The sequence below is a fragment of the Rhinoraja longicauda genome, chromosome 8 (assembly GCF_053455715.1).
Source record: "Rhinoraja longicauda isolate Sanriku21f chromosome 8, sRhiLon1.1, whole genome shotgun sequence".
NCBI lineage: Eukaryota > Metazoa > Chordata > Chondrichthyes > Rajiformes > Arhynchobatidae > Rhinoraja > Rhinoraja longicauda.
In genome coordinates this window covers 46,691,161-46,763,249 of record NC_135960.1, presented here as the reverse complement: position 1 = coordinate 46,763,249, position 72,089 = coordinate 46,691,161, and the positions used below count along the sequence as shown (strand labels likewise).

The following is a 72,089-nucleotide window of genomic DNA, read 5'->3' as shown; positions in this document are numbered from 1 at the left end:
ACTGGACTGTATGCAAGAAAATAATTCTACTGTGCATTTGCTCAAATGAGAATAATGGACCATTGAAGCATAGAAACATAGAAACATGGAAAATAGGTGCAGGAGTAGGCCATTCGGCCCTTCGAGCCTGCACCGCCATTCAATATGATCATGGCTGATCATCCAGCTCAGTAGCCTGTACCTGCCTTCTCTCCATACCCCCTGATCCCTTTAGCAAAAAGGGCCACATCTAACTCCCTCTTAAATATAGCCAATGAACTGGCCTCAACTACCTTCTGTGGCAGAGAATTCCACAGCCTACACTCTCTGTGTGAAGAAATGTTTTCTCATCTAGGTCCTAAAAGACTTCCCCCCTATCCTTAAGCTGTGACCCCTGGTTCTGGACTCCCCCAACATCGGGAACAATCTTCCCGCATCTAGCCTCTCCAACCCCTTAAGAATTTTATATGTTTCTATAAGATCCCCCCTCAGTCTTCCAGATTCCAGCGAGTACAAGCCCAGTCTATCCAGTCTTTCCTCATATGAAAGTCCCGCTATCCCAGGGATCAATCTGGTGAACCTTCTCTGTACTCCCTCTAAGGCAAGAACGTCTTTCCTCAGGATAGGAGACCAAAACTGCACACAATATTCCAGGTGCGGTCTCACCAAGGCCCTGTACAACTGCAGTAGAACCTCCCTGCTCCTAAACTCAAATCCTCTTGCTATGAATGCCAACATACCATTTGCTTTCTTCACTGCCTGCTGCACCTGCATGCTTGCTTTCAATGACTGGTGCACCATGACACCCAGGTCACGTTGCATCTCCCCTTCTCCCAATCGGTCACCATTCAGGTAATACTCTGCTTTCCTGTTCTTGCCGCCAAAGTGGATAACCTCACATTTATCCACATTATATTGCATCTGCCATGCATTTGCCCACTCGCCTAATCCATCCAAGTCGCTCTGCAGCCTCCTAGCATCCTCCTCGCAGCTAACACTGCCACCCAGCTTCGTGTCATCCGCAAACTTAGAGATGTTGCATTCAATTCCCTCGTCCAAATCATTAATATACACTGTAAATAACTGGGGTCCCAGCACTGAGCCTTGCGGTACCCCACTAGTCACTGCCTGCCATTCCGAAAAGGACCCGTTTATTCCTACTCTTTGCTTCCTGTCCGCCAACCAATTTTTTATCCACCTCATCACTGAACCCTCAATACCGTGTGCTTTAAGTTTGTACACCAATCTCCTATGTGGGAGCATTGAGAGGAAACTGGTTAATGTGCTGCTTGTGATTATTGCGGACATGTGAGAGAGGCAAAACCAAACCAATCCGGAGAGGAAGCGAATACATACCAGGCTTCAACCCTGCACAGCAAGATGGACTGTTCTCGTGCACCTTGCAGACGCAAGTGCACCTCTCTCCTGCATTAGCATTCCGCTGGCTCACTCCAAGGGTCTAAATAAGAGCAGAAAAACATCATTGCACTGTGCCTTGAAAGTGGCAAGACAAGTATTCTGTTTCAGTTTAGTTTCTTGTCACGTGTACCAAGGTAGAGTGAAAAGCTTCTGTTACATGCTAACCGGTCAGCAGAAAGACAATACATGATTACAATCGATCCATTTACAGTGTATAGATACATGATAAGGGAATAACGTTTAGTGCAAGGTAAAACCAGCAAAGGCCGATCAATGATAGTCTGAGGGTCACCAAAGAGGTAGGTAGCAGTTCAGCACTGGTTGTGGTAGGATAATACAATTGTCTGATAACAGCTGGGAAGAAAGTGTTTCTGAGTAGGCAGAGTGGTAAAGAAAGCTTAAGGTGTGGCTACCTTCATAGATCGGGGCATTGAGTATACGAGTTAGGAAGACAAGTTGCAGCTTTATAGGACTTTGGTTAGGCCTCATTTGGAGTTTTGTGTGCAGTTCAGATCACCCCATTACAAGGATGTGGAGGCCACAGAAGAGGTTTACCAGATTTCTACCTGGATTAGAGGGTATTAACTATAAGGACAGGTAGGATAAAATTGGGTTGCTTTCTCTCGAACGTTAGAGGCTGACGGGAGATGTGATATAAATATATGAAATTATGAGTGTCAATTATTTGGGTAGACAGCCAGTACCTTTTCCTCAAGGTGGAAATATCAAAAACTAGAGGCAAAGCTGTAAGTACGAAGAGCAAAGTTTAAAGGAGATATACTAGGTAGGTTTTATTTTCACGGATAGTGTTAGGTGCCTGTAAGGCGCTGCCAAGGGTGGTGGTGGAGGCAGATACAATAATGCCATTTAAGAGGCTTTTGGACAGGCATATGGATATGCATGGAATGGAGAGATATGGATCACGTGCAGGCAGAGGAGATTAATTTAACTTGGTAAAATGTTTGGCATAGACATTGTGGGGTGAAGGGCCTGTTACTGTGCTGACTGGTATTACAGGAAAACCGTAAGCATTTGCCTTCATTTTTATTACATTTAATACAGGAGCAATAAATTCCTCACCTGAATCTCAAATCCAAAAGTTTCATTATCCTGTTTATTTATAACAATCATCGTTCTATTTGGAAAAAAAAAGATGGGATAATGTTTGTTTTCATTTCACTAATTTCATTCTTTTAGAGTAAAATACAGTTGTGCAAATATTATACAAAAAAAAATTTTAAAGCAGAAAATGCTGGAAACCCTTATTGGTGGAAAGATAAATGGAATTAATATTTCAGATTGATTTTCTTTTGGCCTGTAAAAAGGGACTGGTGTCTATTTCCACAGGATCTGAAGAAGGGCCCTGACCCCAAATGTCACCTATTCCTTTTCTCCAGAGATGCTGCCTGACCTGCTGAGTTATTCCAGCACTTAATGTCTCTTTTTCCAAACCCTTCTTCAGACTGAAATTAGAGAGTGGGGGGGGGGGGGGGATTGGAGGTTGAAGAGTGGTCCCCATAATGGCCCATTGTTGGCTGGGGAAGCGGTGATAACAAAGAGATATAAGGATGCAAACAGTGAAACTAGTAGTACGACTAGGGTGGAAAAGGGGGAGAGAGGGGAATGCAGGGGTTACATAAAATTATATTCATATTCATATACTGTACATTCATACTGACAGCGCCAACACTCTTTCCCATACCAAACCATTTTTTATTTCAGATTTTTTCTATATGATTATTATTACTGAACAATGAATTTAAAGTGTTACTTACTTTTGAAAATCTGAAGTATCTGCCAAAGGGTATGATTTAGACAAACCAAGCTGTAAAGGAAGTAGTCAAAATTATTGTTCTCTCCAATAACTTGAATTTTTATTATAGTGCCTGTATTTAACTGAATCTATTACACTTCATATCAAAATCACACCAATGTTCACTTCACCAGAATCCTATTCATTTTGTATGCTGTAAGACTCTGCAGAAATCTTCCGTTTCGGGAGTTTATATTGATTTGGTAATGAGATAAATACGGAAACAAACTAAAATAAAACTGAAAATGGGGAAACGTGACCTGCAGATGCAGGAATCTTGAGCAAAACACAAAGTGGTGGAGGAACTCAGCGGGTCAGGCAGCACCTGTGGTGGGAATGGACACATTTCAGGTCGGGAGCCTTCTTCAGACATATTTCCAAGCTAATGCTTTTCCATACCCTGTTTTAATTTTGTCACCTTTGTACTTTGCGAGATTATTCTGCAAGGAACTCAATCAAATATTCAGAAGTAAGTTGTTGTGAAGAAAGGTCCTGACCCAAAAAGTTTCCTATCCATGTCCTCCAGAGATGTTGTCTGACCCACTGAGTTCCTCCAGCACTTTGTGCTATACTCAAGATTCCAGCATTTGCAATGCCTTGTGCCTTCAGAACTATATTCTTTGAACCACAATGTGCTCATACAGAGAACTCTTAAAAAATAAAAATAATTTGGTCACAAAATTCTGGAGTAACTCAGCGGATCAGGCAGCATCTCTGGAGAACATGGAAAATGGAAAACAGTCCATGTTCTCCAGAGATGCTGCCCGATCCACCGAGTTACTCCAGCACTTTGTGTCTTATTTTGTGTAAACCAACACCTGCAGTTCCTTGTCTAACTACGTCTTAAGTCAGGACTAGAAACAAGATAGTTTATCTCTTGTGTAGAAAGGAACTGCAGATGCTACATACAGAAGATAGGCACAGAAGATAGACACAAGGGGCTGGAGGAACTCAGCAGGTCAGGCAGCATCTCCGGAGAGAAAGGATTGATGATGTTTCGGGTCGGGACCCTTCTTCAGTCTGAACCCATCCTTTTCCGCCAGAGATGCTGCCTGACCCGCTGAGTTACTGCAGCACTTTGTGTGTATCTTTGGTTCAGCTGTTGATTGAGTTGTTTACCTGTTTGTGCCTCCGTGGCAGAGTGCCCAAGACCAGGATCTGTCTGTTAGCAGTTCCTCCGGCGAGGCTGCCGCTGGACCTCTCGGTATCGTAGCCGGGTGACATGGGACTCGTTGCCATGTAAGTCCTATTGCCATTCAGTGCAAAGGGCTCTCTCAAAACTGCTGCTTTAGCTTTCAGAACAACCCAAGTTGTCTCCACCCAGTTGAGCAAAACTGAAATCGACCTCAAAGTAGGTGTCAGGTCGGAAATTCAAGTCATGTGATGGGGTTTGTGGGCATGTTATTGCTACACCTCTGTCGTTTCTAAGGTGCACAGTGAAGCATCTGAAGCCTTCTGCTAACTTTCTGCAAACCTCCTAGCTCAGGCACTCGCATAGTGCAGGCATTGGCAATTTAATCGGGGATTTAAGCAGGGTTTGAAACCTATCTGAAATCAGCACTGCAATGTGTGCATTGCAGGACCACCCTAACGAAGTGCAGAGAGAAAAAAAACTCTTTCGAGGTAGTACTAAGAGATCAAAACGTCCCTTCTGTCTCTGCACCCGTGTTTCCTGGGATGTTGGTGAACCAGGTTTAGTTTAGTTTAGTTGCATGTTATCCAATCAAACCAAATCATACTATACATAGTACTATACATCCTATACATAGTACATACATTGGGGCAGCACAGTGGCACAGCGGTAGAGTTGCTGCCTTACAGCGCCAGAGACCTGGGTTTGATCCTGACTATGGGTGGTGTCTGTATGGAGTTTTTGTACACTCTCCCTGTGGCCGCGTGGGTTTCTCTGGGAGCTCCGATTTCCTACCACAAACCAAAGGCGTACAGATTTGTAGGTTAATTGACCAGTAAAATTGTCAATTTTCCGTTGTGTGTAGGATAGTAGGATAGTGCTAGTGTACAGGTCACTGGTCGGCGCGGAATCAGTCGGCTGAAGGGCCAGTTTCCGTTCTGTATCTCTAAACTAAACTAAACTGAGCACAATAAAGCTTATTATACATGGGAACAAATCATAAACTGGTACAGCTGATGGTACAAAGAGTAAAAAATAGACTGCAAAATGTAGTGTTACAGCATTATAGCATTACAGTTACAGAGGAAAAGTCCAAGGTCGGCAGTGTGGTAGGTTGGAAGATCGGGCCTAAACCCTAGTTTACGGTAGTCTGATAGCAGCAGGGAAGAAGCTGTTCCTGAGTTTGGTGATATACTGATGTTGAGAAAATGTCACCTACTGTATTACCTCTGGAGACAGTCAGATTTGTTCAGAAACCAACGTCAAAGTCATACAGTAAATAGAAACAGGCCCTTCGGCTGAAATCGTCCATGTCGATCTAAGCCAGTCCCATTTGCCCACATTTGGCCCACAACCCCTTAAAAAAATTTTGAATTCACTAAGACATTTAAAAACAATTAAATCCCATAGGTCAACTCAGATGGGTGCCAACCCGAAACATCACCTATCCACGTTCTCCAGAGATGCTGCCTGACCTGCTCAGTTACTCCAGCATTTTGTGTCTTTTTTTTAATATTAACCTGCATCTGCAATTCCTTGTAGCAACACAATAAAATGTTCATTGCCTGATACTTAATTACCCATCAATGCTCCCAGGCCGAAGTGCAAAATAAAACTAAGCTTGGTAGGAATGAAAGAAAAGAACCAGAATGCTTCAGATTCTATGTGACATTATCAGGTGACTTTCTGTTGGTCTATAGATTCATGCACTGTTAAACCTGTACAAGTTCATAAGTTGTAGGAACAAAATTAGGCCCATCAAGTCTACTCCGCCATTCAATCATGGCTGATCTATCTTTCCCTCTCAACCCCCTTCTCCTGCCTTCTCCCCATAACTCCTGACACCCTTACTAATCAAAAATCTGTCAATCTCTACCATAACAATACCCAGTGACGGCCTCCACAGCCGTCTGTAGCAATGAATTCCATAGATTCACCATCTTCTGACTAAAGAAAGTCTGAAGAAGGGTCTCGACCCGAAACGTCACCCATTCCTTCTCTCCCCAGATGCTGCCTGACCTGCTGAGTTACTCCAGCATTTTGTGAATAAATCCCCCTCATCTCTTTTCTAAAGGTATGTCCTTTTATTCTGAGGCTATAGCCTCTGGTCCTAAACTCTTACACTAGTGGAAATATCCTCTCCACATTCACTCTATCCTGGCCTATCATTATTCGGTAAGTTTCAATGAGGTTCCCCCTCATCCTGCTAAAGTCCAACGAGTCCAGAGTCAAACGCTCAGTTTATGTTAACTCACTCATTCCTGGGATTATTCTCGTTGATCTCTGGTATCTCTGCTTGATTGATGGTCTCTCCACAATGCATTGTAGATCACAGGTCTTACATTTGACTCAGCAACATGTGTAATGCTACATTGATCTCTATCACGTGAGATCTTGCAGATGGGTCGGGATAGAGTTTACTACCGATGCCTCACATCTCCGGAGACCCGGGTTCGATCCTGACCTCTGACGTTGTCTGTGCGGTTTGCACATCTACCCCATTACCAGGTGGATGTCTGCCAGGTGTTCTGGTTTCCTCCCACATCCCAAAGATGATAGGAATGGTTTAGAGGGATTATAGACCAAACAAAGGTAAATGGGCTAGCTTAGATGGGACAAGAGTTGGACCAATGGCCCCATTTCCATGCTGTATGATTCTATGAATTAATGACTATGAGCTGAAAAGTTAATTGACTTGGTGTATTGATTTTGGAAATGGCCTATTGTTGTCACATGTATTGAAAGACAGTGAAAAGCTTTTATTTGCGTACTATAGACAATAGTCAATAGACAATAGGTGCAGGAGGAGGCCATTCGGCCTTCGAGCCAGCACCACCATTCAATGTGATCATGGCTGATCATTCTCAATCAGTACCCCGTTCCTGCCTTCTCCCCATACCCCCTGACTCCGCTTTCCTTAAGAGCTCTATCCAGCTCTCTCTTGAATGCATTCGGAGAATTGGCCTCCACTGCCTTCTGAGGCAGAGAATTCCACAGATTCACAACTCTCTGACTGAAAAAGTTTTTCCTTATCTCAGTTCTAAATGGCCTACCCCTTATTCTTAAACTGTGGCCCCTTGTTCTGGACTCCCCCAACATTGGGAACATGCTTCCTGCCTCTAACGTGTCCAACCCCCTAATAATCTTATACGTTTCGATAAGATCTCCTCTCATCCTTTTAAATTCCAGTGTATACAAGCCTAGTCGCTCCAGTCTTTCAACATATGATAGTCCCGCCATTCCGGGAATTAACCTAGTAAACCTACGCTGCACGCCCTCAATAGCAAGAATATCCTTCCTCAAATTTGGAGACCAAAACTACACACAGTACTCCAGTTGTGGTCTCACTAGGGCCCTGTACAACTGCAGAAGGACCTCTTTGCTCCTATACTCAACTCCTCTTGTTATGAAGGCCAACATTCCATTGGCTTTCTTCACTGCCTGCTGTACCTGCATGCTTCCTTTCAGTGACTGGTGCACTAGGACACCCAGATCTCATTGTACGTCCCCTGTTCCTAACTTGACACCATTCAGATAATACTCTGCCTTCCTATTCTTACCACCAAAGTGGATAACCTCACACTTATCCACATTAAACTGCATCTGCCATGCATCCGCCCACTCACACAACCTGTCCAAGTCACCCTGCAACCTCATAGCATCTTCCTCACAGTTCACACTACCATCCAGCTTTGTATCATCTGCAAATTTGCTAATGGTACTTTTAATCCCTTCATCCAAGTCATTAATGTATATTGTAAATAGCTGCGGTCCCAACACCGAGCCTTGCCACTAGTCACTGCCTGCCATTCTGAAAGGGACCCATTTATCCCCACTCTTTGCTTTCTGTCTGTCAACCAATTTTCTATCCATGTCAGTACCCTACCTCCAATACCATGTGCTCTAATTTTGCCCACTAATCTCCTATGTGGAACTTTGTCAAAGGCTTTCTGAAAGTCAAGGTAGATCCAATCAAATCAGATAGTACTATATATTAGTACAATCAAGCCAACAAAAGTACAACAGGGAGAGCAAAGAGAAAAATATCAGTGGGCAGGGCATAGTTTCTCAGCATTGTAACAGTTTCAGAGAAAAAGTCCAGTGTTCGCAATGAGACAGGTTAGAAGATCAGGACTGTACTCTGAACAGTTATGGAAGGATTGTTCAGATGTCTGAGAGCAGATGGGAAGAAACTGTTCCCGAGTCTCGTGGTACAGGCGTTAGTATCAAATTTAGGGCTTGTAGGTATCAAAATAACTTTTTTTTAAAACAGTGCTGGGGTAACTCAACGGATCAGGCAGCATCTCTGGAGAATATGGATCGGTGAAGTTTCGAGTCGGAATCCTTCTTCAGACTGAGTCTATCTATCCACGTTCTCCAGAGATACTACCCGACCCTCTGAATAACCCCTGCACTTGGTGTCATTTTTTTTGTAAACCAGCATCTGCAGCTCCTTGTTTCTATATAAATTTTATATTAAAGTAACTAAGCAGAAGTTAATGGGCACTGATCGAAAAAAAATTGCAAGGCTACAGAGTAATAAGGAAGGGCGGATACGAATGATGGGCTTGCTCTTTGGGAACCCAATGGGAAAACAGCTTCTATCCCTGTCGTGACAAGTAGGTTAATTGCCCTCCTTTTGTGGGTTAGTTTAGTTTAGTTTAGAGTGAAAACAGGCCCTTCGGCCCAGCAAGTCTGAGCTGACCAGCAATCTGTGCACACTAGCATAGTAGGGACAATTTACAATTCTTACCGAAGCCAATTGACCTACAAACCTACAAACCTGTATGTCTTTAGAGTGTGGGTGGACACTGGAGCACCCGGACAAAAACCCACGAGGTCATAGGGGGAGCATGCAAACTCTGCACAGACAGCACCTGTAGTTAGGATCGGAGCTGGGTCTTTGGCTGTGTAAGGCTGTGCCACTGTGCCGCGCGATGTTGAAAAGTAAAAGTTGCAGATAGGGGATCTAAAATTAAGGAACAAAATGCTTGGGATATTCAAGAGGCATCTATGGAAAGGGAAACACTGTTAACGTTTCACGTCAAAGGCTTTTTCCATTTCTAATGAAAGGTTGCTCACCTGAAACTTTGTTCTCACTGAATTCACACCACAAATGTTGCCCAACCTCAGGAATCAGGATAGTTTATTTGTCATGAGCATCGGGAACGGAACAATCAAATTCCTACTAACTTCAGCTTCAAATGCACATTAAATGCAAAAACAACAATAAATATAGAGTCATAGTGTCAAACAGCATGAATCAGGCGCTTCAGCCCAACTTTCCCATGGCATGCAAGATGCCCCATCAACCACTATCTATAGATAATAATATATCAGTCATTCTAAGTAAACTGCATCATATTAATGCAAAGTCCCAGAGTATGGAGAGCAACTACTGCAGTTCAAGCCCACAGTGGTAGGGTTGTGGTCAGAGGTGTGCAGGGTGGTTCAAGAACCTGATGGTTGATGGCAAGAAGCTGTTAGAGCCATAGAGTCACACAGCATGGAGACAGATCCTTCAGGCCAACTTGCCTATGCAGACCAACATGCCCCATCCACACTAGCGCCACCTGTCCGCATGTATCCCAGATCCCTCCAAACCTTTCCTATCCATGTACCTATCCAAATATCTTCTAAATGTTATGATTGTACCTGCCTCAACTACCTCCTCTGGCAGCTCATTCCATTTATCTACCACTCTCTGTGTGAAAAAGTTGCCCCTCAGGTTTCTTTTAAAGGGTGGCGCAGAGGCACATCTGTAGAGTTGCTGCCTCACAGCGCCAGAGACCCGGGTTCAATCCTGACCTATGGGTGCTGTCTGTACATAGTTTGTATGTTCACTCTGTGACCGCGTAGGTTTCCTCCCACATTCCAAAGACGTGCAAGTTTGTAGGTTAATTGGCTTCTGCAAATTGTCCACAGTGTGTAGGATGCAAAAGTGGGATAGCATAGAACATGTACAGGTGATTGATGGTTGGCATGTACTTGATTGGCCGAAGGGCTCTGTTTCTATTCCCCTCATGATCTTATGCACCTCTATCAGATCACTTTTCAGCCTCTTGTGCTCCAAGGAATAAAGCCTTAGCCTGGCAACATTCTCATACATCTTCTCTGCTCTCTTTCAAGTTTAACAGCTTCCTTCCTATAGCACGGTGATCAAAACTGAACACAATACTCCACATGCAGCTTCACCAACGTCTTGTACAACTGCAACATAACATGCAAACTTCTATGCTCAAAAACCCTTTTTTGTCCACCCTATCTACTTGTGACACTACTTTCATGTACTATGTACCTGCACTCATTGATCCCTCTGCTCTACAACACTCCCCAGGACCATAACTGTACCATCACTGTAAAGTTGCTGCCCTGGTTTGACTTATGAAAATGTAACACCTCGCATTTATCTGCATTAAACTCCAATAACCTTTCCTCAGGCCACTTACCCAACTGATCAAGTAATTCCTGTAATTTTTGATAACCATCTTCGCTATCTACAATACCGCCCACTTTAGTGTAATCTGCAAACTTACTAATCATGAATCAATACATTCTTATCAAAATCATTGATATAAATCACAAACATCAATGGGCCCAGCACTGATCCCTGAGGCACACCACTAGTCACAGGCCTCCAGTCCAAAAAAAAACTTCCACCATCACCCTCTGCTTCCTTCCATGAAGCCAATTCTCTATCTAATTGGCTAGCTCTCATTTCATCCCATGCGATCTAACCTTCTAGAGCAGATTACCATGTGGAAACTTATCAAATGTCTTGCTGAAATCCACATAGACAAACTGTTCTTGAACCTGGAGGTCATGTTTCATGGGCATCTGTACCACATACCCAATGGTGGAAGAAAAGAGAGCTTAGTCAGGATGGAGTGCATCTCTTAGGATCTTAGCAGCCTATTTGAGCTAGATAAAGCTGCGTCTTAAAGCTGGTTTCGGAAATACTTTTTTGAATAATTTTGTCAATAATTTGGAAACACAACTTGCAGGAATCTTGAGTAAAAAACATAAGTGCCAGAAGAACTCAGCGGGGCAGGCAGCATCAATAGAGGAAATGGGCAAATTATGTTTTAGGTCGGGACCCTTCTTCAGACAGAGGTATATCACTGATTGTCCATTCCCTCCATAGATACTGCCTGATCCTCTGAGTTTCAGCTGCACCTCACTTCCTGATCTCTTTATATCCGTAATTGAACATTTGACAGTAATTTCTATTTCCTGTTCTAGGAATATCACAAGATGTGAACTTCTTTCTTTTGGTCCATTGTACGTGAATTACCTAGAAAAGCAAAAAACAAATGACAGGAAAGCTGAACAATTCCAGTAACTAAAGCCACAAACAACAATCACAATTAAAATCATTAGTTGGTGCACCATGACTTAGTAAATCTGAAACCAACAAACCATCTCATCAGCAAAATACTTCTGTTTTAAATTCTGATATCAATCTTAAATCTAAGGCATTACATCATTGAATTTATTTTATTACTTTCTAATTGAACAAAAGCCTTTTGCATTTTGGGAGAGGATGGTAAGTCAACCTCTTAATGTGTAACCTTTTTATCTGTTCATCGTTTCATCCTATTTGCATTAAAGTTTTGTTTTATTTTATTTTATTTTAGTTTGCAGATACAGCATGGAAACAGGCCCTTCGAGTGCACACCAACTAGCGATCACCCTGTACACTAACACTATCCAGCACACTACGGACAATTTACAATTCTTGCCAAAGCCACAATTAACCTACAAAAACCTTTCTGTCTTTGGAGTGTGGGAGGAAACTGAGGATCCTGGAGAAAATAAATGTGGTCACGGGAAGAACATACAAACTATGTACAGACAGCACCCGTAGTCAGGATTGAACCCGGGTCTCTGGCGCTGTAAGGCAGCCACACCACCACTGCACCACCCATATTTTTGATGTTCAGCCGATCTATCTGATGTGAAAGGCCAGCTATATAATTTTGTCTTTTGCCCAAATTTCATCGATCAATCTATGGGGCGGCACAGTGGAGTTGCTGTCTTACAGCGCCAGAGACCCGGGTTCGATCCTGACTGTCTATAGAGTTTGCATGTCATTCTCCCTGTGACTACGTGGGTTTTCTCTGGGTGCTCCAGATTCATCCCACATCCCAAAGAAATGCAGGTTTGTAGGTTAATTGGCCCACTGTAAATTGCCCCATCGTTAATAGGTGAGAGGGGGAATGTTTACTGGAGATGTGCGAGACAAGTTTTTTACACGGAGAGTGGTTGGGGCCCGGAATACGTTGCCAGGGGTGTAGGTGGAGGCAGATACAACAGTTGCATGTAAGAGCTTTATGGAAAGGCACATGGAAGTGCAGGGAATAGAGGATCATGGATCAAGTACATGCCGATTATATCATTTTAACTTGGCATCATATCCGGCACAAACAATGTGGGCCGAAAGGCTCGAACCTGTCTATACTGTTTTATGTTCTTTGTTCTATTAAATAGGATTAGTGAAGATAGTGTAAATTAAAAATATATTCCTTGGAGCGCAGGAGCTGGGGGGTGATCTTATAGAGGTGCATAAAATCATGAGGAGAATAGATGGGTATTCGTATGGACACAGGAACCAGGAAGAAAGAGTTCAGACAGACACAGAACAATCATGACTGTATAGGTATGATGGAGACGCAAGGAACTGCAGATGCTGGAATCTTATGCAAATCACAAAGTGCTGGAGGACCTCAGTAGGTCAGGCAACACCTATGGACCTAATGCAGACAATTGCTTTCGACTTTATTTTAAACTTTAGTGATACAGTGCGGAAACAGGCCCACCAAGTCTGCACCGATGAGTGATCTCCCCTTAACTAATGCTATTCTGCACGCTAGGGACAATTTACAATTTTACCAAAGCCAATTAACCAACAAACCTACACGTCTTTGGAATGTGGGAGGAAATTGGATCACCCGGAGAAAATCCACGCAGTCACAGGTAATAACTATGTACCGACAGCATCCGTGGTCAGGATTGAACCCAGGTCTCTGGTGCTGTAAGGCAGCAACTCCACCGCTTTGCCACTGTGCTGTCCATACAGGTGGAAATTAGGTAGGGGTGCCAACTATCTCACTCCCAAATAAGGGACAAGGTGACGTCGCCCAGCCAGCGGCCACGTGTTCCTGCTCCACCAATGGCGGCCGCTCGGGGCTCCAGGCCTACACTGTCCGGACCTACACTGTCTGTACCTACAGCGTCCGGGCCTACAGCACCCTCCGGACCCAATACGGGACAAAGGCGGTCTCGTACGGGGCAAACCAAGTTAGCCCAAAATACGGGATGTCCCGGCTAATACGGGACAGTTGGCAACCCTAAAATTAGGTGACATTTCAGGTCAGGTCCCTTCTTCTGACTGGAATTATGGAATTAAAACTTCAGCAAGGAATCATATTCAACTCATATTCCACTCAGTTAATCTTTATATGGTTTTGTTATTCTTTTAACAATGTATTTACGAAGGGGAAATCATGCTTGACAAATCTACTGGAATTTTTTGAGGATGTAACTAGGAAAATTGACAAGGGAGAGTCAGTGGATGTGGTGTACCTCGACTTTCAGAAAGCCTTCGACAAGGTCCCACATAGGAGATTAGTGGGCAAAATTAGGGCACATGGTATTGGGGGTAGGGTACTGACATGGATAGAAAATTGGTTGACAGACAGAAAGCAAAGAGTGGGGATAAATGGGTCCCTTTCGGAATGGCAGGCAGTGACCAGTGGGGTACCGCAAGGTTCGGTGCTGGGACCCCAGCTATTTACGATATACATTAATGACTTAGACGAAGGGATTAAAAGTACCATTAGCAAATTTGCAGATGATACTAAGTTGGGGGGTAGTGTGAATTGTGAGGAAGATGCAATAAGGCTGCAGGGTGACTTGGACAGGTTGTGTGAGTGGGCGGATACATGGCAGATGCAGTTTAATGTAGATAAGTGTGAGGTTATTCACTTTGGAAGTAAGAATAGAAAGGCAGATTATTATCTGAATGGTGTCAAGTTAGGAGGAGGGGGAGTTCAACGAGATCTGGGTGTCCTAGTGCATCAGTCAATGAAAGGAAGCATGCAGGTTCAGCAGGCAGTGAAGAAAGCCAATGGAATGTTGGCCTTCGTAACAAGAGGAGTTGAGTATAGGAGCAAAGAGGTCCTTCTACAGTTGTACCGGGCCCTGGTGAGACCGCACCTGGAGTACTGTGTGCAGTTTTGGTCTCCAAATTTGAGGAAGGATATTCTTGCTATGGAGGGCGTGCAGCGTAGGTTCACTAGGTTAATTCCCGGAATGGCGGGACTGTCGTATGTTGAAAGGCTGGAGCGATTGGGCTTGTATACACTGGAATTTAGAAGGATGAGGAGGGATCTTATTGAAACATATAAGATAATTAGGGGATTGGACACATTAGAGGCAGATAACATGTTCCCAATGTTGGGGGAGTCCAGAACAAGGGGCCACAGTTTGAGAATAAGGGGTAGGCCATTTAGAACGGAGATGAGGAAGAACTTTTTCAGTCAGAGGGTGGTGAAGGTGTGGAATTCTCTGCCTCAGAAGGCAGTGGAGGCCAGTTCGTTGGATGCTTTCAAGAGAGAGCTGGATAGAGCTCTTAAGGATAGCGGAGTGAGGGGGTATGGGGAGAAGGCAGGAACGGGGTACTGATTGAGAGTGATCAGCCATGATCGCATTGAATGGCGGTGCTGGCTCGAAGGGCTGAATGGCCTACTCCTGCACCTATTGTCTATTGTCTATTGTCTATTAACTAAAGGAGCCAATCAAAACCATTTCTGTTTATAAACAGCAAAGAGGAAGTTAATCATTTTGTTTTGTGAATCATTGAGAGGTCTGTGACCTTCCATTTCTAGATATGCCTCAATTAGCAGCATATTAATAAAGAATTAAAAACCTTTAACTTCAAATTACACAACAATCAAGTGCTAAATTTTAATGAAGGCAGCCTGTATCTTAATGTCAACCCTGCAGGCTAGCAATGTGGCAATGGGGCAGGGTTAAAAGGCTTATTTAAATAGAATCTCACGGTTTGATAACGTAGTTCTGCCCAGCTCATCGAGGAAGTATGTGGGCAGCACACGCCCTGTATCATGGTCACCACCCAATATGCCTTTGCTCTGTTATGTAACAGCAGACAAACATAAAAATGGGGAAAAATGTACCCCGAGGACAAAGGGGGACCTGGCATGGGGGTCACTGGGAACAAAGGCGGGGACCTGTTGGGGCCACCTGCGATGGTCCACCTGCGATGGCAGGCCTAATACGCCGCTGCAAGAATATAAGACTGCTCAATGAACCTTTGTACGTTTGTCACTGCCAGAAACATGGTGACTCATTGTGTACTGCCTAGGTGAGGTCTGTTGCATGATCTTAGCACATTGGGTGCAGAAACAAAGCGTTTCACTGTCCCTAGGTACATGTGACAATAAAGTATCATAAAAGTATCAATATTGAATCGTTCAATCACCTTTTAGATAAACAACTTTAAACAGTTTTGCAGGGAGTCACTATTTGCCTGGCATATTACTATTAAGGCAATACAATCTTTAAAAAAATTGCAAATTATGGGAATCATTTGCAAATAAGGGGAACACATCTTTCTCCTAATGAAACTTTGAGAAAAAGTCCACCGAAATTATCCTGTAGAAAATCAATGCCATTTCTATATATAATGCTAGTTAACTGATAGGTCAGAGGTGCAGATGGTAGAGCCGCTGCCTCTCAGTGCCAGAGACATCTTGAAGAACATAAGGCACTGCTAACTCAGTGGGGTAGCCAACTCCTCTGGAGAACATGGAAAAGTGACATTTCATGCCGGGACTCTTCTTCAAAATGATTGTGGTGGGGGGGGGGGGGGAGAAAGCTGTAAGATCGAGGTGAAGGCAGGTCATATCCTGGTGAGTGATAGGTGGGTACCAGTGCGGAGGGGGGTTTGATAGGCAGATGGTTGGACAAAGGCCAGAGACGATTAGATTAAAAAGTGTGAGAATAGGATAGAAGAGGCACAAAACTTGAAGCCAGAGGAAGGAATGGGGTGGGGGGAGGGGGAAAGGGAGAAATGGGTGCACATGCAGGTGGGGCACAGGGAAGAGAGGGGGGGGGAAATAGGGTGGGGGAAGGTGGGGCAGATGATTGTAGGTCCAGTACCTGAAATTGGAGAATTCAATGTTGATACCATTGGGTTGTAAGATACCCAAGCGGAATATTTTAGTTTAGTTTAGTTTAGTTTACAGATACAGCACGGAAACAGGGCCTTTGACTCACCAAGCCTACACTGACCAACAATCACCCCGTATACTAGTTCTATCCTACACACTAGAGGACGATTTACAGAAGCCAATTACAAAGACAAGACAATTTACAAACCCGCACGTCTTTGGAATGTGCAAGGAAACTGGAGAAAACCCATGTGGTCTTGGGGAGAATGTACAAACTCTGTACAGACGACACCAGTAGTCAGGATAGAATCCAGGTCTCTTGCGCTGTAAGGCAGCAACTCTACCGCTGCGCCATTATGCCACACTGATGTGCTTTTTCCTCTTGAAAATGTTATCTTTCTATTTATCACTTTATATCCGAGATGAGAAAACATTTCTTCACACAGACTGGTGAGTCTGTGGAATTCTCTGCCACAGAAGGTAGTTGAGGCCAGTTCATTGGCTATATTTAAGAGGGAGTTAGATGTGGCCCTTTTTGCTAAAGGGATCAGGGGTATGGAGAGAAGGCAGGTACAGGCTACTGAGCTGGATGATCAGCCATGATCATATTGAATGGCGGTGCAGGCTCGAAGGGCCGAATGGCCTACTCCTGCACCTATTTTCTGTTTCTATGTTTCTATATCGAAACAGAATATCAACCTCCTCAGCGTTTTTAAGTTGTGCGGGTCTTTGATTTAATGTGCAATTTGTACAACTGGTGTACAGACAGCACCCGTAGACAGGATTGAACCCAAGTCTCTGGAGCTGTGAGGCAGCAACTGTACGGCTGTGGCACCATGCCATCCTAGATTGACTTTGAATAAATGTATTACCTTCATTATCAGCAGCAATGAAACCAAGGATATTTTCATGCCGTAGCAAGGCAGTTTGGCAGATTTCCACCTCTCTGCCCCTGACTTCTCGTTACATGTGAAGAAAATTTTAACTGTTTCATCTTCCCAACTGTACATGCCACATCGAACTTCACCAAATCCTCCTTTTCCTGCAGTTTCGCAAAGAAATACTGTCCTAGCTATACTTCTTTGAAAAAGTAGTGGGTAACCAGAAAATAGATATATAATAGATTTTGTGGTCATACAGCACAAAACAGACCCTTCAGCCCAACTCGCCCATGCGGACCAAGATACCCCATCTATGCCAGTTCCATTTGCCCCCCCCCCCCTCCTCCCTCCTCCCCCTCCTCCCTCCTCCCCCTCCTTTGGTCCATCTGCCTCTAAATCTTTCCTGAAGAAGTTTCCTGACTCAAAGCATCACCTATCCAGGTTCTCCAGAGATGTTGCCAGACCTACTGAGTTGCACCAGCACTTTATGTCTTTTTTTGTAAAGCAGCATCTGCAGTTCCTTGTGCCTATCCATGCACTTGTGTCTTTTTAATGTTGTTATAGTATGTGCCTCAACTACCTCATCTGACAGCTTGTTTCATATACCCATCCCCCTGAGTGTACGTTACTTCTCAGGTTCCTATTAAGCCTTATCCTGTCCCTCTCACCTTAAACCGATGTCCATTGGTTCTTGAATCCCCTACCCTGGGTTAAAAAACTCTGTGCAATCACCTTATCTATCTCCCACATGATCTTGCACACCTCTATAAGATCACCCCTCATTCTCTTACACTCCAAGGAATAAGGTTCTTGCCTGCCCAACCACTCCCTTTAGCTCAGGCCCTCGAGCCCTGGCAACATCCTCATAAATCTTCTCTGCACCCTGCCTGCCCTTGCCTGAATTTTCTTGTTTTGACATTCACGACAGATTGCTCGAAAGTGAAGAGTTTGATTTCTTCACAGAAAAATTCTCAAAATTATACTTCTCCTTTGCAAATAACGACAAAATGCAGATATTAATGTAACGAGGTGGAACAGATCCCATCAGCGTCTGGAAAATGAAGTGAAGAGGATTGCGGGTTCATTAGTAAGGGCGTCAGGGGTTATGAGGAGAAGGCAGGAGAATGGGGCTGAGAGGGAAAGATAGATCAGCTGTGATTGAATGGCAGAGAAGAGTTGATGGGCCGAATAGCCTAATTCTACTCCTATAACCTATAAATTTATGAATAGGAGAAACAAATTGTAAACAGAATTTTTCAAACCAGTAAAATGAATGATTTTTAAAAATTGAAATGTTTCCTTAAATTCAGAGTGAGTTTACAGAGTTCAGCTTAATAAATAAATTATTTTAGTGGTACCTTGAGAAAGTATTTATTTTAAATTTTGTAATTCATTATACACATCATCAGCTTATTTTAGTTTAATTTAGAGATAGAGTGTGGAAACAGGTCCTGCGGTACAACGAGTCTGTGCCAACCAGCAATCACCCGTACAATAGTTCTATCAGACACTTTAAGGACAATTGACAGAAGCCAATTAACCTACAAACCTGGACGTCGTTGGAATGTAGGAGGAAACCGGAGCACCCGGAGAAAACCCATAGTCGCAAGGAGAATGTACAAACTCCAAACAGTTTGTCGGGATCTGTCAGGATCGATCCCGGTCTCTGGCGCTGTAAGGCAGTAACGCTACACCACTGTGCCGTCCTTCTAAAGGGTGCTGTCCTTCTAAAGGGTCCCAACCCAAAACTTTGTCAGTACACCCACCCAAAGATGCTGCCTGACCTACTGAGTCCCTTCAGCTATTAATGCTTAGCAGAAAATAATAATTGCAGCAATTGACTTGAAGGAGCTAAGAAAATCCACCGAACATTTTACACAGAGATTGCACTTGTCAATGTGTCCATCATGGGGTCTGACCTCCCCAACTTCAAAGGGATGCTCTAGAGGCGCTGCCTCATAAAGACAACCAGCATCATCAAGGACCCCAACATCCTGGCCACACTCTAATTTCACTCCTGCCATCGGGAACAAGGTACAGGGGTCTGAAATACGTGAGTTCTCAGGAACTGCAGATGCTAGAAGCTTGCGTAGTGCTGGAATAACTCAGTGGGTCAGGCAGCATCGCTGAGTACACAGACAGGCGATGGTTTGGAACAGGACCCTTCTTCAGACTTTGAAGACACATCCTGCTGCCTTGACCAATCTCCCTATAAGCAAAATGTGTAGGGAGTGGATTTGAAGGTGGGATAACATAAAACTAGTGTGAACGGGTAATCAATGGTCAGTGTGAACTTGATGGGCTGAAATGCCTGTTTCCATACTGTATCTCCAAACTAAACTAAACCCAAAGGACTTTGAATTAAAACATTAATTCATTTTCAATTTTTACTCTAAATTTCCAGCGTCTGAAATTTTTTGTTTTGATTTCATTTTAAAACCGATTCTCTGCTCATTATCAGTGACATTTATGTGTATTTGTTATGTGCAAATTGGATGAGAGATTTCCTTTATTTCAACCGTTTAGTTTACTTTAAGATTTAAGATAAAACATGGAAACACGCACTTCAGCTCACTGAATTCATGCCGACCATCGATCACCTGTTCACACTAGTTCTATGTTATCCCACTTTCTCATCCACTCCCCACTAGGGACAATTTTACAAAGGGCCAATTAAACCTACAAACCCACACGTCTTTAGGATGTGGGAGGAAACTGGAGCACCCGGAGGAAACCCACGCGGTCACAGGGAGAACGTGCAAACTTCGTACAGACAGCACCCGAGATCAGGATCGAACCAGAGTCCCTAGCACTGTGAGGCATCAACTTTACCGCTGCTGTAAACTGCATTTGTGCTTGAAATCTAGTTCATTGATTTTAAATCACTTTGAAAATGGCGAGGTGATGGAAGGTGCTATGCAAATGCCTATCTGTTTTCCTTTAAAACCAATATTGCCAGACAATTTCAGCTAAAGAAAAATTACCCAAGTTTTCTTACGGTTTGGCATCGTGAGCAAAATATGAAAACGAGAAGCTGCATTGCATTGCGCACAGGAATGATTGGGTTAACGTACGATGAGCGTTTGATGGTACTGGGCCTGTACTCGCTGGAGATTAGAAGAATGAGGGGGGACCTCATTGAAACTTACCGAATAGTGAAACGCCTGGATAGAGTGGATGTGGAGGGGATGTTTCTACTAGTGGGAGAGTCTAGGAAGGAGATGAGGAGGATTTTTTTAGAGAGCGGGTGGTGAATCTGTGGAATTCTTTGCCAGACGGCAATGGAGGCCAAGTCAATGGGTATTTTTAAAACAGAAATTGGCAGAAATTGGCAGTACGGGTGTCAACGGTTTAAGAGGGAGTTAGATGTGGCCCTTGTGGCTAAAGGGATCAGGGGTTATGGAGAGAAGGCAGGTACAGGTTACTGAGCTGGATGATCAGCCATGATCATATTGAATGGTGGTGCAGGCTCGAAGGGCCGAATGGCCTACTCCTGCACCTATTTTCTATGTTTCTATGTTTCTATCAGCCATGATTGAATGGTAGAGTAGACCCAATGGGCCGATTGGCCAACTTCTGCTCCTTTGACTTATGAACCTATGTAAAGATATGTAAATGTTTGGCCATTAGAAATGAGGCAATTAGAAGGAAAGAGTGTGCTCCTGTAAAGCAGCATGGTATGTATGTAGTTTCAGCGTAAGTGTTGATAGGTCAGCTCCTACAACTTATGAACTACATTAGGATGTTCCAAGGTAATTAACAATAACCATATCCACCTTTAACATAATCTCAATGACCGGTAATAAAACTTCTTTGAAATAATTTTACTTATTGTTTTCAGTGACCAGGACTGCCCTCCAGTGGTTAAGTTAATTTAACATTTTCCCTAACACAAATGCATAATTAGAACACAAAGTGCTGGAGGAACTCAGCAGTTCAGGTATCATCTGTGGAGCGAATAGACAGGCAACGTTTGGGATTGGGACCCTCCTTCAGACTGACCCTCCTTCAACTGCTCCAGTTTCCTCCCACACTCCAAAGACATACAGGTTTTTAGGTTAATTGGCTTCAGTAAAAAGATTGTAAATTGTCCCCAGTGAGTAGGATAGTGCTTATGCTGGTTGGTGCGGACACAGTTCGGACGAAGGGCCTGTTTCTGTGCTGTATCTCTAAACTAAACAGTACCAAAGGTCAACAAGAGAAAATTTTGACACCCTTTCTTTGCAATAAATGGCATTACCCTTCCCAAGCACTCCAGTGCAGTACAGGACCAGGCCCTTTGGCCCATAATGTCTATGCCGAAAACAATGCCAAGTTTAACTAATCTCCTCCATCTGCATGTGATCTATAGTCCTCCATTCCCTGCGCTGACCCCTAAGCTTCTTAAACTAGTGTGTAGGGTGTGGATGAGAAAGCAGGATTATATAACTAGTGTGAAATGGTGATCAATGGTCAGCATTGAATCAGTGGACCTGTTTCTATCTCTAAACTAAAATCCTTTTACAAAGGAAAAAAATAAAAGTGTAGAAGAAACTGCAGATGTTGGTTTATACTGAAGGTAAGTGGGCAGCATCTCTGGAGAACAAGGATGGGCGACGTTTCTGGTTAGGAACCATCTTCAGACAGGAAGTGTAGTAATACAATTGTGGTAAATCACATTATGCAGAGCAAAAATTCATGATGAGTATCCTCCAACTTCTAAGTAGTTATACCACATGAAGTAGAACATATAGAAAGATAAAACTTGACCAAAAAAATAGTATTACTATAATAAAGTAATCACACACACCCACAGAGTGCATTTGCAAATGTTCTATTTAAATTATACAAATGACAGCATAGTATAAAATTTAGGTAAAACAAACTACAGTAGTTAATACTCTGGTAAAATTTACAATGTAGATTTTACAGATAACACCTTGTACCACAAAGCTTCCAAAAAATGATATTTCATTGCTATAAAAACTTAAGTTTAGTGCACTTAAATTATTCTTGCTTCTGTGACAGCATTTACAATATGCACAAAGCACAGAATACAGGCTGATGTAGTATATGAACTAAATTTCAGGCAGAATATTTTCAAATATAAATATTGCGGAGTACAGATTATAATCTACCTATACAAGAAAATCAAACTGCTATATCATTTCACAACATCGGAAAACATGTTAGTATTGACATAGCAATAAATAACACACATTTGCAAAGACTGGTGTGAACTATTTGGGTGAGAAAATAGTTGAGTTAATATCAGTGCAAATTGTATGTACTAATAGTCAAAGCAATTAATTATATCTCAAGACTCTAAAAATACATAATTGCCATCAATTAGGTGTTAAAATCGTAATATTTGGCTTGTTGGATTGTTTTAGGCATTCATATCTATTATGTATAGTATACATAAAGAAAGCAAAAATTGCTAGTGCAAAATAATAATGGAAGGGAAACAAGTATAACATACAGAATATAAATATTAAGTTACAAAGAATGAAACCATTCTGATTTTATACGAGTACATTTCTCTTCCGATGCCCCAAAGAATGTTTTTTTCTGCAAGAATTATTCTTAATGCATCTTCATCTTCCTCTCTGGTTACACATTAAGCAGCAATAGTGATATGCTGGTTTTGACATAGTTTCACGTGCTAGAACTTTGTTAACATTGCATCAGTAATATTTTTCTTGGAAAAGGTTGGCTTAAGAATGCACATACAGTTAGAAAAATTAGATCTGGCAACTACGTGCAACCAAAATATTCATCTCATCTTCAAAGGCTTTACGATGAGCCGATTATTCCCGGCATTTTCCAGTTTCTATATTACCATGCTGATTGCAGTCTTACAAAGCGGCAACCCAGAAACTGAAAAATTCTCTCTTTAGACCGCTGCATCCCTTGACGTGGTAATATGCCTGTTAGGCAGTCATTGGAAAACAATACTCAACAATCCATCTTAAACTTATCGAAAGAGTTGTCGATTTTGGAAAGAGTTTTTCGAATCCGTAGGCCAGTGAGTCTTGCAGATGGATTTTGATACCAGCATTCTCTCATCACCTTCGCAAGGGATGTTAACGTCTGTTGAGAAAGATGTGGTCGAAGATCATCATTGAAATGTTTTACATTGGTACTCAATAGTCTTAAAGTTCATGTACTTCTTCAGAGCATTCCAGCCACATGTCACATATGTTTATTAATCGTGCATGCTGGTACTTTTTTGTGTACAAAAGAAGCACTGCACTTAACTTTACACAGTTGGACACATGTTTAGCAACAGGATGTTGCCAGGACTTGAGGGCCTGAGCTATAGGGAGAGGTTGAGCAGGCTAGGACGTTATTCCTTGGTGCGCAGGAGGCCAAGGAGTGATCTTATAGAGGCGTTTAAGATCATGACGGAATGGATAGGGAGAATGCTTTTACCCAGAGTAGGGGAATCAAGAACCAGAGTGCATAGGTTTAAGGTGAGAGGGGAAAGATTTAATAGGAACCCGAGGGGTTCCACAGGTGGAGGAGGTAATTGAAGCAGGTACAATAACAACATTTAAATTACATTTACTCCGGTACCTGGATTGGAATGGTTTAGAGGGATATGGGCCAAATGTAGACAAATGGGACGCATAGATGGGGCATCATGGTTGGCATGGATGTGTTGGACAGAAGGGCCTTTTTCTGTCCTGTGTGACTGTGCTCTAATTTAGTGCAAACGGAAATATTGTCAGAATAATGGTAGTTATGCAAGTTATGACTCTAAAAGGTGGTAACTTCATGCGTGTTCATATTGTATATAAAAAAATGCACAGAGTTCCATCCATTGCCATAATGCACATCTCTAAACTGAATTTTGTGCCCCAAGTAGAAACATTTTCAATGTAAAACTATTCAAAACATTATCAATACTTACTGGGTCGGAAAACCATCTGTTTGGAATATTTGGTCTTTGTTGATCCACACAAATTACCTTTTTCATATCATCAAAACCAGGGTCATTAGGAACAAGATCATAAAACGGGGGCTTGTAATCTTCAATAATTCCTGAACAAAAATAAATGTTGCAAGGACATGTCACAATGAAGGATGGTATTACTGTGCAAGTTAATACTATACTCAATTAATCAGCATTGCATTTGAACAGGGTACTAAAGTTGGATTCTAATATGGGAAACATTCATTGGAGCACTGGTAATCCTGGAATGTTTCAGCAAATTAAACATGAGCACAAGTCTGAATAAGTAGCCCCACCCAAAATGTCATCTGTCTCTTTACAGATGCTGCCTGACCTGCTGAGTTACTCCAGCACTTTGCGTTTAGCTCAAGGTTCCAGCACCGGCAGTTTCCCTTGTCTTCAAAATAAACATTAGGTTAGGCAATGGATTCTCGGCTAGGAAAGTAATTTTAATCAATTTCCCTTTCTGCCGTACTCTTTTGATTGCCCAGAGGAAAATTCACCCTTTTCAAAAACTAAACTAATCTAAATAAATTGAAAAAGGACGTCAGAGTGGTGCAGTGGGTAGAGCTGCTACCTCAAAGTGCTAGAGACCCTGGTTCCATCCTGACTTTGGATGCCGACTGTGTGTGGAGTTTGCATGTTCTCCCCGTGGTTGTGTGGGTTTCCTCCGGGTGCTCCGGTTTCCTCCCATATCCCAAAAATTTGCAATTCTTTTTAGGTTAATTGGCCTTTGTAAAATCACCCCTGGTGTGTTGGGAGTAGTAGGGAAAGTGCAACAACTTGGAACTAGCATGTGAACGGGTGATTGATAGTCGACGTCGACTCGATGGAACAAAGGGTCTGTTTCCATGCTGCATCTCTAAACTAAGTTAATTATGCAATACCTGACAAATAATTTTATTCTGCACCACAATGTCAAAATCTTGTAATTGTTCATTGTATTAGTCTAGTTTTGTTTAGAGATAAAAGCCCTTCGGCCCAATGAGTCCGCACTGACCAACAATCACCCTGTACACTAGTTCTATCCTACACACTAGGGACAATTTTTTACCGAAGCAAATTAACCTGCATGGTTTTGCAATGTGGGAGGAAACCGGAGCACCCAGAGAAAACCTATACGGTCACAGGGATAATGTACAGACAGCACCAAACATCTCTGGCGCTGTGAGGCAGCAACTCTCCCACTGCGCTGCCCCCTTGTGGAGTATATGAACCGCAACAGGTTAAAATGGGGAACTACGGCCACCTTCTTGCCAGCATATAGGACAAGCAGCAAGTCCTGGACATGCCAGTGTTGTCATTCAATAATCAACCACCTTCGCAAACCTGCTAATGTCTACAAAACGAGATGTCAAAAATTAAAAATAGCTTTTAAAATTGCATTTGCAGGAAAAGGGCATTTTTTAAAACATAACCAATTTTGACAATGAAACAAACTAATTTCAAGAAACTAAATACAATGCCAAGCATTAAGAAATTATAAACCAAAACAATTTTCCACAAGATATCACCTGCACACACGTCATGCAGCATGGAAACAGGCCCATGGACCCAACTCATCCACATTGACCAGGATGCTCCACCTCCCCGTGATTGGCCCATATCCCACAAGTGGAAAGAGTGCGGAGAAGATTTACAAGGATGTTGCCAGGACTAGAAGGCCTGAGCTACAATGTTTGACAGGCTGGGACTTTATTCCTTGGGGCACGGTACATAGAGGGGTGATCTCGAAGATGTGCTTAATCTAAGGTGGGGAATAGGTGAGTGCAGGGTGAATGTAATCTTTTCCTCAGGGCAGGGGGTTCAAGAACTAATGGACTCGGGTTTAAGGTGAGGTGGGAAATTTAATAAAAATCCAAGGGACAACTTTTTGGTGACTTGGATGAAGGGATTAAAAGTATCATTAGCAAATTTGCCGATGATACAAAGCTAGGTGGCAGTGTGAACTGTGAGAAAGATGCTATGAGGTTGCAGGGTGACTTGGACAGGTTGTGTGAGTGGGCGGATGCGTGGCAGATGCAGTTTAATGTGGATAAGTGTGAGGTTATCCACTTTGGTGGTTAGAATAGGAAGGCAGATTATTATTTGAATGGTGTCAAGTTAGGAAAAGGGGACGTACAACGTGATCTGGGTGCCTTAGTGCATCAGTCACTGAAAGGAAGCATGCAGGTACAGCAGGCAGTGAAGAAAGCCAATGGAATGTTGGCATTCATAACGAGAGGAGTTGAGTATAGGAGCAAAGAGGTCCTTCTGCAGTTGTACAGGGCCCTAGTGAGACCGCACCTGGAGTACTGTGTGCAGTTTTGGTCTCCAAATTTGAGGAAGGATATTCTTGCTATTGAGGGCATGCAGCGTAGGTTTACTAGGTTAATTCCCGGAATGGCGGGACTGTCATATGTTGAAAGACTAGAGCAACTAGGTTTGTATACACTGGAATTTAGAAGGATGAGAGGGGATCTTATCGAAACGTATAAGATTATTAAGGGGTTGGACATGTTAGAGGCAGGAAACATGTTCCCAATGTTGGGGGAGTCCAGAACCAGGGGCCACAGTTTAAGAATAAGGGGTAGACCATTTAGAACAGAGATGAGGAAAAACTTTTTTAGTCAGAGAGTTGTGAATCTGTGGAATTCTCTGCCTCAGAGGGCAGTGGAGGCCAATTCTCTGAATACATTCAAGAGAGAGCTAGATAGAGCTCTTAAGGATAGCGGAGTCAGGGGGTATGGGGAGAAAGCAGGAACGGGGTACTGATTGAGAATGATCAGCCATGATCACATTGAATGGCGGTGCTGGCTCAAGGGGCCGAATGGCCTACTCCTGCACCTATTGTCTATTGTCTATATATGGAATGACATGCCAGAGGAGGCAGTTGAAGCAGGTTGGAAAACCATATTTAAAAGACATTTGGACAGGTACATGGATATTAAATGTTTAGTGGGATATGGGTCAAACGCAGGCAAGTGGGATGTGCTTAGGTGGGGCATCTTGGTGGGCATGGATAGGTTGGGCCAAAGGGCCTGCTTCCATGGTGTATTATGTATCTCATTAAAAAAAACAAAAAGCTTCCTGAAATCATAAACAAACACTGATAAAGCCATCAAGTGTACATGGAACAGCAGCACTAAATATTCAATAACAGTCATCTCCATGTAGCCTTGACAAAGTGGTCAACTTTCAGCTCAAGGCTTACTTATCATTGAGTGGAATGCATTACATACAGTAAATTAAGTGCAAGAACACAGACTTCATTGCAAATCAGCAACTCAGTTTCTTTAGAAATTGAAATTAAACATTTTTCTTGTACAGATTCCCCACGACTTTCTGGCACCCTTGGTTCCAGGGTTGGGTCCAAGAGAGTTCACGGCCTGCAAGAGGAATCCAACGGTACAAGAATGGTTCGCCTTGGCCGCTGGGGAGATACCGGCCCAAATTCAGTCTTGGAAGTCGGCTCTGGTTCTGGAGCCCCGGCCACAGCGGGCAAATTCGACCCGCCGATCCTCGCGGAAGTCCCGATGAGATCAAGGTCGGTCACCAAGCGTAGACTCCGCTATTTCAGGGTGACTTCCTGGGGGGGGGGTTTCAAGTGCGCAGTCGTAATTTTGTTTGGATTAAAGGAGGCGCCGGAAAATTGGTGGTGGTCCTGTACTCAAGGGAAGCCTTTTCTTTTGTACTTTACTCATAAAGAAGTCAAGGATGGTTAACCAAAGAAACTCCAGCACTTCAAGTCCTCTTGCCGAGGTTGACAGATTCTTGATTAGTAAGGGAGTCAAGGGTTATGGGGAGAAGGCAGGAGAATGGGGTTGAGAGGGAAAGACAGGTCAGCCATAATTGAATAGCAGAGCGGCCTTGATGGGCCAAATGGCCTAATTCTTTTTTTATGACTTAAGAATTTAAGAATCAGAGGATATAGGTCTACGGTGAGAGGGAAAAGATTTAATAGAAACTTGAGAAAACATTTTCCACACAGGATGTTGTGGGTGCATGGAACGAGCTTCCAGAGGAGGTTGTCGAGGCAGGTACTGTGACCAAAAAGACGTTTGGGCAGGTACATGGATCAGAGTCAAATGCAGGCAAAGGGGATGAACAGGTGGGGCCCTTTGGTCAACATGGACAAGTTGGATCGGAACATTTTTCTTAGCATAGAGAGGCTGGTTGTCAGAACAGGAGCTGGGTGTGAGGAGAGGATTACCGGGCAAATACCAGGCTAGGCTTAGTTGCCTTGCTATCTTCCCCGAGAGAAAATTTGGACTTAATTTGCTCCATCTATACGGTGGTCTGGAGACCACAGCAGATCCTTGTGGAGAATACATCCCATCACTACTTTGAATATACCTTCCATGAGGTTGTGAGACACATATCTGTGGTAAAGAGCAGAGACAGATGGAAGATTCCCCTGTGGTCATTCCCTCCTCCTTACCTCCTTGTATACTGTTGGGAAGGGATGATATTTCAGAGGGCAGCAGAAGCAGCGAGGTCTGGCCAGATCTGAGGCTCAGCAAGGTAGGGTAGAGTCAGGCAGAGTGATAGAGATAAGAAACTCAATAGTTAAGGGGGCAGGCAGAAGATCCTGTGGCCACAAACAAGACACCAGGATGATGCATTGCATCTGGGTCAAAGGTCAGGAGGTCTCCGAGGATCATCTCTCTAAACCTGTCCTATCCATGTATCTGTCTAAATGTTTCTTAAACGTTGCAGTAGCGGTTTTAGAATTTTCCACAACTTTATATTTATATTTCAGATTTAAACAAGTGCAGTTCGTTTGATGTATAAATGACCTCAATCACTGTGAAAAACATGACTATTGCTTTGAACAACCTGACCGTAAGCTATATTCTATGCAAAGATCTACCGCCGTGCCTCGCTGTAATCGGCATTTAACACTAAAATATAAAGAACACAACTGCATGTTACATATCTAACTTATAGGGTGGCACAGTGACACAGAGGTAGAGCTGCTGCCTCAGAGCTAGAGAGCCAGGTTCGATCCTGCCCTCCGGTGCTCTCTGTGTGGAGTTTGTACATTCTCACTGTGACCATGTGGGTTTCCTCCCACCTTCAATAGACAATAGACAATAGACAATAGGTGCAGGAGTAGGCCATTCAGCCCTTCGAGCCAGCACCGCCATTCAATGCGATCATGGCTGATCACTATCAATCAGTACCCCGTTCCTGCCTTCTCCCCATACCCCCTCACTCCGCTATCCTTAAGAGCTCTATCCAGCTCTCTCTTGAAAGCATCCAACGAACTGGCCTCCACTGCCTTCTGAGGCAGAGAATTCCACACCTTCACCACCCTCTGACTGAAAAAGTTCTTCCTCATCTCCGTTCTAAATGGCCTACCCCTTATTCTCAAACTGTGGCCCCTTGTTCTGGACTCCCCCAACATTGGGAACATGTTATCTGCCTCTAATGTGTCCAATCCCCTAATTATCTTATATGTTTCAATAAGATCCCCCCTCATCCTTCTAAATTCCAGTGTATACAAGCCCAATCGCTCCAGCCTTTCAACATACGACAGTCCCGCCATTCCGGGAATTAATCTAGTGAACCTACGCTGCACGCCCTCCATAGCAAGAATATCCTTCCTCAAATTTGGAGACCAAAACTGCACACAGTACTCCAGGTGCGGTCTCACCAGGGCCCGGTACAACTGTAGAAGGACCTCTTTGCTCCTATACTCAACTCCTCTTGTTACGAAGGCCAACATTCCATTGGCTTTCTTCACTGCCTGCTGAACCTGCATGCTTCCTTTCATTGACTGATGCACTAGGACACCCAGATCTCGTTGAACTCCCCCTCCTCCTAACTTGACACCATTCAGATAATAATCTGCCTTTCTATTCTTACTTCCAAAGTGAATAACCTCACACTTATCTACATTAAACTGCATCTGCCATGTATCCGCCCACTCACACAACCTGTCCAGGTCACCCTGCAGCCTTATTGCATCTTCCTCACAATTCACACTACCCCCCAACTTAGTATCATCTGCAAATTTGCTAATGGTACTTTTAATCCCTTCGTCTAAGTCATTAATGTATATCGTAAATAGCTGGGGTCCCAGCACCGAACCTTGCGGTACCCCACTGGTCACTGCCTGCCATTCCGAAAGGGACCCATTTATCCCCACTCTTTGCTTTCTGTCTGTTAACCAATTTTCTATCCATGTCAGTACCCTACCCCCAATACCATGTGCCCTAATTTTGCCCACTAATCTCCTATGTGGGACCTTGTCGAAGGCTTTCTGAAAGTCGAGGTACACCACATCCACTGACTCTCCCTTGTCAATTTTCCTAGTTACATCCTCAAAAAATTCCAGTAGATTTGTCAAGCATGATTTCCCCTTCGTAAATCCATGCTGACTCGGAACGATCCCGTTACTGCTATCCAAATGCTCAGCAATTTCGTCTTTTATAATTGACTCCAGCATTTTCCCCACCACTGATGTCAGACTAACTGGTCTATAATTACCCGTTTTCTCTCTCCCTCCTTTCTTAAAAAGTGGGATAACATTTGCTATTCTCCAATCCACAGGAACTGATCCTGAATCTATAGAACATTGAAAAATGATCTCCAATGCTTCCACTATTTCTAGAGCCACCTCCTTAAGTACTCTGGGATGCAGACCATCAGGCCCTGGGGATTTATCAGCCTTCAGTCCCATCAGTCTACCCAAAACCATTTCCTGCCTAACGTGGATTTCCTTCAGTTCCTCCATCACCCTAGGTTCTCCAGCCCCTAGAACATTTGGGAGATTGTGTGTATCTTCCTCAGTGAAGACAGATCCAAAGTAACGGTTTAACTCGTCTGCCATTTCTTTGTTCCCCATAATAAATTCCCCTGCTTCTGTCTTCAAGGGACCCACATTTGCCTTGACTATTTTTTTCCTCTTCACATAGACATGAGGGTTTGGATTACAATTAAAACACAAATAACGTGCTATAGTTTAATTGACTTCTGTAAATTGTCCCTTGTGTGTAGGATGGAACTAGTGTACGAGTGATCTGGTGGGCCAAATAACACGCTAAACTAAACTTTAAATGTTATCATTAAAACATATCAATACGATGTTTGTGGATTTTACTAAAGAGATACTGTGGGATCAAGAAAGAAAAAAAAAACTTTCTAAACTTGAAATGAAGTTCTGAAAGAGCCGTTAGTGAAAAAAAACTAATTTTCTTCAGAAAACAGTTGAAACTCAAAATAGGTTACAATGCACTTACCACTGCTCACTGTCCTCCTCGCTACCTCCCACAGGACAAGACCAAAGGCCCAGATGTCAACTCTCCTATAGGAATCAAAGAGGTTCACCTGCATGGATTCATCCAAAACCTCAGGAGCCATATATCGTTTGGTGCCTACCCTAGGATTATTGCCCACATCTAAATGGTTCGTGCATTGGGAATGCATCACCGCAAGACCTAGGAGAAAAGCAAACAACAAATATCACAAGAAAATTGGGGCTTCGTAGCCGGTAGAGCTGCTGCCTCACCAAACCCGAGTCCAGGGTCAAGGAGGTCTCCGAATGGTTGTAGAACTTTCTCAAGGGAGACGGCGAGGAATCAGAGGTCGCTGTTAATAGCAATTGTAGGTCTCAAATAGGACTCAAATAGGTGGCATCATAAACAATGAGTGTTGTTGACAATTAGTGTGGGATCTTGATCATCTAGGTTAGTGGGATGAGGAATGACATGGTTAGGAAATTGAGGATGGAGTCCTCATGGAGTTAGGAAAGGTTCAAAAGCAGGACCTCAAGTGGAATAATTCCTGGATCATTCCCAGTGCCACATGCTAGTGAGGACAGGAATAGAAGCGGCAAGATGGCGCAGGCGTAGAGTTGCTGCCTCACCGCACTAGAGACCTGGGTTCAATCCTGACTAGGGGTATTGTCTGTGCAAAGTTTGTACGTTTTCCGGTGACCACGTGGATTTTCTCTGGGTGTTTCATTTTCCTCCCACATCCATAGATGTGCAGGTTTGTATGTTAATTTGCTTCTGTAATTTTCCCATAGTGTGTAGGATGGTACAGCATTGAACTAATGTGTGGGTTATCGATGGTTGGTGTGGATTCAATGGGCCAAAGGCCTGGTTCCACAATGTATCCCTAAACTCTAAAATCCCTAAATATTTCATTGGAGACTGGAATAATAGGTTATTAACTTGAAGTTTCACTTAGTAATTTTGTCTTCATTTGTTTTTCCTACAATATTCTGAGCAAAACCAGTTCAGCATTTGAACAATGCTATACGTAGACAAGGAATTATAATAAGGTTTTAATAAGGCCATTCATAGTGAAGGAACAAAGATAGTAATCAAGAGAGTGTAGCATCACAAGGAGAGGAAAGATTTAATAAAGAAAGACAACAGCCTAGAGCCGAGGGGATAATAAAATCGTAGTGACCACCAAAAAAATACTGAACAGCATGAAAAACTATTGTCAAGATGTATCACACACAGCAGTTCTTTCATCTGTCAGCAACAATGGACCAATGCACAATCATATACAAGCCTTTTCCATTTACTACTTCATCCTATTTTTACCTGCTATCATTGGATTGAAATACGAGTACAGGAATTGTTTTAGTCCAAAAGCATTAATTATCAAGTGTGTTTTATTGTCATGTGTCCTGAAACAGAACTAAGTTCTTACTTGCAGCAGCATAACAGCTATGTAAATATAATACTCTGTAAACACCATAACAATAAAAAATATACATCAATAAAAACAAGCAATAATAGTGCAAAGACAAAGACAATGTCCCCAAGTCTTTGTTGTTCAGAGCTTATTTGGAGGTTGTAGTGTTTAATAGCCTGATAGTTGTAGGGAAGAAACTGCTCCTGAGCCTGGATGTTACAATTTTCAGGCTCCTGTACCTTCTTGGTACAGGATGGCAGGAGTGAAATGAGAGCGTGGCCAGGGTGGTGTGGGTCTCTGATGATGCTGGCTGCCTTTCTGAGCCAGCGACTCCTGTAGATCCCTTTGATGGTGGAGAAGTCAGTACCCGTGAAGGAATGGGCAGTGCTCACTACTTTATAATAATTATAATAAGTAATCTATGGAAGCTGGGACAAACCAGAAGAATAACACACTGACAAAGAGAACAGGTTGAAAGTCCTGCTCACACAAGAGTCCAGAATTGTTTCTCTGATTATTGGCCAACACCAAAACCTGTTGCCTCAGGGCTTCTGGGACCTTGGTTTGATCCCAACCTTCAGCACTATCAGTGTGACGTTTACACGCATCCCTCCTGTGATCATGAGAATTAGGAGGAAAACGATAATAGGAATTCCTGGTATGCATATTAGACGAATGTAACAAGAGTGAATAAACGTAATTGGAACCATTTCCTTGCCTGGAAGAGAACACTTATGTGGAATTGATTGCCATAGATGGCTGTGGAGGCAAGTCATCGGATATTTTTGAGGCCGAGATTATCAGGTTCTTAATTAGTATGGATATAAGAGGTTATGGGGAAAAGGCAGGAGAACGGGGATGAGAGGGAAAGATGGATCAGCCATGATTGAATGGTGTAGTAGACTTGATGGGTCGAATGGCCTAATTCTGCTCTTAAGAACCATTATATACTGGTTGTCCACACCACACATTTTGGGGGTTAAATTCCATTTGTTCGGTCAGAGACAGGCTGCATGACATCAGCTTCAGATGCTGGTGTACAAAAAAGGAAGCAAGTTACAGCATGCATGCAAACAAAAAGCTGTTCACATTAGGAAGAGACCAGTGAATAGTTGGTATGTGGAACAAGACTGGGATAGTCGAGTGTGAGGCATGCTTGAGGCATCAGGGCATGGAGTTCTGAAACCACAGGACAAGAGGTGATCCGATATCAATCTTAGCATAGCCATTTCGCCAAATGAATGAGAAACTGATAGGTTCACAGACCACCACTGTGATGCGAATAGATAATTCCTGTTGGCAACTCCCTGAACAAACAGTTCAGAGTTACTATTGGAGATGTAAGAGAATCCTATCTGCCATTTTTGGCAGCTACAAGAAATTCCAGTCCACAATTGCCAAGAATGGAGATTACAAGTGTCTCAGTCAACATTGACTCCACAGCCAATATAACTTGATAAGCGATCTTTCTTACATTACAGAATTGACAGCACCATTTTTTTGTTAAAAGAAGGTACTCTGTTGGATTAGGCAGCTCAAAGTACTTTACAACCAATCGAATTAGAGGCATAAACAGCAGGCATTTGTATCATGTTCTTACAGCAAACCCACTAAGGTCAAGAGTGCAATAATGGTAGAAGGTTTGACAATGAATTGGGCAATGGTGTTTTGAGAGTCTGAAATTGCCATTGTACATTTTAAGACATTAAGTGGGTGTTTTCATCACTGATAGAACACAAGACAGACATTTAAAATTACTAAAGTACACTCAGAGTCATACAGCATGGAAACAAGCCCTTGGAACCTGAATGACTCTATGACTCAGTATAAAGTGAAAAACGTGGATAAAAGTACCTACCCAAGTCTGCAATGCAGCACTGCCCATTCTCCTTAACAAGGATGTTTTTGCTTTTAAGGTCTCGATGTGCAATTGCAACTTTGCCCTGCGTCCCGATTATTTCCGTGTGCAGATGCGTCAGACCACATGCAATGGACAGGGATATCCGCAAACAACCCACAGTATCCAGGGCAGTGTGCTGCAAGTGGTCATAGAGGGAGCCCAGCTCGTGGTAATGGGTAATTAGCCACAGCTGTGTGCTGGAATTTCTGGATGTCATATCTGAAGCAATAAACCCTGGAGACAGAGAGACAGATCTTGAGTTTCACAATTACTAAGCAAGTCTCAGTAACATCATGGATGTTGTTCATAAGCCAATAAATCAATCAGGCATAAGCCAATTGGGGGCGGCGCAATGGTAGAGTTGCTGCCTTACTGCGTCAGAGATCCGGGTTTGATCCTGTTTACGGGTGCTGTCTGTATAGAGTTTAAAGAGAGACTCACACAGACAGAGACAGATACAGCATGGAAACAGCCCCATCGGCCAACCGAGTCCACACCGACCAGCGATCACCCCATACACTACCACTATTCTACACGCTAGGGACAATTTACAATTTTACAACGTGAGCACAGGGAGAACTTACAAACTCCGTACAGACAGCATCCGTAGTTCGGATCGAACCCCGGTCTCTGGCATTTGTACTTTCTTCCTGTGACCGCGTGGATTTTCTCTGGGTGCTCCTGTTCCCTCTCACAAGGCAAAGACGTACAGGTTTTTTTAGCTAATTGGCATCAATAAAATTGTAAACTGTCCCTAGTATGTTGGAGAGTTCTAGCGTATGGAGATCGCTGGTCGGTGCAAACTCAGTGGGCCGAAGGGCCTATTTCCGCACAGTACCTCTAAAATAAAAGTAATATATCAGCTGAAGATTACAAGCCAATAACACACTCACCTAAGATGTTCTCATTTCTTAGGAGTACACTGTTATAGATCTCGGTCTCTCTAAACCAGGATTTTTCATCTCTGGAAGAAAATATTTTCACTGCAACATTTTCTCCTTGCCATTGGCCACGCCAAACCTCTCCAAAGCGCCCTTTGCCTGGAAAATAGAGCACAAGAGATACACCACCATCAATTAAGCAGAACATTTAACATTGCAACACATTAGCAACTTGACCTGTAATTTCTCCCAAGAAATCATGGTGGCCCAGTGACCCAGCGGTAGAGTTGCTGCCTTACACCGACAGACACCCGGGTATAATCCTGACTAAGGGTGCTGTCAGTACGGAGTTTGGATATTCTCCCTGTGACGCGTGGGTTTTCTACGAGTGCTGCGGTTTCCTCCCACACTCCAAAGACGTAAACGTTTGTAGGTTAAATGGCTTCGGCAAAATTGCCCCTAGTGTGTGGGATGCGAAACTAGGTTAACATAGAACAAGTGTACGGGTTGGTCAGCGCGGACTCCATGAGCCGGAGTGTCTGTCTCCACGCTGAATCTCTAAACAAAACAAACACTAAAAGTGCCATCCTATCACCCACTAGAGATGATAGTCCTGACCTACCATCTAACCACACTGAAGACCTTCGCACTCTTTAATCAGACCTTGCTGGACTTTATCTTGCACTAAACGTTATTCTCTTTATCCTGTATCTGTACACTGGACAACTTGGTTGCAATCATGTATAGTCTTTTCGCTGACTGGATAGCACGCAACAAAAAGCTTTGCACTGTACCTCGATACACGTGACCATAACAAACTAAACCATTGTACCCGTCACCACTACCACTCTCCTTGGCACGAAGATGGACACAAAATGCTGAAGGAACTCAGCGGGTCAGGCAGCATCTCTGGAGAACATGGAGGGGTGAAGTTTCAAGTTGGAATCCTTCTTCGGACTTAGTCTTCTGTGGTATATACCAGCATCTGCAGTTCCTTTCTACGCTTCACTTGGCACCCCTTTCATGCAGCCACCACGCTGAATAAAATAAATCTTTCCCCACACATCCCTTAAACTATGCCCCTCTCACCTTACAGTTATGCCCTCTAGTCTTTGACATTTCCAACCTGGCGAAAAATATTCTGACTGCCTACTATATCTATGCCTCTCAATTATATGTTAAGTGTTCAAGTGCATCCAAGATTACTTACATTTTGTTTAGAGAAGAAACTAATGCTTTACAACAATGAGCAGCATTTTGAGCCTGAAATATTAGCCCCGATAGCTTTTAATTTATTGCAGTTCTTTGGTTGCCTAGAACCCCCTGACATACATAGGAAGAGACAATAGAACAAGACAAAGCCCAAAGAGAGGAAAGCAACACATTGCCCAAAATATAAACTTGATTATTTGGTATTGCAACAATAGTACACAGGGCGACACAGTGGTGCAGCTGGTAGAGCTGCGATCTCACAGCGCTAGAGACCCGTGTTCGATCTTGAGCTCAGGTGCGATCTGTGTGGTATTTGCAGATTAATTGTCCCCTATAAATTGCCCCTAGTGTGTTTTGGGGCTTTGAATGCAAAATTGGATAACATAGAATTGGTGTGGATGGGTGATCGATGGTCGGCATGGAGTCGGTGGGCTGAAGTGCCCGTTTCCATGCTGTATCATTAAACTAAAGTAACTCACCCACACATTCCACCAGGGTGATCTGTCGAGCTACTGTTCTCTGTATGAGGAAGGGAAGCCCCGATCCACTGCCTGAAGTGCAGGAGTGTTCCATCAGATCCTGTGAGAAAAAGAGATGATCCTACAAAATGAACCGCAATTGCTGGTTTTCGTAAGGCAGGCAAGATTGTTCATTCTTAAGACAAGGGGCAACTTAAACAACATTTACCCCATGCAATTATTTCCTCTGGCCAACTTTCGGTGAAGGAAGTGAAGTGAAGTTGAAGGCTTCCGTTACTGCTTCACCAGATCACATACTGTACAGTGGCAGCACAGTGGCGCAGTGGTAGAGTTGCTGCCTTACAGTGCCAGAGACCTGGATTCAATCCTGACTATGGATGCTCTCTGTACAGAGTTTGTGCGTTCTCCCTGGGAGTTTTCTCCAGGTGCTCCGGTTTCCTCCCACATCCCAAAGACGTGCAGGTCTGTAGATTAATTGGCCCTCTGTAAATTGACCCTAGTGTGTAGGGTAGGACTAGTGTACGAGTGAACGCTGGTCAGCACGGTCCCTATGGACCAAAGGGCCCCATTTCCACGCTTCAACTCTAAACTAAACAGCTCCAAAGGGAATAAAGGTTCAGGGAAGTATCCTCCTTCCATGAGCAGCTCAAGAAATTCGTTTTTATATTCCTTCGAGTATAGAATTAGAATGAGAGGTGATCTTAGAGAAACTAGACCCTAAAAGGGCATGATTGGGTAGATGTCAAGATAGAAAGTAGAAGAGTACAGTGCACGAACTGGCCCTTTGGCTCCCAATATGCCAAACATGATGGCAAGATAAATATTCAGCCTGCTAGTGATTCATATCCCTCCATTCCCTGCTAATCCATGTGCCTGTCTAAAAGTCTCTTAAATGCCACTGTTGTATCTGCCTCCACCACCACCCCTGGCAGTGTATTCCAGGCCTTCACCACTCTTTGTGCAAGAAAAATGCCCAAGCTTCCCCTTTAAACTCCCCCACCCCCCCCCCCCCCCCCCCCGCCCGATCTTAAAACTCTCGTCTTTGAACTTTCCACCTGGGAAAAAGGTCCTGACTGTCTACATTATCTTTGTCTCTTATAATTTTATATACTTCTATCAGATCTCCTCTAAACATCGACACTCCAAGGAAGACAATCCAAATCTGCCCAACGTCTCCTTATGGTTAATGGCCTTTAATCTAGGCAGCAACCTGGTTAACTTCATCTCTAAAGCTTGCACATTCCTCCTAACCAAAACTGTGCATTACTCCAAGTGCAACCAAACCAAAGTTTTATAAAAATGCAACATGACTTCCTGACTCCTTTACTGTTACACTCAATGCCCCGGCTGTTGAAGCAAGCATACCAGTCACCTTTTTTGCCACTTTCAGGGAGCTATGGATTTGGACACCAAGATCCATCTCTACATCAATGCTGTTTAAGGTCTGGCCATGAACTGTATACTTTCTCCTTACATTCAACCTCCCAAAGTGCAGCACTTCACACTTGCTTGGGTTAAACTCCATCTGCTATCTTCCTGTCCACGCTGACCAGTGATCACCCTTTCACACTAGTTTCACCCTTTCACCCCACACACTGACACTATCCTACGCATTGGGGACAATTTATAATTTTTTTACCAAAGCCAATTATCCTATAAACCTCTACATCTATGGAGTGTGGAAGGAAGCCCGTGCACCCGCAGAAAAACCATGCACAGGGAAACTCCGTACACACAGCATCCATAATCAGGATCGAACCTGGGTCTCTGAGGCTGTAAGGCAGCAACTCTACCGCTGCGCCACTGTGCCGCCCTTGTAGCAGAGATGTGTAGGAACCTCTCACAGAAAATGATTAAGCTCTGTAACTCTCTAGCGTAGAGGTCATAGGGGATTTTTTTTTTTAAGTGGATACATTTTTCAAACATGCATGAGGGCTACGAGGAAGGGGTGTAGAGGACGAGATGACGCCCAGGGTAGATCAGCCAGGATTACGTTGAATGTGGGGTAGGCTTAAGAGGAAATATGGCCTGTTCCTATTTCTTATGTTCTGACATTTGTATGTGCCAAAATTGCAAACTTGCTCAAATATTAATTTAGTGGTTTCAAGGTTGAAAGTAAGGACCAAGTGGGTGGCACAGTCTGGGTGCACATAAAACGCTATCATTAATGAGCTCTCCTCCGTAATTTTATCATTGCAAATTCTAAGCCCCTTAATAACAAATGACGTGCGTATAATTCAAGGGGTTGGAAATACGATCTATATTTCCCCAAAAGAGATTAGAATTTCCTATCACCTCCTCCCACCTCAAAGTTAGCTTGAACGTGTGCCAATAGTTTATAAAGTCTGGCCAGTTTTCAAATTACTGCAACAAAAGCAGAAATGCTGATATTAACAATAGACATGGGGGCAATAGTGCTTTTGACCAGAGGGAAGGGGAAACAAACACAAATTAGAAATTGTAAACGAAACGCTTACAGCTAACGTGCTGTCACTAACATTGGAGGCAATCAATCCATCAATGGCACCATATTCAGCTTCTCGGGCATTTAGTCTTTGCATCTGATTTTGGTGAAGCTTTCGCAATATGACCACTGTCACCATGGTGACAATGATCAGCACAATTACTGGAGCAACAACAACCATAGCCAGGGTTCTTGCACTGTAGCCCACCGGTGCTCCTGAGAAGGAAGAAAAGAAACAAGTTAATGCACAAATTGAACAATTGCAAAATGAAAAAATAATGACTCTTACAAACTTCTACAGTTGCACTGTAGAAACCATTCTATCATCTTGCATTTCTAGCTTGGTTTGGGAACAGCCCTGCCCTAGACCGCAAGAAATTGCAGGGAGTTGTAGATGTGGCCCAGTCCATCACACAGACTAGACTTCCCACCATTGACTCCACCTATGTTTCACGTTGCCTCGGGAAAGATCAACATAATCAAAGAACTTCCCACCCTAGACTCTCCCACGAGCGGAAACATCCTCTGTACATCCACTTAGGCCTTTCATTATCTGGAAGGTTTGAATGTGAACCCCCCCCTCATCCTTCTAGATCCCACCTCATCCTTCTAAACTCCAGCAAGTACAGTACCAGAGACTTCAAACTACATTTAAAGGATAGGTACATGGATGGGAAAGGTTTAGAAAAATACGGACCAAACACAGGCAAATGGGATTAGCTGATATGGGGCATCTTGGTCGGCACGGATGAGTGGGGCCGAAGGGCCTGTTGCCCTGCTGTATGACTATACCACAGTGCACAATTTAAAATAAATCATTCCAACGGTCTCCTGGGTTCCTTCTCTCCAGAGATGCTGCCAGACCCGCTGAGTTACTCCAGCATTTTGCGTCTGTCTCCCCTGTCTCTCCTGAGCTTTACCATTGTATTCTTCAAAACTTTCAGAAGAACAAGCCATTGACATGGCACAGTTTGCAAATGGCACGATAGTACATCCTTTGAGTCCCGTTAATTCAAGACAATGTACTGAGATAAGTCTATGCCTCACAGATAAGCTTTCACTGATACAACAGCGTGCAAATTAGGACTTTGTATGTTACATGTTGGCCTAACACATGTAAAAAGGGCAAAGCAGTGTTCTAACAGACAGCAAAGATCCATATATAAAAATTTAGTTTAGAGATACAGCAAGGAAACAAGTCCTTCGGCACACATCAACCCATTGATCACCCTTTCACCCTAGTTCACACTACTGGGATCCCATGTTCTCATACACTCCATACTAGAGGCAATTTACAGAGGCCAATTAACCTATAAACCCGCACAACTTTGGGAGTTACTTTCAACCTTTGACAGAGTGTGGAAACAGGCCCTTCGGCCCACCGAGTCTGTGCTGACCAGCAATTACCCCGAACATTAGCACTATCCTACACAGTAGGGACAATTTACAGAAGCCAATCTATAAACCTGCACGTCTTTGGAGCGTGGGAGGAAACCAGAGCACCCGGAGAAAACCCACGCGGTCACAGGGAGAAAGTACAAACTCCACGCACAGACAGCGCCCGAGGTCAGGATCGAGCCCCGGTCTCTGGCACTGAGTGTCAGCAGCTCTATCAGCTGCGCCACTGTGTCGCCCCTGCCAATTGTTTTTTGGAAACCATTAATGATTTAAGGAAGGAAGGAAAAGAGACAGGTTTTACCTTTTGATGGCAGCTGAGCTGTGATGTTCATATTACACAAATAGCCCCGGCAACACACAACTGTTTGATCTGCTGATGGCGGAGTTTTGCACGTTAGCTTGCTCTGTTCATACACTTCAAAGCAACCTTTCTGATAAACAGGATGTCCGTCATTTATGCTGAGTGATGCAAAGCACTGTTGTCCAACACATTGGTCCTCTCCTCCACAAAACATCCCTTCACACACGCAGATGAAATGATTGCTCTTCAGCTTTGTTTCCTTATCTATGAAGCAAAATTCAAAACTTGACCGCAGAGCAGACTTCAGACTGTGGTCAATTAAACACGCAACCAAATTTACAGATGCTTTACCAAGAATGAAAACACAGATGTATGGAAGCTAAATTTTCCGTTTGGTCAGTTTCTGTTGGACAAGAATCTCAAAGAATCACAACTATCATTTTCAAATGCTAGTTGTTTAGGTGAAAAATAATGAGCATTTGCCATGTTAACCCCGCCACCTTTCGAGGCATAGAGTCACACAGCACAGAAACAGGCCCTCCAGCCATGCCAACCAAGATGCCCCATCTAGACTAGACGCATTTTCCCATGTTCGGCCCATATCCCTCTAAATATAGACACAAAATACTGGAGTAACTCAGCAGGTCAGGCAGCGTCTCTGGAGAATAGGGACCTCTACTTTCAGTCTGAAGAAGGGTTCCGAAACGTCACTTATTTATTTTCTCCAGAGATGCTGCCTGACCCGCAGAGTTACTCCAGTATTTTGTGTCTATCTTCGGTGTAAACCAGCATCTGCAATTCCTTCCTACACATTCCCCCTACACCTTTCCTATCCATAATTGGGATGTACACCAATGAACATACATCAATACAAGTACAGGCCATTCAGAAAGGAAATTAATGAAAGGTACGAGATGGAAGGATCCCGGAGAGTGAAAAATACAAATAAAAGAATCAACACTGACAGTGCAAAACAGATTGTGCTGATGGAGGGGGGGGGGGGAAGCAGCAATCTCACAAATGGATTACACTGCATCAAAAAAGGCCGGTTCTAATTCAGTCAAAAAGAAAGTTATCTCAAGTTATAAAATTCAATCAAGTCTGGAAGACTGCAATATGCCCAGATGTCCTAACCTCAAGTTTACCTTGGGCATTGTTAAAGCAGCACTGAATGCCACATAGATAGGTCAGAGTGGGAAGTGGGAGTAGAATTAAAATTAAAGTTCCAACTCATTCCCGTCTGAATGCTCTGAATTCAGGTTCTCCACAAAAATGATCTGCGTTTGCTTTCTCCGGCACCGTGGGGGCCATATGTTGTAAACACCAAATGCATCATGTTAGTCCTGAGGCCATGGTTTTGTTTGATAAGCCACCTTGAGATGCTTCACTGTGTACTTACAATAATGTTAACACGCTACAATTAATTGTAGCAAACAAGGAACTGCAGATGCTGGTTTATACCAAAGAAAGACACAAAATGCTGAAGAACTCAGGCAGCATCTCTGGAGAACTACAGATAGTTGACATTTCATGTCAGTCTGACCATGAAACGTCACCTATCATGTTCTCTAGAGGTGCTGCCTGACCTGCTGAGGTACTCCAGCACTTTGTGTCTTTCTATAGTTAATTGTTATGCCTTACCTTCACAACGAACACTTAGAAATGCCAGCGTCGTCAACAAGGGAAGAATCATTGTACCAGTCAACATTGTAGAACTAAAACAAAAAACAAATTACGAGGTCAATTTAAATAATCTTTACCTCCTCAGGATATTTTTCTAAAATTCCAAAGGGAATAATGTACCAGGGAAGGAATAAACAATTGTAATCCACAAAAACAGACATAGACATTATATTTGTGTAATCTAAACACTCCCTAGCCCCAGGGCATTTTCGAAACCATAGTCCCAGTTATCCAACCAGCTTGCATGCTTCACAATGTGATTTTTCTCAAAATAGGTTATCTGGCTCCATCCAACTCTGTATTTGGACAGCTGAAAGCTCGCCAAAGACTTGGAAAATGTCAGCATTCAGCTGGTCACCACTTAACTGAGATAATGCTGAAAACCACCAAACAGATTTCACATTCACGGTTACAAAAGATCGTTAAAAATGTTAACACGCCAAATATTTAACCAGGAGATTTTTTTTAATAACCTTGTTGCAAAAGGAAGCAAGTTATATTTCAGTGCTGAATACCATTGCCCCCTGCTTGCCTTTATTAACAAGGAAAAATGGCAGCCATCCAAAGACCAGGCTGTGGGAGCAGAAGCAGGCTCAGTGATGCATTCAATTCAAATTATGTGTCACTTGAGACTTGGTCACTGAAGAATGACACAGCCCCACAAAGTAAATTGGAGAACAACCTTCACTACCTGCAAGACTCGTGGCTCCATATACAACACCCAGCAGGACACCCAGGGTACCAGCCTCTACGTCGAGGGCCTGAGGTGACCCACCCCACTCAAAACACAGATGAGATTATCACTCAAGGGGGGGGGGGGCATGTACAAAGCATATGCACTAACTCTACCGTTTACAAAAACCAGCCACACTGTGTAGAGACCACCACTAAAATATATAAATAACTTTGCACTGTTTTCTTATGTATATATTTTTGTCATGACCAGCCACATTATGTACGGACCACCACTAAAAATATATAAAGAGCTTTGCAATATTTTCTTTTGAATATATTTTTTATGAACAAAAATGCCAAATGTGGAGTCCTGTGGGCAGTTTTGGTCACCCCATTACAGGAAGGCTGTGGAGGCTTTGGAGAGCGGCAGAGGAAGTTTACCAGAATGATGCTTGGATAAGGGGCTATTGCTTATAAGAGGAAGGTGGACACAATTGGACATTTTTTCTACAACAGGTTGAGAGGAGACCGGATAAAAGTATATAAAATTATGAAAGGCACGGATAGGGTAGACGGTCAGAATCTTTTTCCCAGGGTGGAAAATGTCAAACACTAGAGGGCCTAGCTTTGTGAGAGGGGCAAAGTTTAAAGATGCAGGGCCCAGATATTGTAGGCCGAAGGGCCTGTTCCTGTGCTGTAATTTTCCATGTTCTATGTAAAGTTTATTTTTTAATTTAAAAAATACACAAACTCTCCACTTCTACAATAAAAAAACATGTTTTGCTGCAGATACAAACTCCAAAAACACAATTGCTCCTATGAAAATAGTGTCGCAAGTCAATGCAATTATGCGTGCCTGGACCAGACTTGCGTGACTCAACCTACTGTGCAAACCTTAGAAGCTGTAACCAGCTCTGTATCAGAGACAACTCCCTGTACTAGATTACTAGATATTCAAAGCCAATCAGTCTTTGGTAAATGCTCTCTGGGATTTGAGATGGGGGAATGGTAAACAAGGAGAGACCACACACACAATTCCCAACTCTCCAAAGTTTTGGACTCAGTAGTTCAGAACAAAGGCTGGTGTAGAAATACACACGAGGTATTAAACCATATCGACAAAGAGGTCTTTAGGAGGCACTGCCTCAAAAGGGCAGCCAACATCAAAAGACCCACACCAGCATGGCCACACTCCCATTTCACTCTGGTCATCGGGAAGAAGGTATTTAAGGGAGGATCTTATAGAAACGTACAAAATTCTTAAGGGGTTGGACAGGCTAGATGCAGGAAGATTGTTCCCGATGTTGGGGAAGTCCAGAACAAGGGGTCACAGTTTAAGGATAAGGGGGAAGTCTTTTAGGACCGAGATGAGAACGTTTTTTTCACACAGAGAGTGGTGAATCTGTGGAATTCTCTGCCACAGAAGGTAGTTGAGGCCAGTTCATTGGCTATATTTAAGAGGGAGTTAGATGTGGCCCTTGCGGCTAAAGGGATCAGGGGGTATAGAGAGAAGGCATGTACGGGATACAGAGTTGGATGATCAGCCATGACCATGTTGAATGGTGGTGCAGGCTCGAAGGGCCAAATGGCCTACTCCTGCACCTATTTTCTATGTTTCTATGTATTGGAGCCTGAAAATCGTAACCACCAGGTTCAAGAACAGCTTCTTCCCAACAAACATCAGGCTCCAAATACTGTAACAACACAAACTCAACAACAATGATCTTATATGGACTGCATCTCTGGTTTAGTTTATTGTCACGTGTATCGAGATGCAGTGAAAAGCTTTTTGTTGGGTGTTATCCAGTCAGCGGAAATACATGAATATTATTGAGCCATTCAGTGTGCAGATACAGGATAAAGGGAATAATGGTTGCATTATGGACTTCGGTTTTGTAACCTAATATTAGTTGTTAATTTATTGTATTATGATTATCATATTTATCTACGCATTATCACATTTACAAGCCTTTTAAGCTACAGCAAGTATGAGTTTCATTTTTCTGTTGTCAGTACATATGACAATTAAACACTCTTGATTCTAAGCTATTAACGAGTCCAAATGAAATCTGTAACCCGAAAAACTACAGAACATAAAGTTAACAATACTTGAATAAACATGAAAAATAAAATAACCTACAGTTTTTACAGTCAAGGTTCGGGAAGGTGGATGGAGGATGTGGGCTACAGCACTTTGGGCTGTCAAAGCTCTTAAAAGATGAAACCACTATCAGAAGCACAACTACTGCCGAAATCATGTTTCTGAATTTCAGGATGTCTGCTGTTGGATCAGTGTGTTAGGCAGCCACATCTGGTCAAATGTCCGTTTGAGACTATTTTCACATTCCAAAATCAATGTCACGATATACATTCAGTAAACAAACATGAAACATTCCCAATGTAATTTTTTTTAACATCACAAACCAAGCACTGGCTTAGTGGACTTAGAATATCACCCTGGGATTATGAAAAATAAGCATGGTAGATTCTGAGATCTAGGAATACACATAGTAGTTTAGAGATAGAGCATGGAAACAGGCCCTTCAGCCCATTGAGTCCACAAGGACCATCGATTACCTGCACACTGGTTCTCTTATGCTAGTTTTGCATCCTACACACAGGCACACACAATAGGGGCAATTTACAGAGGGTCAATTAACGTACAAACCTGCACGTCTTTGTAATGTGGGAGGAAACCGGAGCACCTGGGGAAAACCCACAAGGTCACTTTATCTTTGCTCTGTGGACAGCTTGATTGTATTCATGTATAGTCTTTTTTTATGGACTAGACAGCACACAAACAATTTTTTCACTGCATCACAGTACACATGACAATAATAAACTAAATTAAACTACAATCAAGCCACACAAGTATAAGGAATATTTAAATGGTTACTTAAACTATCAGTTTGATCTTTTTTAACTATAGAGCAAACATTTTGCAAAATTTGAAAAGACCTTGATAAAACAATTCGAAATGGGAGCAAAACAATCAGTCTGGCTAGTGCTTAATTCAGTGGAAATTGAAGCAGGCACTGCAACTGGTTTTATTCCTTATGTGTACCAAATTTAACAGATCTCAACCAAAACAGAAGTATTAAAGATACTTCTGAAGAAGTATAGCGAGTTTGAAGAAGGGCCTCAAACCAAAACGTCACCTATCCATGGTCTACAGAGATGTTGCTGGACCTGCTGCGTTATTCCAGCACTTTGTGCCTTTTTTGTAAATGAGCATCTGCAGTTCCTTGTTTCTACATATGAAAGATACAGGTTGTTTCATGTGGACAGGTTTGGATGTAAAATTTAACAAAGAAATAGTCCATCTGACTAAACTGCAAAACATTGGACCATTTTATGGAGATCACAATTAATGCCAGATTTGTGATTTTGTGATCAATTGACTGACTATGGAAACAGGTCTTTCATCCCACTGTGACCACACCGACCAACGGTCACCTGTTCACAACAGGTCTCTGTTATCCCATTTTCACATCCACTCCCTACACTCTAGGGGGTAATTAACCTGCAAACCCATATGGCTTTGGGATGTGGGAGACAGAAACCCACATTGTCTGAAGAAGTGTCGCGCCCCAAAACGTCACCTATCCATTTTCACCAGAGATGCTGCCTGACCAGTCGAGTTACTCCATCATTTTGTGTTTGACCCATGTTGTCACTTGGTGTACATGCAAACTCCACACGGGCAGCATCCAAGGTCAGGATCAAACCCAGGTCTCTGGCGCTGTGAAGCAGCAGCTCTACCGCTGCGCCACAGTGCTGCCCCGAGTACGGTTAATTTATCCAACATAACCCTCCTTTTACTTGCTATAATTTGCGAAGTTTTGTTTTAAAATGTTGATAGTCTGTGTTATTCAAGCAATTGGCAACAAATGGGATTAGATACAAAATCTAGAGTGGTGGCCAGAGGCGAAAAGGTTCCACACCACACATCAGGCTCAAGTTTAGCTACCTGTAGGAAGGTTCATGTTTGAAACAATTAGAAACATCACAAGTAGACGAGAGAAATTTATTGTCTTCTACAAAAGAAGCCAGTTGCACAAATACCCTTCATTAGTTTCGACAGCTGTTATTACCATTTCACTCATAGAAAGCTTGCTCCTATACACATACAATTAGGTAGGAGTGGCTGCCTGTATTTATTTTAGTCCAAGCAATAGCTCATGGAAGCCTGAACTTAGGCCAACAGAACACCACTCACAAAACACTTGGGCAGCTTACAGTCCAGTGGTATGAATATTGATTTCTCTAACCAAGTAACCCTGGCATTCCCTCTCTCTCTCTATCCCTCCCCCACCCAAGTCACACTAGCTTCTCATTATCACCCGACAAACAGCTAACAATGGCCTGCATCCTTTATTGTCATTAACTTTTTGCATATCTTTCTTTCATTGTTCTTTATCTCTCTACATCATCGTCTACATCTCTTGTTTCCCTTTCTCGTGACTTTCAGTCTGAAGATGGGTCTCGACACGAAACGTCACCCATCCCTTCTCTCCAGAGATTCTGCCTGTCCCGCTGAGTTACTCCAGCTTTTTGTGTCTATCTTCGGTTTAAAGCAGCATTTGCAGTTCCTTCTTACACACCCGTTACTTCATCTTTTTGTGTCTATCTTCGCAAAACTGCAGCATCAATTGTCAGTGTCATTCATACAGCACAGAAACAGGCCCTTCGGCCCAACATGCCCATGCCATCCAAGATGCCCCATCTATGCAAGTCCCACCTGCTCACATTTGGCCCATATCCTCTAAACCATTCCCATCCATAGTGTCTGTCCATACAGTCTCATTCAAAAATAAAATTGAACCTGAAGCAAATGAAAAAAAAAAACCCACAAATGTTTGTTTTAATTATCTAGAGCTGAAAATTGTTATTTTGCTTTACAACTTTAAGCTATCTTTATACCACACCAAAGCAATGCCCATAATTTAGTGTGAAGATTAAAAAAACAGGGCTTCCTCTGCTCACCATTTTAAGACCATGACATAGGAGCAGAATTAGGCCACTCTGCCCATCCAAGTCCACTGCGCCATTCAATCATGCCTGATCTTTCTTTCCCTCTCCGCCCCATTTGGGTTTTCTCCCACATTCAAAAGACGTGCAAGTTTATAGGTTAATTGGCTACTGTAAATTGTTCCTAGTGTGTAGGATAGAACTAGCGTATGGATGATCGTGGTCGGCGTGGACTCAGTGGGCCAAAGGGCCTTTTTCCACGATATCTCTCTAAACTAAACAGAACAGAACAGTCCTGAGCAAAATTTAAAATGCATGATGCTGCTCTGAAGATCTGTTTCAACTAAATTTTATACAAGCATTTAATATCTGCAATGAGGTCACTCTCCATAAATAATCCATTTGGAAGAAAAACAGCTGCGTTTAAACTACAATAATAGACTGGGTCTGGAAAGTGTAGAGTAGTTGCATCAAACTGTCCAGTCTTTCGAAATGGGAGAATCGTGCACTGAGGTCAAAATGTTTTGTAATCCAGCTTTGCAATGAAATAATGAGAAAGGCCATTACAAATTATGTGTCAATATAGCACAGAAACAGGCTCTTTTGCCCAAAATCATCCCTGCCAACCAAGAGGCTCCATCCCAGCTACTCCCATTTGCCCGCATCTAGCCCATATCCTTCTCAACTTTTCCTATCTACCTACCTGTCCAAATGTCTTTCATAAGTTATAGTACCTGTCCCAGCAACTTCCTCTGGCAGGTCATTCCAGATACCACCATTTTGTGTTGTCATTCAGGTTGCTATTATATCTTTCCCCTCTCATAGTAAACCTATGCCCTGTAGCTCTCGATTCCCCTACCCTGGGAAAAATACTTAATTCACCCTCATGATTTATATTCACCTCGGAGTAAGATAACCTGTCTTTCTCCTGCACTCTAAGAAATAAAGTCCTAGCCTGCCCAACCTCTCCCTATAGCTCAGGCTCTCAAGTCCTGGCAACATCCTCATAAATCTTCTCTGTACTCTTTCCAGCTTAATGACATCTTTCCTATAGGAGGGTGATCAAAACTGCTCGCAATACTTCAAGTGCAGCCTCTCCAATGTCTTGTAAAGCAAACCTCAGCCTCTTTCACAAAAGCAACTGCTAATTATCCATCTCCAGTGGTCATCTGCACAATCAAAAGGGCACTTTTCAAATAACAAAGACAGAAAATAGATTGGTTTGAGCAGGGGCATTGATGAAAAAAACAGCCTCTAAACACAAAATGGTTCAAAAAGAGATGTGTTCTAATGAAAAGTCATCGATTCATAGAACAGTTGTTGAACATAGATGGAATAAGCATGTGCCGAACATAGGTCAAGTTGAAGTTATCTTATCTGCCAGTATGTGCTCCATAACGATCTATTCCAAGCTCTTCCATGTGCTCATCTAAAAGTTTCCTAAATGCCACCATCGTATCTGCCCCCACCACCACCCCTTGGCAGTGCATTCCAGGCCCCCACCACCACCCCTTGGCAGTGCATTCCAGGCCCCCACCACCACCCCTTGGCAGTGCATTCCAGGCCCCCATCACCACCCCTTGGCAGTGCATTCCAGGCCCCCACCACCACCCCTTGGCAGTGCATTCCAGGCCCCCACCACCACCCCTTGGCAGTGCATTCCAGGCCCCCACCACCACCCCTTCCTTGGCAGTGCATTCCAGGCCCCCACCACCACCCCTTGGCAGTGCATTCCAGGCCCCCACCACCCTCTGTAAATAATTTGCCATGCACATCTCCATTCTGAATGAATGAATGAATAGGTTTATTGGCCAAGTATGTACACATACAAGGAATGTGCCTTGGTGCTTCGCTCGCAAGTAACTACACGAACATAAAGTAAGCAATTAAGAATAAAGCATAAAACATTAAAACATTAAGAATACAATATTACGGTTTAAACATACGAGTGAAATAAACCAGTGCAAAAAGAAACTACAGACTTTTGGTTATTGAGTAAAGCTACTGCTCACAGAAAAAAAAGCTGTTTTTATATCTGGCTGTGGCTGCTTTGACAGTTCCAGAGGGAAGTGCTTCAGTTTGTGGCCAGGGTGAGAGGGGTCAGAGATGATCTTGCCCGCTCAGCTTCTGGCCCTTGCAGTGTACAGTTTGTCAACTGGGGGGGGGGGGGGGGGGGGGGGGGGGAAGGTTGCAGCCAACAACCTTCTCAGCTGATCGTACGATTCATTGCAGCCTCCGGATGTCGTGCTTGGTGGCTGAGCCAAACCAGACCATGATGGAGAAGGCGAGGACGGACTCAACGAAGTATAGAATTGGACCATCATTGCCTGTGGCAGATTGTTTCTCCTTAGCTGCAGCAGGAAGTGCATCCTCTGTTGGGCCTTTTTGACTGTGGAGTCGATGGTGGCCCCCCATTTAAGGTCCTTGGAGATGATGGTTCCAAGGAAATTAAATGACTCCACAGATGTTACTGTGGTGTTGTTGATGGTGAGTGAGGGAGGGGAGGGGGATCTCTTCGAAAGTCTACAATTAGTTCCACTGTCTTGAGAGCATTGAGCTCCAGGTTGTTGCGATTGCCAGCTGTATCACTTCCTGTCTGTAGGCAGATTCCTCCCCACCCTCGATCAGTCCAATCAGGGTTGTGTCATTCGCAAACTTAAGAAGCTTGACAAAGGAGTCAGTGGAGGTGCAGTCGTTGGTGTAGAGAGAGTAAAAGAGAGGGGAGAGTACGCAGCCTTGCAGTGCTCCTATGCTGAGGGTCTGCGCGTCCGAGATGTGCTTTCCCAGCCTCACATGCTGCTTCCTGTCTGTCAGGGTTGATGATCCACTGATAGACAGGTTCAAGCACAGTCAACTGGGAGAGTTTGGAGTGTAGTAGCTCTGGCACAATGGTGTTAAATGCAGAGCTAAAGTCCACAAACAAAATCCTTGCATAGGTCCCCTTACGGTCTAGGTGCTGGAGGATGAAATGCAGGCCTAGGTTGACTGCGTCATCCACCAATCTATTGGCCCGGTATGCAAACTGCAGAGGGTCCAGCAGGGATGGATGTTTTTTCAGGTTTGTGATTTTTTCAGCTGAGTTTTGAAACATTAAAGGTACACAATCTACCATGCGTGCTGTTATGGGTGTTACATGAATATACACACAAAAAACTCGCAAGTCACAAATAAGGTGGAAAAGGCAAGTCATGTTAAGCTTCTACATTCTATAAAAGTAAAATGAGTTTTGTATTTTTCAATTTTAAAGCAATTTTAGTACAGGTGGTCCCCGACTAACGATGCTGCAACTTCCGACATTTCGACTTTACAATGGTGCAAACGCTGGGCGACCCGTAGCTCGCTCCCGGCCACCTGATCAGGTGTATTAAATGCATTTCGACGTACGATATTTTCAGTTCGCAATGGGTTTATTGGAACGTAACCGCATTGTAAGTTGAGGAGCACCTGTTTTGTTTTTTAAAGCAATTTAAATGCTGGTGGCACAGCGGTGGAGTTGCTGAATACAGCGCCAGACCCGGGTTCGATCATGACTGGATCATGACAGAAAAATTAGTATGGAAATGTAAAGGGGAATTAAAATGGTAAGCAACCAGGAGATCCAGCAGGCTTTAGAGAAATACAGTGCGGAAACAGACCCTTTGGCCCACTGAGTTCATGCCCACCATCAATCATTCTGTATACCAACACTATCCAACACACTAGGGACAATGTTAAATTTTATCAAAGCCAATTAACCTATGTCTTTGGAGTGTGGGAGGAAACCAGAGCAGTAGGAGAAACCCCAGGCGGTCACAAGGAGAACGTACAAACTCCATGCAGGCAGCACCCAAAGTCAAGATCGAACCCGGGTCTCCGGCACTGTAAGGCAACAGCTTTACCGCTGCGCCACTGTGCCTGGTGGACTGGACACAAGTGTTTCTAGCAGGTCATTACCTTGAAATTACCATTCATTGCATTCTAAAAGCCAAGTGAAACTTACAGAACGAATATGATCACAAAACATCTCTTCCAATCCAAGTTTACTCCACAGTACCATTCTATTAAAACATTAAGACAGAGCAGAAGGTTCATTTCAAGGCAGACCACAAAAAAATTGACAGACTGGATATCTGTGATAACATTATCACACTTTCAATTGACATTATTGCGTTAACAGATACAATAAGCGCAAAATTCAGGCTTAAAGATGTACCACTTCCTGTTAGCTATTTTTCTTGTTCGGAAAGCAATATCATCTGACACTTTCATAAATCAGAGAATGACACAGTTGTCAACTGAATTGTATAAGCATCTTCAGAAAATACAGGAAAAATTAAAGGATGCCTGAGTATTCGACCCTGGATAGAACCGCTTCTTGTAAAAACATCTTTCCTTCAGGTGCATTTTAAACAATGGGGAATCGCTGGTCAGCACGTTCTCAGTGGGCCAAAGGGGCTGGGTCACTAAACTAAACAGGATACATCAAAGCTCTTTTCTAGGTAAATCTTTCCTTATCCCAAACCCTGGGCATCAACATACAAGTCGTAACCAGCTTCAGTGATTACAAAGTTGGCAGAGCTCCTATGGAAAACGTGACTAAACACATGGATTAAAAAAAAGAAAGATGTGGATGCAAGGAACTACAGATGCTGGTTTACAACAAAAAAAGGGTTGGAGTAACTCAGCGGTTCTGAGAGCATCTTTGGAGAAAATGCATAGGCAATGTTTCAGGTCGGGACTCTACTTCAGATTGATTGAAGTGTGGGGGAGGGGCTGGAAGCGAGCAAAAAACAGGACGAATGGGAGCCAGCAACTGATGACCTTAGGCAAGACGGTTCCCTGATAGGCCAATTATTGGCTAGAGATGATGCAAGCCCAAGAGGCATACATCATTGCAAACTGTGAAACTGATTAACTGATTTTGAGTTGGGGTGAGGGGGAAGTGAGGTTGTTGTAGAAGTTACCTAAAAGTGGATAATTTAACGTTCATACCGCTGGGTTGCAAGCTACCGAAGCGAAATACGAGATGCTGTTCCTCCAATTTACATGTGGTCTCACTCTTGCAATAGAGGACAGAAAGGTCTGTATGGGAATGGGAAGGGGAATTAAAGTGGTTAGCAACTAAGAGATCCAGCAGGCCTTGGCAGACCGAGCGCAAGCGTTCGGCCAAACGGTCGCCAAGTCTACCTTTTGTCTTACCGATGTACAGGCGCCCACACTGAACACTGTAGATGAGGTTAGAGGAGGTGCATGTGAACCTCCGTCTCACCTGGAAGATATTATGAAAAATCTTACATTGAAAATATTATAATTCAAGCTTTTAAAAGAATCTCCATGAATCTGTCCATTGTTGGCTGCACAGCTTCAAGTTATTGTTCAAAAAGGAGGCAAGCACACACTTCAGCAGCACAAGCTGAGTCAAGTCGGGTTTTATTCTTTCCAAAAGCTTACTCAACAAAAGGAAAACTAATGGTTTGACTCCACTGCTAACCAGAAGCGAGTAGACCTGGTATCAGATAACTTGGCTCAACTCAAATTACTTGCACTTGGACCTCACAACTCAAAACTTAATTTCTTACCACAAATCACGTTTGCAGCCACACCACTTGAAAACTGAAACTCACTTTAAATCCCACTGGATTAGACAACTATTGTAGTACTTCCAGTGCAAGTAGAATCCAAGACCGCAAATGAATTTCAGATTAGCAAAGAGGGCCAGTTTTGAAAAAAGCATTGTTTAGAAGCTCCTGTGTAAGAGATCTCAGATGGCTGTAAGAATAATAGGATGTGGGAGATTTTATCTTCTCTAATATCGACTGTTTGGGGCAACACAATGGAGCAGCATTAGAGTTGCTGCCTTACCACACCAGAAACCCATGTTCGACCCTGACTACGGATGGTATCTGTACGGAGTTTGTCTGTTCTCTCTGTCACCACGTGGGTTCTTTCCGGGTGCTCCAGAATCCCCCCTCATTCCAAATACGAGCACTTGTGTAGAATAGAACAAGTTTATGGGTGATTTTCCAGTATCCTTGTTTCCAGAGACTTTCAGGATTATCCGTTTTGCCGGACCAACAGAGGTCACGGCCTCCGAGAGGAGTCCAACGTTACCGAACAGTCCACCGAGGGGCCGAGATACTGGCCCGCAATGTCGGCTATGGGAACAGATTCATCGGCTCCAGCTGGGCCAGAGTTCCCGAGCCCCAGCCGCAGTCAGCAAATATAACCAGTCAATCGGCCATGGAAGTCGGCTGCTGGAACGTGGGGGCAAAAATGACCTGCCAATCGGCCGCCGAGGTCCCGATCAGGTTGAGATCGACCGCCTCACCTGGCATAGACGCAACATTTTCGGGGGGACTCCCGGGTGGATTTCAAGTGCATTCTCTTAATCTTGTCTGGATTAAAAGCGCTGCCGGACTGCCAGTTATCAGAAAAATCATTGGCGGGCCTGTCTTAGCAGTATTAAAGCACATGAAAGTAGATACATCTCCAGGGCATGACCACCTCAGACCTTGTGGGAGGGTACGTTCACAAACTGCAGAACTTTGAGAGAGAAATTTACATCATCTTTAGCCATAAGTGAAGTTCTGGATGGTCTGCAGGACCTATACATCAGGAGGTGCAGGTCAAGAGCAAGCAAGGTTATGGGGGACCCCTACCACCCCAGCAATGGACTGTTCCAGCTGCTACAGACAGGCAAACGCCTCCGCTGTCATGCTGTGAAAACAGAGAGGATGAGACGGAGTTTCTTCCCACAGGCTATCAGGACTGTTAACTATTATATCTCCAGGGACTACATTTTTTTCTGTATTCATTTTGATTTTTATGCTGTCATTGTAATTTTTTTCACAATCCGCAGGCATTGCCACTTTCATTTCACTGCACATCTTGTATGTGTATGTGACAAATAAACTTGACTTGACTTGGCGAAGGTTGTACTGTTAATTAAGAGAGGCAGCAAGTGCAAGCAAGGGAAACATAGAAACAAAAGAAAATAGGTGCAGGAGTAGGCCATTCAGCCCTTCGAGCCAGCACCGCCTTCAATATGATCATGGCTGATCATCTAAAATCAGTACCCCATTCCTGCTTTCTCCCCATATCCTTTGATTCTGCTAGCCCCAAGAGATATATCAAACTCACACTTGAATACATCACTACAGGCTAATGAGCCTCACATCAGTGGTGGGTAATTTACTGGAGGGGTTTCTGAGGGACATTTGTGCAGTATTTGGATAGGTAAAGAGTATAGGTCCACACTGATTTTCTGGGACCGTTGGTTCCTGAGCCTTTTTGGATTATCCATTTTACCGGACCAACAGAGATCATGGCTTTGGAGGGGGTCGAGATACCAGGCCGCAAAGTCAGCCGCAGAAGTCGGTTATGGGAACAAAGTTTCAGAGACCCGGCCGCAGTGGGCAAATTCAACCCGCCGATTGGCCACGGAAGTCCAGATGAGGTTGAGATCAGTCGTCTCACTCAGCCAAGGTGCCACATTTTCGGGGGGAGGACTTCCAAGGATTTAAGTTGGGGCTGGACCACCAGTTGCCAGAAAATTCACTGTTGGGCCTGTAAGTAGCAAGGACTGATCAGCCAACACTGCTTTGTTCATGGGAAAACGAGTAAAACAAATTATTAAAGCTTTTTGAAGAGATAACCAAGTGGATTGATAAGGACAAGGCAGTGGACATTGTATGGTAAGCCAGACTAGAAGGTTGAATCGCATGGGGTCGAGGGTAAGCAGGCTAATTTTATGTATAAGTGGCTTGATGGTTGGAAACAAGAGGGTGATGGTGGATGGTTGCTTATCAGACAAGAGGTCTGTGACTTGTGGAGTTCCTCAGCGGTTGGTGCTGGTCCCACTGTTGTCCACTATCTGTATCAATGATTTGGATGAGAATGTATGAGGCATAGTTGGTAAGATTGTAAATGACACAAAGGGCCGCCAAGAGGAACAGGGGTCTTACCTTCCGCACTCTGAGGTCGGCTGCGGGAGGCGCCCTGAGGCACAAAGGCTGAAGGTGGCCGGGTGAGGAGATGGACGATAGTTTGTTGAACGATCCGGACGTAGGCGGTGGCTGCAACAGGCCTTTATGGCCAGCTGCAGCCAGGAGTTTGAAAATGGTGGCAAATCATGGCGACTCTCACATATGGTCTCAGTGAGCTGTTTCTATACACTTCGACACAATTGTGCTCATTTATGGTAATAATTTACTGAACTGTAGGCCAGAAATGAATTTCACTGTACCTCAGTAAAGAACCATTCAACAATGTTTGCAAATGGGAAATAGAGGTTTGTTTGCAAAGGGGCCTGTGGTTGATAGGCTCCTTGAACTTATTTCTGGGCACGTACATGATGAATAATGGACACCCAGGCAAAGCACTGGAAGGCAGCTGCCTCACAGAAACATTTTTTGCATACCATTTTATGATAAAAGTTTGGATGCTGTACAACTTTTTTTTTTAAAACAAAAATAAACATGCTTTGGTTCCACTGCAACAAGGATTCAGCAAGGTAGAGCAAGACTTTTACCATTGCAGCTTTTTTGTTTTAAATTAACACATTTGAAAATTTATTTTATACAGAACAGCAGAGGAATGGGCCATTCGGCCTACAATGTTTGTGCCGAACAAGATGCCAAATTGAAATTGATCTCATCATGATCCATATCCCTCTATTCCCTGCACTCCCACCTGCTTATCTAAAAGACTCTTAAACACCACTGTCTTATATAACTATTCAGTAGATTGTTATTGAACTGTTTACTTCATTTACTCCATTATAGCCTATAAATCTCTGACCTCCCATTTTCTTCATTTTTTTAGCGATACAGCACGGGAATAGGCCCTTGGCCCACCGACCCCACGCTGACCATCGATCTCCCGTTCACACTAGCTCTATGTTATTCCAGTTGCTCATCCACCTCCAACACACTAGGGACAATTTTCAGAGGGCAATTAATCAACAAACCCACACACCTTTGGGATGTGGGAGGAAACCCACGTAATCACAGGGAGAACATGCAAACTCCACACAGACAGCACCCGAGGCCAGGATCAGACCCGGGCCTCTGGCACTGAGGCAGCAGCTCGACCAGCTACGTCACTATTAAATGATTCCATACATTGTGTCACAAACTATGCTGAAGTATGTACAGGTCCATCATCAATTTTCCGGCTCCCTTGGTACCAGACCCTTTCTGGATTATCCGTTTTGCCGGACCAACAGAGGTCATGGCCTTGGGCAGCCGAGATGTTGGCCCACAAAGTCGGTCTTGGAAGTCAACCATGGGAACAGATCTGCCGACTCCAGCTGGTCCGGTGTTCCAAAGCCCTGGCCACTTACAGCGCCAGAGACCCAGGTTTGATCCTGACTATGGGAGCTGTCTGTATGGAGTTTGTACGTTCTCCCTGCGACCCCATGGGTTTTCTCCAGGTACTCCAGTTTCCTCCCACATTCCAAAGAAGTATAGATTTGTATGTTAATTGGCTTCAGTAAAATTGTAAATTGGCCCTAGTGTGTATTTGAGTTGGGAATTGTTGGTTGGCACGGACTCGGTGGGCCGAAGGGCCTGTTTCTGTGCTGTATCTCTAAAATCTAACAAGTAAACCAATAGCTCAGCATAACTGCACTCCATGTTGAAGAGCTCCTATTGTAGTCAGTAACTCTTATCCTGCCCCAAACAAAATATCCATATCCAATTATTCAAGGCAACAGGAAATAGGAATTATAAGAAAATAGGAATTGCTGTGGTATCCAACAAGATAATAAAGTAATCTTCCATGTGCTTTATTATCTGAACCCCAGACCCTCCATTTTTCAGCTTTTGATCGCATATTTGACTGCACTCAACAAGAGTATAGCTCACCAGGGTAGAAAGTTCTACAGATTCAGTTATCATGAAGCCTCAGAAATCTGACCCTCTGTTCTGACACCACATCCATTGTTTTAAATGCTCTGGCCATTTTATGTGTTGGGATACAGAAAAGAAAAGAGCAGCAGCTAACTGGTGCTGGTGGTATTTTAATGTTCAGCCTTAAATGCATTAGTCAAAAAAGTTTAAGCGGTTCCACAATTTCTCTGTAGCTGGAAAACAAATTTTGCATTTCAAAAAAAATCCATCAACTTGAATTATAATTTCCTTATGTAGAAAATCTGCATGTTGTAATCTCAATTTTTTTGGGTTACCTCATCCAAAGATTATTTCATTGCTCTTCCTTCAACCCTTGCAGTACATTCATATCATTTCAAAATCATTTTACAAAATAGAAAATGGAGACACAAGGATCTGCAGTTGCTGGTTTACAAAAGAAAAAGACACACGGTGCTGGAGTAACTCAGCCGGCCAGTCTGAAGAAGGGTCCAGACCTGAAACGCACCTATGCCTTTTCCTCCAGAGATGCTGCCTGACCCTCCGAGTTACTCCAGCACTTAGTGTCTTTCTATTGGACCGATAAAAAGTAATTTCCATGAAACATAAAAGCTAGTGGCAAAACCATAATCCATTGACACGTAATGTCTGCTGTAACAGCTTGTTAAATCCTAGGTTTAAATGGTTTTGCATTACACAGACGGAAAGAAAGATCCCCTTGGTTGTAATTTTTACTGTCTACAGTAAATTTTGTAACAAATTATCGGAACTTTGACAACACCATCCACGAGCACACACCTGCCCGCGCGCGCACACCCACCCATCCACACACACACACACACGCCCAGCCACCCTGACGTTCAAAGGGAGGATGTTGTTTGGGATACCATCTCCAACAGATTTACCCCCAAACTTCACACCAGCCTGATTTAGACAGATAATTGCCAACCCCTTGTCACTAAGCCCAAATTCTGGACGTCCCCAATCTGAGATACCTTCAGCATAAAGCATATAGTGATTCAGGGGGAGAATCATCATTCCTTTCACGGATTATTAGAGATGAGCAGCAACTGCTGGCTTTGGCACCATCCATATCCCATTAATGAATTACAGAGATCACAGGTCACATGCAATACTAGTTGATACTAAGTTTTCATAAAACATACAAGCAAAATTAGGCCATTCAGTCCATCAAGTCTATTCCGCCATTCAATCGTGGCTGATCTATCTTTCCCTTTCAATCCCATTCTCCTGCCTTCTCTCCATAACCTTTGATGCCGTTACAAATCAAGAATCTGTCAATCTCCGCCTTTAAAATACCCAACGACTTAGCCTCCAGTCGTCTGTGGCAATGAATTCCACAGATTCACCACCCTCTGACTAAAGAAATTCCTCCTCATCTCCTTTCTAAACACATGTCTTTTTATTTTGAGTCTCTGCCCTCTGGTCCTTGACTCTCCCACTAGATGAAGTATCCTCTCCACATCCACTCTATCTGGGCCTTTCACTATTTAGTAAGTTTCAACGAGCTGTGAAGAAGTCACAGAAAGCCCTGAAGGTGATGTAGGTGGATTAAGTGAGGGTGCGAGTAGGTGGCAGACTTATAACTTGGGAAAATGTTTGTTTATTCATTCGTTGAAAGAAGAATTTCAGGCTGAGGAGCTTTCAACAAATTACCCAAAATGTTAGTTCTATTTCACTCTCCACAGAACCCACCTAACTTGTCAAGTATCTCCATGATTTTAAATTCAGATTATAGACATCGTTCGCGCGCGGGCTGATGGAGACGACGGCTGCAATGGGCCTTTGTGGCCAGCTGCAGCTGGGACAGTAAAATGAAGCTTCTTGCACAGAGACTCACTGGGCTGTTCTGTACAAACCGAGGTATCGCGCTTGCATACAGGGATAGTCTTGCTGAGCTGTATGCAAAACATTTCACTGCACCTGGTACATGTGAGAAGAAAGAAACCATTGAACCTACAACTTGTTCAGAGTTAGAAGACAATAGCAAATGCTTGGTTAAACTTGCCGGTTTTAGATTTTTTTAAAGCGTGGAAAGAGCAGTTGAAGGGCAGAGGAACCAAATATTGCCGAGTAGGCCACATGCCATGAACATTAGGAAAAGCACAAAATTACAAATAGCAGAGGTCCAGGACCAAGGAGCACGGATGGCCAAGATCCGAAAATGCAAAGCGACTCCTGTTCGATCCTGATCATTCAGTGGTGTCTGTGGAATTTATAGGCTCTCTCCAGGAGTTTCCCCCCTGCAGTGCTCCACGTCCCAAAAACATGCTGGGCGAGAGGTTATTTGGCCAAAGCAAATTAATCCTTGTTTACTACAGTCATAATAAAATCTAACTACAGAGTAGGATGTGAAGGATTTGGGGTGAGTGCAGAAGAGGTTTACCACAACGTTTGGTTTAGTTTGTGTACCAGGTCACAGTGAAAAACTTTTGTTGCGTGCTAACCAGCCAGCAGAAGGACAATACATGATTACAATCGAGCCATCCACAGTGTACAGATGCAGGATAAAGGGAATAATGTGAGTAACTTTTAGTGCAAGATAAAGTCCAGTAAAGTATGATCAAATATAGTCCGAGGGTCTCCAATGAGGTAGATAGTAGCTCGACTCCTCTCTAGTTGTTGGTAGGATGGTTCAGTTGCATGATAACAATTCTGCCTGGAATAAAGTATACGAGCCTGAGGCAGCGTCTCGATCCGAAATGTCACCTATCTATGTTCTCCAGAGATGCTGCCTGAGCCGATGAGTTACTCCACCACTTTGTGTATTAACCAGCATCTGCAGTTCTTTGCTTCTACTGTCTAAAAGGTTGGACAAACTTGCATTGTTTTCTCAGGAACATCAGAGGTTCAGAGGAGACCCGTTACAAGTATATACAATTATAGGAGGCTTGGATAGGATAGACAGTCAGAACCTCCTTCCCCAAGGATGGAAATGTCAATGACAGGAGGCATAGCATTAAGTGAGAGGACCAAAGTTTTAAGGAGATGTGCAGGGCAAGTTTTTTTTTCTACATGTGGAAAGAGCAGTGGGCGGCGGGTGCTTGGAACACTCTGCCAGGCGTGGTGGTAGATGCAGGTATGACAGGGGCATTTAAGAGACTTTTCGATAGGCACATGGGTACGCAAGGAATGGAAGGGTGTGGATCATGTGCAGGAAGAGATTAGTTTAAATTGGTATCACTTGTAGCATGGACATTATGGGACAAAGGGCCCATTCTACATTAGATAAATTGTAGGAAAATAAGTGGGAGAAATGGTATTGAAGCAATTGCTCCAGATCAGCCAGCAGCAACTTGATGTATCAAATGATCAATGAAAGATATCATGATGAATGAACGATGATACTTTTTATTGTCACATGTACACAAGTCGGAGAACACAAATTGGGGCAAAATAAAAAACATTTGGTCTATTATACCTGCTCTGCCTTTCAATATTGAGGTTGATCTTTTACTTCAGTATTACTTTCCTGTACTGAGCCCATAATCTCTCAATTATCTTAATATCCAAAACCTTTTGACCTTTGAACTTGGGCAACTCAGCAACTGTACATTCGCAACCTCCTTGGACTGAGAATTCAAAAATTCCCACCCTCAGGGTGAAGACAATTCTCACTACCATCCCTTGTTCTGAGAATTTTGACCCCTGGTTCTAGTCATGCAGGTGAAATAGCAACCATGTTGAGGCCTGTACGTTTTAAATGAGATCATTCTTATTCTCCGCAAGAAAGTTCAGGCATAATAGGACACAAAGTGCTGGAGTAACCCAGCAGGTCAGGCAGCATCGCTGGAGAACATGGATGAGTGATGTTTCAGGTTGAGACCCATCTTCCCAAATGTCACCTATCCATGCTCCCCAGAGATGCTCCACACAGAGAGTGGTGAGTCTGTGGAATTCTCTGCCACAGAAGGTAGTTGAGGCCAGTTAATTGGCTATATTTAAGAGGGAGTTAGATGTGGCCCTTGTGGCTAAAGGGATCAGGGGGTATGGAGAGAAGGCAGGTACAGGTTACTGAGCTGGATGATCAGCCATGATCATATTGAATGGCGGTGCAGGCTCGAAGGGCCGAATGGCCTACTCCTGCACCTATTTTCTGTTTCTATGCTGCTTGATCTGCTCAGTTACTCCAGCATTCTGTGTCCTTTTGTGTATGAAGCTGCAGCTACAGTTTCTTATTTCTAATGTTCAGGCATAGTCTGCTTAATCTGTTCTCCTATGACAGGCCTATCCCAGAAATCAATCCAGTGACCTTCTGCTAACTTCAACCATTGCTAACATATCCCTCCTCGGAGAGGAATACTCAATATTCCAGATGTGGTCTCAGGAGGACCCTATTCAACTGGAACAAGACATCTCCATTCTTAGTGTAGAAAGGAACTGCAGATGCTGGTTTATACTGAAGATAAACACATAGTGCTAGAGTAACTCAGCAGGTCAGGCAGCATATCTGGAGACAAAGGATGGGGGAAATCAGGGTCTGATGAAGGGTCCAGACACAAAACATCACCCATCCTTTTTCTCCAGACATGCTGTCTGACCCATTGAGTTACTCCAGTACTTTGTGCTTATCTCCATTCTCTTACTTAAATCCTGTTGCATTAAAGGCTAATATTCCGTTTGGCTTATTAATTGCTTGCTATACAGAGAACACAGAACATTATACCACAGGAACAGACCATTCGATCTCATAGGCTGTAGAGGCCAAGTCAGTGGATATTTTTAAGGCAGAGATAGATAGATTTTTGATTAGTACAGGTGTCAGAGGTTATGGGGAGAGGCCAGGAGAATGGGATCAGGAGGGAGAGATAGATCAGCCATGATTGAATGGTAGAGTAGACTTGATGGGCCGAATGGCCTAATTCTACTCCGATCACTTATGACCTTATGACAATGCCAGATTAAACTCTGCCTCCACATGATCCAAACCCCTCCATACCCATGTGCCTATCTAAAAGCCTCAAACACCACTACCATATGAGAACAGTGCTGAACTACTATCTATCTCATTGGTGACCCTCGGACTATCCTTGGTCGGACTTTGCTAGCTTTACCTTGCACTAAACGTTATTGCTTTATCATGTATCTATACACTGCACATGGCTCGATTTTAATCATGTATTGTCTTTCTGCTGATTGGAAAGCACGCAACAAAAGCGTTTCACTGTACCTCGGTACACGTAACGATAAACTAAACTGTATCTGCCTCCACCTCCACCACCACCCAGCACCCCTGGCAGCACGTTCCAGGCACCCAACATTCTGTGCAAAACAAAAAGCTTTCCCTGCACATCTATATATTTTACCCCTCTCACCTGAAAGCCATGACTCTAGTCCTTGATACTTCCACCTGGGGAAAGGTTCTGACTGTCTACCAAATCTATGTCTCTCAAAATTTTATACAGTCTCTGATACTCGAGGGAGCAATCAATTTGCCCAACCTTTTCTAACTAATGCCCTGAAATCTAGGCAGCATTCTGGTAAACCTCTTCTGCATCATCTCCAGACCTCCAATAAGCCTTCCTGTACTGTGTGACCAGAACTGCACATGATATTAAAACGTGGCCTATCCAAAGTTCTATAAGATCACAAATCAACTTGCTGACTGTTATACTCAATGCCCCGACCGATGAAGACAAGCAAACCACACATCGTCTTTACCACTCTATCTACTCATGTTGCCACTTTCTGGGAGCTACGGGCTTGGACCACAAAATCCCGCTGTATATCAATGCTTTCAAAGGTCCTGCCATTAACCATATACTTTCACCATACATTCGATCTCCTAAGGTGCAACACGTCACACTCTCTCAGATGAAACTCAATCTGCCAAGTCCCTTTCCATTTTCCAATATATCCTTTGACACGGCCTTTCTCTCAGTCCACAAATCCACCAATTTTGGTGTTGTCTGCAAACTTACTAACCATCCCATTTATATAAAAAATGACTTGGACATAATTGTAATCACAAACAGAAGTCCCAGCAGAGATCCTTGCAAACTCCACCGGACACAGACCACCAGCCAGAATAACACCCTTCCACCAATACCTTCCATGAGTAAGGCAGTTCTGAATCTGTCTTCTGAGGAAGCTAATTCTGAATCAGACTTCTACGAATAAGGCAGTTCTGGACCTGCATTTTAGTTCACTGATATACATATAGTTCACTGATATATGTACAGAGGACATTGGTGTTCATTTTAAACCAATAACTAGCCATTTGTTTTAAAGTTTCTTCTTTTACCAAGTGAATGCCCACATACTCTTCAACATTACGTTCCATCTGAATTGTTCTTGCCCATCTAACCTGAATACAGAGGACATAAAACAGTATAGCATAGGAACAGGCCCTTTGGCCCACAATATCCATGCCGAACATGTTGCCAAATTAAACTAATCTCATCTGCATGCATGTGATCCATATCCCTCCATTCTCTGCATATCCATGTTCCTGTCTAAAAGCCTCTTAAACACCACTATCGTATCTGCCTCCACCACCACCCATGGCAGCATGTTCCAGGCACTCACCACTCTCAGCACATCTCCTTTAAACTTTGCCCCTCTCGCCTTAAGGCTACGCCTTCTAGTCTTTAACATTTCCATGCTGGGGAAAATGTTCTGACTGTCTACCCCATCTATGCCACTCATAATTTTATATACATCCCCAAAGCTCATCTGCATCCTCCTCATACCCCCTTTTTTTAAATCATCAGCTTGGTGACATTTCTGACATCAGTTTAATATTGGGAGTTGTTTGACCAAACAAGTAGGGAGAGGCAAGCTCTGAGCTGGAAAGAAATACTGAACATAGAACGGAGTGTAGTCAATGTGGGGAAAACTAAGGGCTCCAATGGTCTTTCCTGAAATCTCTGGACAAGAAGCAGAGGGGGTCAAGTCCTGTTTCAGGAATAACAGAATGACATCCAGGAAACCAAGAGGATTCCGCTCAAAACCGCCAAGCAGTAGAATTTGACCCAAATTTGCAGTATAACACAAAGTGGTGGTGGAAATCGGTAGGTCAGGCAGCATCTGTGGAGGAAATGGCCTGGTGACGTTTGGGGCTGGGACCCTTATTCAGACACTCTTTCCTCAAAGTAGAAGTAGGACTAATGTAAATGGACAAGTTGGTGGGTGTGGACAAGTAGGGCCGAAGGTTTTTTTTCCTCACTGTATGACTGATTCTACAGTCCTGCAGAGAATACTGTTAATGCACGCACAGAGTACGAATAGGCTAAACACTTTGAGGGCAGACGCTTTGTTTTAGTTGAGAGAAACAAAAAGAGTAAACCTATACCTTCTCCTACCACTATCGAGGTCCGTGTTCTTTGGTCACATTGTTCAGTAATGGCCTGTGATATTGTGCAATAGGAAATATAGCGTGTAAAGCACGTTATATTCTCAATCAGTAATTAGTGACGACCCATTGAACTCGATCAGACTGGACATTTACTTTAGACCCTGCAACAGAAAGGACGGGCGAGTGTAATTCGACACACAACCCCAGGTTAGTTGGGACTTCAGGCCGCCATTTAAACCAAAAAGAGACACGGGAGGTGAGGTGAGTTGAGTTAGGTTAGGGTTTGCATTAACTGCATGGATCCCAGGAGTCTGAATACACTCCCTCATTCACCCCCATTGCAGAGAAATGTAAAACTTAGCACTGTAATGTGTAACAGCTGTGGCCGCAGTTGTTCGGGGCTGCCAGAAATAAATTGGCATTCCAGCTTTTGCTACAACGGGATCAAAACTTGCAAAATAACTTGGCCGGGATTTGTTCCCCCCCCCCCCCCCCCCCCCCTCCTCCCAAACCACCACCCGGATACAAAGGGGAAACATCGATTCCAAGGTTACCTGGAGATTAAGCGGAAAAAAATATGTGTGGTTGTTCGTGATTCCTCCCCGCAAGTCCGATCGTGGGATTCAAGTTTATTAGAAGTTTTAACCTACCTCTTGGGAAGTCGCGTTTCCTCCTGGGAAATGAGGCGGATATCAATTTAAACCTCCCCCCGAGCTCCGCCACTGCTCAAAGCACAATGTTCACCCATTGAACCGGCCATGAAAAGACCAACAAGACGAAGACGCCCGCTTGCAGCAGTGCCGATTCCAATCTCTCCTCAACCAAATTCAGCCGGCATTGTTATTCCAGGACTTCAAGTTTGGGAGGGTTTTGTTTTTTCTTATCGCGATCACTGCATTGCTTCTGGACTAAACGAAATGTGAGGCTGACAAGCCAGACCTACGATGTGGTTTCCACTGCGTTGCTTTTTTTTTTTTAAACTCTCTGCCTCTCTCCTCTCCCCTCCGCCTTGTTAAAGCGACAATCTCTCTCTCTCTCTCTCTCTCTCTCTCTCTCTCTCCCTCCCTCCCTCTGATCGTTCTCCCAGACTAATTACCAAGCCCTCATTACCACATCATTTCCTCTTTGTCCAAAACTCCCCCGAACAGACACCTAAGGCGAGGAAGATGGGGACTCGGGCCAATTAAATCTCAGACAGTCTCTTCAGACGACACGATTACATTCCTGCTCGGTTGCAAATTTCAGGAACGCCAATCCGGTTGTACTTTTCAACCATAAATATTTATTTCGATAAAGTTTATGACGAGATGTGTCCTTTTCAACGCACCTGTAGATAGGAAGCCTACACCAATTGAGTACTCAAACGCCACTGATTACTTACATTTTAACCAAATTAAGAATTTAATATGCATGACATTTTGCAAGAATGTTTGATTTAATGTATAGATTCATAGTCATGCAGCATGGAAACGGACCCTTCGGCCCAACCCGTCCATGCCGACTAAAATGCCCCATCTAAGTTAATCCCATTTACCCGGGTTTGCCCCATATCCCGTTAAATCTTTCCTGTCCAAGCGTCTTTTAAAGGACACAAAGTGTTGGAGTACCCAGCAGGTCAGGCAGCATCTCTGGAGACAAGGAGGAGGTGACGTTTTGGGTTGGAACCCTTCTTCAGGCCCTCCATGGATAGATGATGTTTCCACAGATGCTACCTAACCTGATGAGTTACTCTGCACTTTGTGTCTATTTTTGTAAACCATCTTCTGCAGTTCCTTGTTTCTAGAAGTGCCTTTTAAAAGCTGTTATCGTACCCGCCTCAACTACCACCTTTAGAGATACAGCACCAAAACAGGTCCTTCAGCCCACTGCACAATTTATAATTTTACCAAAGCCAATCAACCTACAAACCTGTACATCTTTGGAGTGTGGGGGGAAACCAGGGCACCCAGAAAAACCCAGGCAGTCGCAGAGAGAACGTACAAACTACGTACAGACATCACCCGTAGTCACAATTTACCTGGGTCTCTGGGGCTGTAAGACAGCAACTCTACCGCTGTGCCACCCCTCCTCTGCTGTTCCTCTGGCAGCTCATTCCATATACCCACCACCCCCCTGGGTGAAAAGTTGTCCCTTGGGTTTGTATTAAATCTTATTAAATCTTCCCCCATCACCTTTAGCATATTTTTTTTAGTCAGAGGGGGGTGAATCTGTGGAATTAATTGCCACAGGTGGCTTGGAAGCCAAGTCGTTGGGTATTTTTAAGGCAGAGATTGACAGATTTCTTGATTAGTAAGGGTGTCAGGGGTTATGGGGAGAAGGCAGGAGAATAGGGTTTAGAGGGAAAGATAGATCAGCCATGATTGACTGGCGGAGTAGACATGATGGGCTGAATGGCTTAATTCTGCTCTTATAACTTATGAAACGATTTTGATTCTCCCATCCTGAGTAAAGTACCCGATGTATGTACCCCCTCTATTCCCTTCATGTTTTTATACACCTCTGTAAGATCACCTCTCTGTAAGATCACCTGTGCTCCAAGGAATAAAGTCCGAGCTTGCCCAACCTCGCCTTACAAATATGTTTGTGGGATTTGTATCATATATTGGCAGACCTCCTGGGTTATTGCTTGCCCAGCATTAAAGGTGTGCCGCCTGTTACTATAACAGTGCAAGACATTGATTTATGGTGCCCCATTAAGCCAAATTGTGTTTTAAATTAAATGGCATTGTTGGATTTCTGCCAGTTGTACTGATCAATATTCTGCGGTTCCCTGCAAAATCTGTAAATCAGTGACTTTGAATATTGTTAAAACTCAGAATGCAAGGCATATGAAGAAAAAGAGCATGAACTATTGTAACAACGGGCACAGCAGTGCAGCTGTTAAAGCCACTGCCTCACAGCACCAGAGACCCAGTTTCGACCCTGACCTCAGGTGGAGTTTGCACGTTTGACTCTGTGGGTTTCCTCCAGGTGCTCCGGTTTCCTCCCACATCCCAATGACGTACAGGTTTAATTGGCCTCTGTAAAATTGCACTGGGTGTGCAGGGAGTGTATGTGAAAGTCCATCAAGGTTGGGAGGGAAGTTCACCTCACTAATAGTTAATAAATGTTGAAAAGAAGTTCTAGAAAATACAAAAAATGATTTTGACATCAATGCAATTGCCTTCTAAAAGATAAAAGAATTCCCAGAACATTGATCTTGTGCCAAAAAATGATTTCATAAAACACTCAAGTTAACATCATGTTCTGTTTCCATGAAATGCCAGCTGCCAAAAGGGGCAGGGTAAACATCTCCATGAAATATTTTAGAAAGAAGTGGCCAAGCCATCTGCCAACAGATAGTGAAATAAACATCTGATTGTTCCCTGGATGATATGTTCCTGGAAGATATAGATTCTGCTTTGCTCAATAAATGCAGACCTAAATCCTTAATATGTAGCAAAAACAGTAGGGGGTTTTACTTCCCCCTGTTCATTCTCACTCCTTCTTAAGTCCCACAAGGAAAGCTCAAAGTGTTTGATGAAAGGAACAAAGAAATGTAGATGCTGGTTTATCAAAAAAGGACACAAAGTGCTGGAGTAACTCAGCAAGTCAGACAGAATTTCTAAAGAACATGGATAGGTGACATTTCGGGTCATCTATAAGATGACACAGAAGGGTACTGACCTGAAACACCACCTATCCATGTTATTCAGGGATGCTGCCTTAGCCACCAAGTTACTCCAGCATTTTGTTTCCGTCAGCATTCGACGGTGTTCCTCTGAAACTTTAGATCAATCTTGCTTCAATCTGGACACACAAGGAACTGCAAATGCTTGAATCTTGTGTAACACACAAAGTGCTGGAGTGACTAAGCGGGTCAGGCAGCTGTGAAAGGAATGGATAATCAATGTTGCAGGTCAGGATCCTTCCTCAGTCTAAAGAAGGATCCCGACCGGAATCATTGTCTGTCCATTTCCTCCAAAGATACTGCCTCTGACCCTCTGAGTTCCTCCAGCATTTTGTATTTTGCTCGCATTCCAGCTTCTGCAGTCTCTCGTCTCTCCACACTGCTGAGCATCTCCTGCAGTTTCCTGGGAGAGAACATTCTGATGCAAGATTATTGCCTGAAATGTTAATACTGTTTCTCTCTATTGCTGCTGCCGTATCACATAGAGTCATAGAGCGTGAAAACAGGCCCTGTTAAAATGTTTTTTTAAAGGTCCCCACCTTTGAAAGCAGCTACCTGAGGCGCTGCCTCGAGACAGCAGCATGTATCATCAAGGATCCCTACTAAACAGACCATGCCTTCTTCTCCATTCAACCATTGGGCGGACGATACAGAAGCCTGAAGGTCCACGTCACCAAGTTGAAGAACAGCTACTCTCCTACAATTATAGGGTTCTTGAACAGACCCTCACATCCCTAATCCCACCTCAAAAGTGGTCTACCCCTTGCACTATGTAAAAACAAGGAATTGCTGATGCTGGTTTACACAAAAGGGCACAAAGTGCTGAAGTAGTTTAATGGAACAGGCAGCATCTGTGGAGAAAATGGATAGGTGATGTTTCAGGACGAGACCCTTCTTCAGACCTTCAGTCTGAAAAAGGGTCCTGACCTGAAACGTCACCTATCCATGTTCTCCAGAGATGCTGCCTGACCTGCTGAGCTACTCCAGTGTTTTGTGACCATGAGCTTGTTCTTTCTCCTAACACCTTGTTCTTTAGCACAATTTTTTTTCTTTCTACTTTATTGCAGAATTTTTGTGTGTAATTTATGTGTAAATAATGTTTTTGTGTGTTCAGGTGAGTTCCTGGTCTATGATGCTGCTACAAGCAAGATTTTCATTATACCTGTACCTCACTGCACATATAATAAACGACTCGGCTTGAGATGTAGTGGGATGTTGTACTACCCAAGTAATGTGAAAACTTACCGAATAGTAAAATGCCTGGATGGCACGGATGTGGAGAGGATGTTTCCACTTGTGGGAGAGTCTAGGACCAGAGGCCATAGCCTCAGAATAAAAGGACGCTCCTTTCGAAAGGAGATGAGGAGGGATTTCTTTAGTCAGATGGTGGTGAATCTGTGGAATTCATTGCCACAGGCAGCTGTGGAGGCCAAGTCAATGGATATTTTTAAGACAGAGATGAACAGATTCTTGATTAGCAAGGGTGTCGGGGTTATGGGGAGAAGGCAGTAAAATGGGGTTTAGAGGGAAAGATAGATCAGCCATGATTGAATGGTGGAGTAGACTTATCATATCATATCATATCATATATATACAGCCGGAAACAGGCCTTTTCGGCCCTCCAAGTCCGTGCCGCCCAGTGATCCCCGTACATTAACACTATCCTACACCCACTAGGGACAATTTTTACATTTACCCAGCCAATTAACCTACATACCTGTACGTCTTTGGAGTGTGGGAGGAAACCGAAGATCTCGGAGAAAACCCACGCAGGTCACGGGGAGAACGTACAAACTCCTTACAGTGCAGCACCCGTAGTCAGGATCGAACCTGAGTCTCCGGCGCTGCATTCGCTGTAAAGCAGCAACTCTACCGCTGCGCTACCGTGCCGATGGGCCGAATGGCCTAATTCTGCTACTGGAACATGAAAAGCTCTGATTGAACAGATCAGAGGAACATGAGTGTATCCTTCTGTGATTTCTTGGGGTAGAACTTGCATGGAATGGGAACCTCGCACATGTATTGCATCCCAAGATGTGCAGTGTGAAATCTCTCACAGTGCTCTTCTAACCCAAAATGGGAGGTGAGCTTCTGACATTTGGTCTTCTTTCGATGCCACAAAATTACACGTGGCAGTATTGATTTTACTTGGTTATTATTTGTAATGTCAAGGGAAGACTGGCTAGTGGAAAATCTATCAGAAATCGAGTCTGCCAGACAGGTCAGCCACTAAGTTCAAGACATAAAAGGAATGAAGGCGAAACCCTGCATAGCCAGACAAATCAATATGTCTTACT

General features: G+C 43.5%; 2 protein-coding genes across 3 annotated transcripts in view; both read right to left on the bottom strand.

Moving 5' to 3' along the window:
- cytip (cytohesin 1 interacting protein) overlaps positions 1 to 4,505 on the bottom strand; it is a 10,831-nt gene extending 6,326 nt beyond the window's left edge. The window contains exons 1-4 of the mRNA XM_078404513.1: positions 4,331 to 4,505; positions 3,174 to 3,223; positions 2,479 to 2,533; positions 1,336 to 1,438 (exon numbers count right to left, since the gene is read on the bottom strand). Of these exons, the coding sequence (XP_078260639.1) occupies positions 1,336 to 1,438; positions 2,479 to 2,533; positions 3,174 to 3,223; positions 4,331 to 4,450 (328 nt within the window). The 5' untranslated portion in view covers positions 4,451 to 4,505. The remainder of the gene's footprint in view (positions 1 to 1,335; positions 1,439 to 2,478; positions 2,534 to 3,173; positions 3,224 to 4,330) is intronic.
- Positions 4,506 to 22,257: 17,752 nt separating this feature from the next.
- Positions 22,258 to 67,183, bottom strand: LOC144595929 (activin receptor type-1-like). 2 transcript variants are annotated; one of them, XM_078403859.1, is made up of 10 exons: positions 66,773 to 67,183; positions 43,269 to 43,342; positions 41,628 to 41,891; positions 39,942 to 40,144; positions 37,465 to 37,585; positions 35,786 to 35,932; positions 34,851 to 35,126; positions 31,582 to 31,779; positions 24,314 to 24,444; positions 22,258 to 23,490 (listed from the first exon to the last, which is right to left on the bottom strand). In XM_078403859.1, the coding sequence occupies exons 2-10, from the start codon at positions 43,333 to 43,335 to the stop codon at positions 23,356 to 23,358; spliced, it is 1,542 nt and encodes a 513-aa protein (XP_078259985.1). In that variant the 5' UTR covers positions 43,336 to 43,342; positions 66,773 to 67,183; the 3' UTR covers positions 22,258 to 23,355. The 2 variants fall into 2 exon arrangements, with proteins under 2 accessions (XP_078259985.1, XP_078259986.1); XM_078403860.1 differs by having other exon boundaries at positions 37,465 to 37,564.
- Positions 67,184 to 72,089: the final 4,906 nt, after the last annotated feature.

What these genes read in the sequence shown, in the direction of transcription:
- LOC144595929 (XM_078403859.1), bottom strand. Translation starts at nt 43,335, where the DNA reads ATGTTGACTGGTACAATGATTCTTCCCTTGTTGACGACGCTGGCATTT. An exon ending in AGCTCAGCTGCCATCAAAAG is followed by an intron (nt 40,145 to 41,627) that starts GTAAAACCTGTC and finishes CTTCCTTCTCAG; the next exon opens with GAGCACCGGTGGGCTACAGT. An exon ending in AAGAAATGAGAACATCTTAG is followed by an intron (nt 35,127 to 35,785) that starts GTGAGTGTGTTA and finishes CTCTGTCTCCAG; the next exon opens with GGTTTATTGCTTCAGATATG.